The following is a 71442-nucleotide window of genomic DNA, read 5'->3' as shown; positions in this document are numbered from 1 at the left end:
CATGTCCCAGATCACCCCTAGCCGCTCAATTCTCTTATTAGGCATTGGCACTGACACCAGTTTCGACACCGTGCATGTTGATATCGAGCAACCACTGCCGCCGCTGATGGAAAAGATGTCCTGTCTGAAAGATGTTTTGGATAAGCTTAAAACCTAACCTTCTCTTTAGCAACCTAAGATTCGAGCATAACCAGTGACTTTTACAACAGAAATCTGAACAAATTTGTTACAGAAAGAGAAGAAAAAGTATGGGTGAAGCAAAAATCTAAGAAGAGTAAACTCAGAGGTAAACCCATTTACAGAGGAAAAAAAATGGTGATTTTTTTTCAAATCAAAGCCAAGATCTTGCAAAAAAGCCCACAAAAAATCAGAACTTCTTAACTAAAACTTTATTTCCCGACATAAATCAGTAGTGAAAATTCCATTTTTTTCAATTTTTAAATGCATTAAAAAATCTCAATATGTTAGAAATGGAAAGCTTCTCTCCTGTTTCTCGCATCGCCGGTTCATAGCAACAGTAGCCGCAACAACCACAGTCGGAGCAAAGGAAATCAAACAACCAAATAAGTCGACGGTATTCTCTCTTCGCTTCTTATTTGTCCCCCAAAAATTCTCGACATCGAAGCCCTGTACCTATCCCTCTCGATCCGATGGGTCTCATCATTCCCGTCGTCAGAAGATCCGTGTAGTGGAGCTCGTTGCTGAACATCAATCTCATTGTTCCTGCCGTCTCAACCTCTGCTTCCAAAGACAGAGTTGGGCAGGACCAAAACCAAGGTGGTGGTCAGAGGCGGTTTTGGCAGATCAAGGTGATGCCCAAGGTCAAGTTTTTCGCCGGCGTAAACCCACCAAAGAAGTTCTTCGGTGTCTACGACGGTCACAGTATAATGGCAAAGGATACCGTGGAGCGGCGATATTGGGTAGGTTCTATAAGACCTCGCCACATGAAAGGATGAGATTTTGTTTGTTTCATCTAACGGTTAAAATCCTGCTAGCATACATTATTCCTAGGTAATGTGCTAGCATATATATATATATATATATATATATATCCAAGGGAATCATGTCTTTAAAATGTATCTAAGTTGTAAGAATTACATTTTTTTAACAATTGAATGTCCCATTTAAAATGTGGATATTTTAGTCCTATATATTATTTACTCATATTTTGTAGCATTAGTAGTAAAATAGGTATTTAGGCATTTTTTAAGGGAGTCGGTTCTAACCGGCTTCTTAAGTGAGTCGGGTCGATCGGGTGCCCGATGGGCTAGTGGCTTGCACCGTGAACACCTGTTTAATAAACAGGCATTAAACGGGCCAGACTGAAGCCAGACTTGTTTATTAAACGGGCCAATTCAGGTCGGGCCTTAAGTGAGTAGGGCTTGGTCGGGCCTACCGATGCTAGCTCAGGATTGACACCCCTATGTATAGGTATCCACCCAGGGAGCAAGGCCACATTGGTGTCATTTCTTGGCACCCTGTGAGGGTGTAGCAGGGTGCGGCCGGATAGTGATATTTTCCACATTTATTTTTTGAATTCAAAAAAAAAAAATCATTTATTTAGGGATTCAAGGATTTAGATATCTCTTGCTCCCGAGGTGGGAAGTGGGGATATATTTTTTTTGTTGGTGGGAATAAAAAATTTATATTCAGAAGAAAAAGAAGAGAACAAAAAAGAAGAAAAAAGATCCAGAATTTTTTTTAATGAATAAAAAGTTAAATATCTTTTTATTTTTTTGAAAATTTATATCCACCACTCTTCGCTTTGCCCCAATTACATCACCTCCTGCAGTTTCGTTTTATACATTTAAACTCAACAAACTAACACCGTTCATTGGTTTGAGGTGTTTTTTTGTTAACCTGAACCTAAATTTTTTAAATTCCCACAATACCCTTCTTTCTCTTCGACATACCAGCGGAAAGGATGTGCGTTTAGAGAGAGAAAGAGAGAAGGGAAGAGATGGGAGAAGAGGGTTGGATGGATGGTGGAGATGGTTCGGTTCCTTGCTGTTGCTCACAAAGGACGGCCAGAGATGGGAAAGAAATAGAACTTCGGCCATGGTCAAAGATAGAGATCAGGTATGGAGAAAGGAGAGGGAAGAAGAAGAGAAGGTTCGGCCATGGCAAGAGTGAGTGAAAACAAAAGAAAGATGAAGGAGGGAAGAGTGGAGAGGTTCAGCAAGGAGGAAAGGGAAGAAAGGAAGGCGGCCGGGTGGTTTCAGGTCTGGAAGGAAGAAAAAGAAAGGAAAAGAAGGCGGCTTGCAGGTACAACAAAGGGAAAAGAAAAATGAGTTACAGGTACAGCAAAGGGAAAAGAAAAAGAAGAAGAAAGTAGGTTGCAGCTTCAGCAAAGGGAAAAAGAAGGGAAGGAAGAAGGGAAAAGAAGGTTGAAGGAGATTAGTTCAGCCAAAGGAAGGGACGCTGGGTGTTGGAGGAGAAGAGAAGAAGGAATAGAGAAGGGGAAAAATACATTAGGGCTTGATCAAATTATTGGGGCGTGTCGATTGTCGTCGCATTCGACTTCGACCCAATAGCTCAGTTCACAGGAAATTCAGGATGCCTAATAAGAATTGCTAGCTGGAACTAAAAATTTTCAAATAAACTGTTAATGAAGGTTAAACTCACATATTATAGGAAATACATGGACAAAGAACAGAGAAATTAAAGCTAGAAAAATGAGCACCGTTCCAGGATGTTATTAGGGCAAATGGAGGTTCGTAGCTAACCTAGTTGTGATTAGGAGTTAGGACAGATGGTGACCGTCTTCTTCAAATCCACCGGTGGGAAATATTAACAGCGTACGGAGATCGGAAGTTGCAAGTTGCTAGGGACGATCTACCATACCTGGTTGCTCTTGGACACCTCCCATTATCACTGGAGCGCTTTTCCGACGGAAACTTACAGGGAGACCTTTCCATTTAGGAACGGTAGTTACGTCTTTTTAATTTTTAAACTATCATCAATGAAACGGTTTTAGTTTTTTAGGATTAAAAGTAAAAAGTTTTTTAGGATTTAATGTAAAAAACGAAACTATAATATGTAATTGGGGCAAACGCGAAAGATGGTAAATGTAAATTTTTTTTTTTTTGGATACAAGAATAAATTGTTGAATATCAAAATAAGGGAAATAGAGGGGCTTCCCAAGAATGATGTGAGGAAGACAAGCATTAAGAGTTAGAAGACACTACCATTAGCTATAAATAACTTTCCCCAACTAACCGAAGGGGATTTCCCAGGGTGCCAATGGTCTAGCAAAAGCTAGTGGAGGTGCTGTCATCACGTATGGATTTAATAACCCCATTAGCAAGGGGTTTGAGCTTCCGGATCTTCCTCAATACCCAGAGGCATCATAGATAGTAAAAAGAATCCAAATGGAGTCATTGCGAGATGGATGAGAATAGATGAAATCAGCCCAAATATTTTTCTATTTAACCGCTAGTTTTCAAATCAATTTGAGGAGACTTGCATAATTGACATCATTAATTATTTCTAATCCAAGATCCCCTCATCTTTTCAGAGGCCAATAGTGGCCTAATTAATAGGGTGAAAGAATCTGGTGGCATCACAACCCTCCAAAGAAATGCACAATATGAGAGACTTCAACTTTGAAATGATGGATTAGGATAATTCAAAGATGCCAAACCAGTAGATTTAGGAAGATCCAAGAAACAAATCTAATCAAGTCTAGATGGCCAACATAAAAGAGAAGTTTTCCCTTCCAAAGCTAGAGTCTCTTACATAAGGTAAAGAGATACCATGCACCTTTTTTATGACCATTGTGCTAAAGCCTAGTGCTATTATAGTCATGGTTTTAGGTATCGGTCTTGGAGACTGATCTGTATCAACAATGGTCGAGTCTGATATTTGGCCAATATTGGATTGATGAATGGTTTGAATACATATGAAAATAGGGTATAATTGTCAAAATACCATTAAGAATTGGTATCTTTTAAGGCAAAACTATCTAATGTGATTGATATTGATAACCGTCATATTTGATATGTTATCGTTATTGATATGTGTTATTGATATCGATCTAGCTAATACCTGATACCTAAATCATGATTAATGGTTAAGTGGTTAAAAATGCCCTTTAGAGACTGTTAAAATAGAGGGGTGTGCCTCAACCTTGGGAAATAAAAATGCCCACCCTTCTTAGATGCTTTAAGCACAATTATTGGTCAATAATGGTGCAGGAGCACATAGTCAAGTAGCAATATTTCTTAGTAAAAATAAATAAATAAATAACATTACTATACAAAAGTCACAAAATGATCAATCCAATCCTTCTGTTCGATGCTTTACATATGTTTTTATTGGCCCGTCTCAGAGGCCACATAGCATAGCAGTGAAATTTTTTTTTTTCTTTCGGTTGAAAAAAGAAAAAAAAAAAATTGGAGTAAAAGGAAACGCCTTATGTTGAGACTTTGGACAGATTGTTCCCATTCACGTATGTTAACAAAAGGTATGGTTTATTTAAAAAAAAAAAAAAGTTAACACAAGTTGTGACTTGTGACAAAGAAACAATCAGATAATTTTTGGTAGAAAGATGGGTTTTTTTTTTTTTTTTTGTGGATAAAAAGAAAGAAGGATGGGCGTTGAAGAAAGACTAACCGAAGAGGCGCGTGTGCCCACCGAGGCACCGACGGCCACGTGAATCCTAAAGCTGTTCATCCATACGTGTCATTTCGTTAGACGCTGTTTCTGTACGTGGCGATGCGTTATCGTGACTAGCTTAATGACTGACGAGATGAGGAGAGAGGGGAACGAAAATATCTCTACCCTTCCGACTCCACGTATAGAAGATTAATCACATGTTCAAATTACACACTATAATTGTGGTCTATTGATTTTTCTTTTTCTTATTAATTCCTTTCGTTTCTGAATCCTGCAGGGCTATCACAGTCTGCTTGCGTGTGTTTGAATTGAGTAGCACCAGATAATATAATAATAATTAATAAAAAGAGGGCTGGGGAGTGGGAGTAAGGACAAGAGTGTTCTGAAACGTGGGAACGCAATGATCCGACGACAGTAAGCGCAGAGGAGTCTTCGTGCAACTAGTGGGAACATGTTGGTCTTTAGATGGAAACTTCTCGCCCTCTCTCGAACACCTACACCACCCTATCGAATATGCCCCTCTCAATTCTTGGCAGATACCAAATTCCCAAGACCCCACACGTTTTTGGGATTTAAGTAATTTTTTTTTCTTTTCAGAATTTGAGATTTAGTAATTGATATCAGATATAGAATTGGTCCCAGTTAAAATCGATTCATAACGGATGAATTTGCCATCATATAATGTGCAGGGTGATCTTTTCGCCACTATTGTGTTTGTGTGTGAAGGCATGTTTATAGGTAGTGATATTTTTCTCATAAAGAAAATAGAAAAAATAGTTCTTTTGGGGAAAAGAGGTGATTGATCCCATGTATTTAAACGCACAATTCTCCATACAAACCATTTTCTCTAAAAATGAATACAAAATTATAGTATAAATATGTGTTATTATGTGATAACTTGGAAGATTGTCAAAACTAAGGGTCCGTTTGATAACGTTTTTGCCGTTTCTGTTTCAAGAAACGGCAGAAACATAAATTTTCTTTTTTAGAAACAGAAACGGAATTGAAGGTGTTTGATAAGTCATGTTTTTAGAAGTTGATAGTAACCAATGAAAAAATGGCACAAGTCGTTTCCAGAAACGGTAAAACAAGTTGAACTTGTTTCGCTTGGGTCGTTTCTTGAACCATAAATAAGTAAAATTTTCTATTTCTATTTCTGAAAATAAGTGAAACGAAACAGTTTTATCAAACGTTTTTTACTCCGTTTCTGCTGTTTCTGGAAACATAAACGGCAGAAACGTGTTTCTTGAAACATTATCAAACGGGCCCTAAGCTTTGGTGAATGGGTCATGCTAATGGAGAATTGAAATCATTTTCCTGAGAGAGAGAGAGAGAGAGAGAGAGAGAGAGAGAGAGAGAGAGAGAGAGAGAGAGAGAGAGATGGTTAATCGGTGTCAGTTTCTACCTCTGGGATTCTAAAGGGATTGCTGAAGAAGAAAAGGAATAAATTGGCGAGTCCTGAGTTAAAAGGAAGAATGGATGAGTTTGAGTAAAAAGGTCAATTATTTATTTATTTATTTTTTAAGATCAGAAGGAAAGGATGTATTTGGAAATACCATGGAAAAAAAAAAAAAAAAAAAAAGAGGGCTAAAGAGTGGGGGACGGAAAGCTAGAAAAACACGCGGCGAAGTGTTCGGCTGATGCTATCTGAGACAGTTCAAACCTCTCACATCTCAAATCTATCAAAGGGAGTCCGTACTGAGTAGTTAGTAGTCGACTAGTAGTAGTAGTAGTAAGCAGTATCCGCGTCGCCTTGACCCATCGAAGACTCGAAGTTGAATTGGTTTAAGAGTGGAGTGAAAGTGTTTGATGTTTGAAGAAGACCAACCCACTTTGTCTTAACGCTCTCCTCCGTTTTGGACTTTTTTATTTTTATATCATTCTGGTGGTTTTATGAGGAGCTTTCTTCTTCCTCAATTTTCAGTATTTCCCCGTCCTTTGTCTAATTGTCTACCCCAGCTCGCTCGCTCGTTTAGCGTTCTTGAGCCCCCACTCCCAGTCCCCAAGCGTCACCGGCTAATGGTTTATTTCTAATAGTTTTCTCTTTCTCCAATGTTTTTTTTTCTTCGAATCGGCGAACATTTTGAATATTTAGTTAATTAATTAAAGTTGGAAAAGAGGATAATACAAATACATAAACCTTGCAAACAATCACTATCTTTCTGGGTAACTGTAGGGTGCTGAATTGCTGATTTTAACACCCCTTGGCCTTTCAAGATTTTAATTCAGTTTCACTTTTGGTTTCAGGCTTTCAGCTTCTGCCTTTCCCAGTTTCCCCCCTCACTTGATTTGGTCCTCACGATTCACAGGGAGAGCTTTCAGGAAACTTGTGGAGATTTCCCCTGATTCTCTTTCTAGTTGGCATCATTGATCTGCCCTGCCTTGCTATTTCTCTTCTTCTTTTTTTTTTGTTGAAGGTCGTCCTTAATTTCTCATTTTTCTGTTTTTCTTTGTTGGTCTTCTTCTTGTGCTTCTGCTACTTCGTTGGTCGGTGTCCTTGATCATCTTTGCTGGACAATTAATTTCTCTGAATTTACATTTCTTAGAGCTGAGTCCGTCCAGGAAAGAGGAGATAGTTGGTAATACGTACGTGTATGGTTACTTATCAACAAGGGTCGGAGAGAAAAAACAGGGGGGGGGGCTTTTTGAAAACAAGAGAAGATTTTGAATTCTGGGTGGTAAATTCTGAAGCGAGAAACTTAGGAGGCGGAGGAGGAGGGAGCAGCAGTGAGATTTGTGATTAGTGGGAGAGGGATTGAGAAGATGAAGACGCTTTGTCATTTACCAAAAATAGATTCAGAGCATACGGGTTAAGATTACGGGTCATAAAATCACTGAGCGAGATGGGCTGGACATTATTCCCTGTTGCTATGATCACCCAACCCTAAACAACATTGTATTTATAGCAACACCTCGCCACACCCCGTAGTCCCTTCCGCTTCAAACTCCACAGTCATTCTTCTCCTTCTTACTCACAAAAGAAGAGACTAGTTTTCACGACTGGTTGCAGAGGAACCACCATGGTGTCATCTTGCTGGAGATTGCAGCATGTATATCCTCCTGCTAAACATTCAAACCTGGAATGCTTCCTTCACTGCTTAACCCCCACTGTGCCTACCCAATTGCTACCAAAGGTGATTTTCTTATATTTATTTATATTTTTCGGATTGTTTTCCATGATTTTGATCATCAAAGTTTTTTTTTTTTTTCGTTTTATTTCTTTACGTAAAATGTATGTTCACTTCTATATCTGCGGATGCCATCCCCAAAGTTTCCAGTTTTTCCGCGATCGTCCTTATTGTAGTTGCTTCCTGTGAAATCTCTCTCTCTCTCTCTCTCTCTCTCTCTCNTTTTTTTTTTTCTTTCGATTGAAAAAAGAAAAAAAAAAAATTGGAGTAAAAGGAAACGCCTTATGTTGAGACTTTGGACAGATTGTTCCCATTCACGTATGTTAACAAAAGGTATGGTTTATTTAAAAAAAAAAAAAAGTTAAGCACAAGTTGTGACTTTGACAAAGAAACAATCAGATATTTTTAGTATAAGATGGGGTTTTTTTTTTTTTTTCTTTGTGGATAAATAGAAAGAAGGATGGGCGTTGAAGAAAGACTAACCGAAGAGGCGCGTGTGCCCACCGAGGCACCGACGGCCACGTGAATCCTAAAGCTGTTCAGCCATACGTGTCATTTCGTTAGACGCTGTTTCCGTACGTGACGATGCGTTATCGTGACTAGCTTAATGACTGACGAGATGAGGAGAGAGGGGAACGAAAATATCTCTACCCTTCCGACTCCACGTATAGAAGATTAATCACATGTTCAAATTACACACTATAATTGTGGTCTATTGATTTTTCTTTTTCTTATTAATTCCTTTCGTTTCTGAATCCTGCAGGGCTATCACAGTCTGCTTGCGTGTGTTTGAATTGAGTAGCACCAGATAATATAATAATAATTAATAAAAGGGAGCTGGGGAGTGGGAGTAAGGACAAGAGTGTTCTGAAACGTGGGAACGCAATGATCCGACGACAGTAAGCGCAGAGGAGTCTTCGTGCAACTAGTGGGAACATGTTGGTCTTTAGATGGAAACTTCTCGCCCTCTCTCGAACACCTACACCACCCTATCGAATATGCCCCTCTCAATTCTTGGCAGATACCAAATTCCCAAGACCCCACACGTTTTTGGGATTTAAGTAATTTTTTTTTCTTTTCAGAATTTGAGATTTAGTAATTGATATCAGATATAGAATTGGTCCCAGTTAAAATCGATTCATAACGGTTGAATTTGCCATCATATAATGTGCAGGGTGATCTTTTCGTCACTCTTGTGTTTGTGTGTGAAGGTATGTTTATAGGTAGTGATATTTTTCTCATAAAGAAAATAGAAAAAATAGTTCATTTGGGGAAAAGAGGTGATTGATCCCATGTATTTAAACGCACAATTCTCCATACAAACCATTTTCTCTAGAAATGAATACAAAATTATAGTATAAATATGTGTCATTGTGTGATAACTTGGAAGATTGTCAAAACTAAGCTTTAGTGAATGGGTCATGCTAATGGAGAATTGAAATCATTTTCCTTAGAGAGAGAGAGAGAGAGAGAGAGGGGGAGAGATGGTTAATGGGTGTCAGTTTCTACCTCTGGGATTCTAAAGGGATTGCTGAAGAAGAAAAGGAATAAATTGGCGAGTCCTGAGTTAAAAGGAAGAATGGATGAGCTTGAGTAAAAAGGTCAATTTTTTATTTATTTATTTATTTATTTTTTAAGATCAGAAGGAAAGGATGTATTTGGAAATACAATCAAAAAAAAAAAAAAAAGAGGGCTAAAGAGTGGGGGACGGAAAGCTAGAAAAACACGCGGCGAAGTGTTCGGCTGGTGCTATCTGAGACAGTTCAAACCTCTCACATCTCAAATCTATCAAAGGGAGTCCGTACTGAGTAGTTAGTAGTCGACTAGTAGTAGTAGTAGTAAGCAGTATCCGCGTCGCCTTGACCCATCGAAGACTCGAAGTTGAATTGGTTTAAGAGTGGAGTGAAAGTGTTTGATGTTTGAAGAAGACCAACCCACTTTGTCTTAACGCTCTCCTCCGTTTTGGACTTTTTTATTTTTATATCATTCTGGTGGTTTTATGAGGAGCTCTCTTCTTCCTCAATTTTCAGTATTTCCCCGTCCTTTGTCTAATTGTCTACCCCAGCTCGCTCGCTCGTTTAGCGTTCTTGAGCCCCCACTCCCAGTCCCCAAGCGTCACCGGCTAATGGTTTATTTCTAATAGTTTTCTCTTTCTCCAATGTTTTTTTTCTTCGAATCGGCGAACATTTTGAATATTTAGTTAATTAATTAAAGTTGGAAAAGAGGATAATACAAATACATAAACCTTGCAAACAATCACTATCTTTCTGGGTAACTGTAGGGTGCTGAATTGCTGATTTTAACACCCCTTGGCCTTTCAAGATTTTAATTCAGTTTCACTTTTGGTTTCAGGCTTTCAGCTTCTGCCTTTCCCAGTTTCCCCCCTCACTTGATTTGGTCCTCACGATTCACAGGGAGAGCTTTCAGGAAACTTGTGGAGATTTCCCCTGATTCTCTTTCTAGTTGGCATCATTGATCTGCCCTGCCTTGCTATTTCTCTTCTTCTTTTTTTTTTGTTGAAGGTCGTCCTTAATTTCTCATTTTTCTGTTTTTCTTTGTTGGTCTTCTTCTTGTGCTTCTGCTACTTCGTTGGTCGGTGTCCTTGATCATCTTTGCTGGACAATTAATTTCTCTGAATTTACATTTCTTAGAGCTGAGTCCGTCCAGGAAAGAGGAGATAGTTGGTAATACGTACGTGTATGGTTACTTATCAACAAGGGTCGGAGAGAAAAAACAGGGGGGGGGGCTTTTTGAAAACAAGAGAAGATTTTGAATTCTGGGTGGTAAATTCTGAAGCGAGAAACTTAGGAGGCGGAGGAGGAGGGAGCAGCAGTGAGATTTGTGATTAGTGGGAGAGGGATTGAGAAGATGAAGACGCTTTGTCATTTACCAAAAATAGATTCAGAGCATACGGGTTAAGATTACGGGTCATAAAATCACTGAGCGAGATGGGCTGGACATTATTCCCTGTTGCTATGATCACCCAACCCTAAACAACATTGTATTTATAGCAACACCTCGCCACACCCCGTAGTCCCTTCCGCTTCAAACTCCACAGTCATTCTTCTCCTTCTTACTCACAAAAGAAGAGACTAGTTTTCACGACTGGTTGCAGAGGAACCACCATGGTGTCATCTTGCTGGAGATTGCAGCATGTATATCCTCCTGCTAAACATTCAAACCTGGAATGCTTCCTTCACTGCTTAACCCCCACTGTGCCTACCCAATTGCTACCAAAGGTGATTTTCTTATATTTATTTATATTTTTCGGATTGTTTTCCATGATTTTGATCATCAAAGTTTTTTTTTTTTTCGTTTCATTTCTTTACGTAAAATGTATGTTCACTTCTATATCTGCGGATGCCATCCCCAAAGTTTCCAGTTTTTCCGCGATCGTCCTTATTGTAGTTGCTTCCTGTGAAATCTCTCTCTCTCTCTCTCTCTCTCTCTCTCTCTATATATATATATATATATATATGATTTCATCGGAGAATCTACTTCGCTTCTTCTTTATTTTACGATTTTAAGAATGCAAGTATGCGTCATGTGCTGTTTTATGCTTTTTTTTATGTTGCAGAAGCCACCCACTTCTTTGATTGCTTGACCTCTATGTGGATCTTTGTGAAGTTTCTACGCAAACCTTAAGATGGTTTCGGTTAATTTTTTTTTAAATAAAAAATTCCTTTGGAGGAGAAGTTGGGGGGGGGGGGGTGGGTATAAGAATCCTGTTGAGTATTCTATTTTGTTTTCTCTGTTCCGAAATCTACTCTTCCTGTTAGTTTGTGCGTGTGTGTGTGTGTGTGTGTTCTTGTTGAGATGGCTTCCATTAGATGTCTCGACATCCACTCGTCCTGTTGTTATTTTGTGCATAATAATGTGTGTTCATGTTGAGATGGTTACCTTTTATTGTTTTCAAACTGTATCCCGTCTCTCTCCTTCAATCCCTCACCCCCAGCTAATCAATATATTTGGAAAAGTGTATTCTAAAATTCTAATGCATCTTAGAAGTAGATTCTCAAGCCTCAGCAACCAACATCTTGCATAACAAGATTTTATAATTTTTTTGAAAATTGTACACCTGCAGATAGCCTGTTTCTTTCTTTGTGTCTTAGTCTTCTCTTCTATGGTTGTCTCAATTTTATTTTTTGATTTGTATGTTGCAAAGACCTGCGTTCGAGATATAAACAGCCTATGGCAGCCTCTTGGTAAGGATACAATTGAATACTTCAGCTTGGGAGATCTTTGGGACCAATATGATGAATGGAGTGCATACGGAGCTGGTGCCCCAGTTCTTCTGAAGAGTGGTGAGACTGTTGTGCAGTACTATGTTCCATACCTCTCTGCCATACAGATATACATCAGCAAATCGTATGTAACTTCCATGTCCCTTGTGAAATCCGTCTTAGTGCCCTTACACAACTTGATTATTGAAGACAAGGAAAATTGATTGTGCATGCTTGTGTCTCTGTTCTAGGAATCCTAAAGAGGAGACTGATGTGGCGGGATTCGAGAGTGATTCTTGGAGTGAAGACAGTGAGAGCGACAAGCTTTCAAGGTCACTGAGCAACAACTCAAGCAAAGGTTGGGATGCTGGTTCAGAAGATTCAAGCTTCGACCAGGAGGGTTCATTGCAAATGAAGGACCGGCTTGGCTACCTCTATCTCCAGTATTTTGAGAGTTGTGCTCCATATGGAAGGGTTCCCCTTATGGACAAGGTATTGATCCTAGTACTCATTTATGTTGTACGTATGTGCTGTTTATTGTTCTTGAGTTTTCAAATTGAAGAATGAATGACTACTTGTAAGGGTCATGGCTAAATTTTATTTGTTATCTAAATTCAGGTCACCGCATTAGCTCAGGTATACCCGGGCATTCTCTCATTGAAGAATGTGGATCTCTCTCCAGCTAGTTGGATGGCAGTTGCATGGTACGCCATTAATTCTTGTATATGTGGTTGCCTTGTAAAATTTATGATAAATGCTAACTAATAAAAATTTTCATGGAATTGAAGACAAATCCAAATTTATCCCTTCATAACCGACCAACTGAAGTGCCTGGCTGGTAGATGATTAAGGAACTAATGATTAATCAAACAGATGAAAATTCCATAGCTGTTGAAAACTATTCCAAATTTAATATATCAGACCCAAGTTGCTTGTCTTTACTGATATAGTAGATATGTTATTCTCTTGCAAGCTTTTGGATGAATGATGCCCATGTCATTTTCAGCATGTATCTGGTAAAAAGATCTCAAGTTTACCTGCCGGATGGATAGTTTATGGAACCCAACTGCTAGTTATTTATGGGAAGTCTGTTGGCATTTTGATTATAATTGGAGAAAGTGGATGATTATTCAGGGCCAACTCTAATGCTATCTAGTATGGCTGTATGGCCTCTATAATCCAGTGCCTGTCATGGAACCTTGAGTACCAGGTATTCTGTGGATCATAAGGGAAGACATCAAAGTAGTCTCTTATTTTAATTGCTGTGTGAGAACATTCTGGAACTTCCAGTGCCTGTCATGGAACCTTGAGTATCAGGTATTCTGTGGATCATAAGGGAAGACATCAAAGTGGTCTCTTATTTTAATAGTTGTGTGAGAACATTCTGGATTTTTTTTTCTTCTTTCCTTTGCCATTTTTTTTAATCTTTTAACGTTCCAAAAGGGACAATGTTTATTGAGGACCTGTTGTCAACCAGGCTTCTCATAAATGTCTGAACCCACCTAACCAGAAGGGTACAAGGTTCGCTTGTGATCCGGGTGCCATTGCTTTTCGTCTTCTTCATAAAAGTTGATCACTCTAGGAGCTGTATACCTGCCTGCCTCTCTTAGCTAAAGCATCATTCCCTAAGTCGAAACTCTTATATGTCAATAGAGAAAGCAGTTTCATAAATAAAGCGAGACATTAGTTTTCAGTCGGAAATCGAATAAATAAAGCTCACTTTAACCAATTCCATGATGCGTCTGGCCGGCATTTAAAAAGAATGAGTTGATATTCGGGAATCATAAAAGCAGTCGATGCCCATAGCAAGCAGACATTTATTTCACCATTCTTGTCATTCGCTAAAATGAGGGTCTATGCCCTGTAGAACACCGTGCCTTTCAACCTTTGACCAAGCATCCCGTGAAAAAAAATGGAACTTATTTTCTTAGCTGGGACAAGGATAGGATGAAACTTCGAACGATTTTGGCCCCCCCCCCCCTTTTTCTACCCCAGCCCCATTTTTTTCTTGCTTAATCTAACTTTTCAGTAAAATATTTCACTGCATCAAATTAATCTTTGTTGAGCTGGTTTTTCTTCTTCTATCTTGGTTTTGAATAGCTTTTTTTTTTTTTTTTCGAAAACTTTATTCTTTACTTCTGGTTAGGTATCCTATTTACCACATTCCTACAAGGAGAAACGTGAGGGGATTGTCTGCTTGTTTCCTGACTTATCATACTCTCTCATCATCTTTCCAAGGTATGTCTTCAATTTTATATGAGCTCACATTTAAGGACAAAAGAAAAGCCGGATTTCTACTTTTTCTTTCCTTAGAGTTGTATAACATTCTTGTAAAGATGCTTGAATGATGGCTGACACTGATTGAATTGGTTAATATTGTATAATTAGATGGCCATAGAAGGAAAAGTAAAAATCTGTATGGACTACCTAGCGCAGTTGGGGAAGCTGTGGTGCGCTAAGCCCACACTCACCAGGAAGAGGGTTCAAGCCTCCTGGTCATTACCTCTCCCCCCCCCCCTCCCTCTCTCTCTTTTTCTATGAGTAGGTACCTATTAAGAAAAATGTTGGGGCTTTACTTGTGTTTGTGTTGATTTTCTGTAAGATATGGTCTTGTCATTCTTTGATTTTAGCTTTTGAATCTTCATATTTGATATAGGCTTTTGAGTACATAAGATCCTTTTGACACTTATATTCTCTATTTTCATTTTGATTGTTGAACAAATGAATCATGTTTGTTGGGTCTCATCCTCTTCCTTTGTTCTGAATTGAAGGTGTTACCATTTCACTTTCCTCCAAATATTAAATTTTATAAATTATTCTACAAAATCAGAATTAATATTGAAAAATATTTTTTTCACCGGACGTTTAACAAAATCTTTGGGTTTCAATGATCCAATCTTTGATCTAATGGCATCCGGTGGCTGTCCGCCTTCCCATATTTGCTTGTTAAATTCAAATCCTTCTTTTTTCCCCCATAAAATCACCTCAACATTTTTTTTTTTTCTCTGTACCATTTCATAGAATGTAGACATAGCAATTTTTAATCAGTTACTGATCCTGAAAGATACAAATTTTCCAACAGATTCATTTGATACAAAATTGCCTAATGTCATTCAACTTTGGCTGATTGTTCTAAATTTTTTTTGAATATTTCAGTTTTCTTCGAGTTTAATCCATATCAACCAACTATAAAGATGTCAGTTGGTAGATGTTAATGATCTGGTGTTGATAGCACTGTTGCATGTCCCATGTGAGAGCCTTGTCCAGAATCTCCACTCAAGTTGGTGAAGATATTTTAGATATTTTCTGTGGGCAAAATTGTGTTTTTCCCTCGAAGTGCTGATAATCACAATTACTCTTTGTGATTGTGCTAGTATATGATGGCTTGTGGAACCTAGGTTCCCCAGCCCAACCCCCTGGTTGCTCTATTTGGTGTTCTTTGTTATGAGACTATTTTTCAGTGGAACACATACACATTGATGTTTTTCAATTTAGTGGTCAAGTAACCCAAGGTTAGGCAACTATATCCTGCGTTCATCGTGCAAAGTTACTTTTTTGATACTAAATTTGGACAGTGGCGGCATATATTGCCAAGTTGCACAGGAAAACCTTGGACTGATAGGAATCCAAAATTTTGGCTACTGAAATTGATTGGAACCATTTGTTACATCCTTCTGTTATTCAACACCCCTTGGGGTGGGTGGAGGTAGGGTTCTTCGTTACATGTGCCTTCTTCTTCCAGATTTTTGGTATCTACCTTTCTGTATGTGTGAGTTCTATGAGAGTTCCATGATTTTCTACACAGTGGATTCTTGGATATTTGGGTCACATGCATCAGTCAGCTAAATCAACAGTTTCCATTCCTTGGAAGAGAAATTCAGTAGGCTTTCAATTTTTATTCTACCCTTTCTAAGCAGATAGTCTAGGCGGGGACGAAGTACTTGTACCGTTATTTTTTGGGATTGAGACCATAGCCCAGTCTGATGGTGCATTCTTGGAGGTTTTATCCCAGTTTACTTTCTAAGCAAATGTCACATTTATATGAGTTTATTATGTCAGATTCCAGCCCAAAAGATTCACAGGCATATGAAGACATGGATATCCCTCTCCTAACTGATGTGGGATCCTAACATATTGTGGTCTTACAATGGTGTGGCATTTGCAGATACCATTTTGGAGGATAACAAGGAGACAGTAACCTGTTCTTCCCCAGAAGATGGAGGGAAATCAAAAGGAAATGACATTGGTAGGATATCACTGCCACCCTTTGGGCTGGCCACTTACAAGATGCATGGAGACCTCTGGGTCAATCCTGAAACAGCAGACCAGGAAAGGATCATCTCTCTCCTGAGTGCTGCAAATTCCTGGTTGAAGCAGCTCAGAGTTCAACACCATGACTATGACTACTTCGTAACTCACTCCTTTGGTTAAATGCGTCTAAATGATACGCCCTTCTGTTAGTTTTGAATGTTCGCGACCACCAACTTTGACTTTCTCCTGCTGTAGCTTGGACAAAACCAAATTATATGAGCTTTACTGTGTTGCTAAGTTAGTCTTATGGCTGACCTGAGAAGATTGAAAGGGATGCATGGATTTAGAAAGCTTAACAGGGGAGTTTTTGTGGATTGAGTTGTTTTGCTAGATGCTCTCTCTAGAAAGTAAAATTTTGTTATATATGTTTATGTTCCATCTCTTCTGGTGTGGAAGAACAATCTTTTTCCATTTTGTTTTACATGTATATATCAATGATCTCAGTTCTGTGAAGTTGTTTCTTGAATGTAATCCATCATGATTATTACTGGTAGTTCCTTTGGATACTAAGAGGTTGCAGTTGAGGGAATATTTGACTGCTGGTTTTCCTAGTCCTCGCAAAGATGAGGGATTTCTACATTTGTATGAGGATGGGATGTTTCATTCCCATCCGAGTTGTTACCATTGTTGATCACTGGATTTCAATTTTCAACTACATACATAAACTAGACTGATGAAATCGATCCAAGTTCCCTTCTAGGGCTTCCAAATTGAATGAGACCTTGAGGTTGCAGTCGTAATTCCTAGGCCTCGTAGATTCAGCCAAGCACCATTCCGGAAAATATATGTTATTCTAGTATAATATATTCTAAACAGCGTTGTGCGGTAGTCTTAGAATTAGACCTGGTTTATGGTTTATGGTTTATGGTTTATGATTTATGGATTTCGGTTTTTGATTTCAGTCTCACATCAGGAGGTGACTTTGGGAAGGGGGCATTACCTTAGGACGAGGACTACAATCACTCTCAGGCGAAGTGTTAGTTCCGAATCTTGAGAGGGAAAGACGAAGGATCAAGAGAGATCTGTACGGTTGTATTGGGAACAGGAAACAGTAAAGCAGAAACAATAACAATAGGACTGTGTTTGGTAATTAAGGAAAAAAAAAATGGTACGAAAGACATAATAAGAAATTATACAATGAATTTTTTATATGTTTATCTCTTTTTTAACATTCGAATATTTTTGAATGTTAATTTTTTCTTTTCTTGGCTTCCAAAACATAGTCTAGAAGAAACAGATCCAACAACTTTGTGAATGAAATTCTGATTGAAGGTCACTTTGAAGTAGCCTTAAGTTTTACTTTAAAAAGGTAGGCCTCTTTAAGAAATCAACATCAAAATCAATATTTGAAATCAAAGGTGTGTTTAGAGAATACCATACAATTGTCAAATTTGGAATCTCAGATGTAAACTCATGGTAAAATTGAAATCCCATCGATTATGATATGTGCAAGAACAACTGTATATGTAAAAACTAAAAACATTTAAGCTGGGGACGATCCCACTATGGTACCTACGCTGCTAAAAGGTAAAAATTGTTGATCTTAGTGTTGGTGTATGATGTCTTGTATTCTGTCACAGTTTAATCTAGGAATAATAGTGCAACACCTCGACAAGCAGGACGGTTGTCCCACTAGCCGGTTAGTGAGCCATGGGGGTTGCAAGGGGGGGCAGGAAGCCCCCCTGTATAGCAGGGGGTGTAGGGGGGCGCAGCCCCCCGCTCGAATTTTTATTTGAGGGCAATGTGTGTACTTTTTGGATTAGGGTTTTTTGCTATATATTTATAGCGAAAGTTTCTTTCTCTATAATGCAAGCAATACTGAGAGATGTGAGGACGAGCGTTGTAACCCTATTCTCCATTAATAGTGAAGCAGGATTTCATCTCATCGGGGACATAGACAACTTTTTCGAACCTCGTAAAATCCGTGTACATTATTTGTTCTATTTTTTCATTATCTTCTGCATCGTTTTAGAGTTACGTTTTCTACAAATTGGTATCAGAGCTCTAGGTTTCTGTTCTTCTAGGGTTTACTATCACGATGGCAAAAAATGGATCGAATGTCAAGTATGATATTGAGAGGTTCAATGAGAAGAACAATTTCACTCTCTGGCGTCAAAGGATGAAGGATCTTCTGATACAACAGGGTTTGACGAAAACGTTGTTGGGGAAGTCGAAGAAACCTACAAAAATTACTGATAAAGATTGGGAGGAGATGGAGGAAAAGGCGATAAGTCTTATTTGATTGAATCTCTCTGATGATGCCCTACAATATGCTATGGGTATTGAATCTGCACCACAGTTATGGGCGAAACTTGAAAGCATCTACATAACGAAATTCTTAATGAACAAGTTGTTCGTGAAGAAGCAATTGTATTCTCTACAGATGGAGGAAGATACAGATCTATTAGAGCATCTTAATATGTTTAATCAGATTGTAAGTAAACTTGCAAACTTGGAGGTTAAGATCGAGGATGAAGACAAAGCATTACTGTTGTTGTCGTCGTTTTCAGAATTATATGATCACATGGCAACGAATCTCTTGTATAGGAAGGAGACCCTTGAGATGCATGAAGTCGTAGCTGCCCTCATGTCCAATGATACAACGAAGAAGGTCAGTAGTACGAAATCTTAAGGATAAGGTATTTTCTGAGGTGACAATAAGCAAGAAAGAGGGAGATCAAATCATAAGGGATCTGGAAAGAATCGATCGAAATAAAAAGGGGCAAAGACAAAGGTCTCTTATTACTATTGCAAGAATGAAGGTCATCTGAAGAGAGAGTGCTTGAAGAGGAAAGCGGACGTGAAGAAGAAAAATGTAGATAAGGCATCTGAGGAAGCTAGCATGGGTAACAGTTTAGATGGAGATGTACTCTCTATATCATCAGTTAAGAATCAACATTCTGATTCTTGGATTTTAGATTCTGGATGTTCATATCATATGTGTCCATAAGGATTGGTTTGATACATATCAACCATCTAATGGTGGATCTATCCTAATGGAGAATGATGTTGTATGCAAGACTATTGGAATATTCACTATTAAAATCAAAATATTTGATGGGATAGTAAGAACTTTAGCAAATGTGAGACATGTACCAGAATTAAGGAAAAACTTAGTATTTTTGGGGGCACTTGACACAAATGACTGCAAGTACATAGCAGAAGGTGGAGTTCTCAAAGTTATTAAGGGTGTCATGGTTGTTATGAAAAGACAGCTAACTGCAAACCTATACAGACTCATAGGGAGCACAGTTATAGGTGGAGCATCTGTGACTATAGATGCAGGATCTGATACAGATGATACCTATGTGTGGCATATGCGGTTAGGGCATATGACAGAAAGATGATTGATGGAGCTTTATAAAAGAAAACTGTTAAAGGGAGTGAAAACTTGTAAACTGAACTTCTGCAAGTATTGTGTGTTCAGGAAACAATGCAAGGTTGGTTTCAAAATTATAAAACATAACAGTAAATGAGTCCTTGATAATGTACACAGTGATGTATGGGGTCCTTCAACAACAAAATCTAAAGGTGGGGCAGAATACTTCATGACCTTTGTTGATCATTACTTAAGGAAAGTATGGATCTATTTCATGAAGCATAAAAGTGAGGTGTTCACTAAATTTATGGAATGAAAGGCTGAGGTAGAAAGGAAGACATGAAAGAAAATTAAGTATTTGAGAACAGATAATGGAGGGGAGTACACGGACAAGCCGTTTCTAGAATTATGCAAAACTGAAGGGATTATACATCACTTCACGGTTCTAAAGAAACCACAGCAACATGGTGTAGCTGAAATGATGAATAGAACACTTCTAGAAAGAGCTTGGAGTATAAGGCTGAATGCAGGGTTGAACAAGAGATTTTGGACAGAAGCAATAAATATGGCATGTGTCCTCATCAACAGGTCTCCATCAAAGGCGATTGATTGTAAATTTTCTGAAGAAGTATAGACAGGAAAACCAGTAGATTATTCTATTCTAAAAATATTTGGTTGTCTAGCCTATGCACATGTTGAGAGTGAGCAGCGTTCCAAGTTAGACTTAAAGTCTAAACAGTGTATATTTCTTAGTCTTAAGAAAGGCTTAAAGGGATTCAAGTTGTGGGATCTAAGTTCATAGAAAATTGTAGTTAGCAGGGACGTTGTGTTTGATGAGTCTCATATGGTGAAGTCAAATTATAGTTTACAAACAGTTGATGAAAATAAAGAAGGTTCTATTGTGCAGGTGGAGTTGGGTGAGTCAGAAACAACAAGAGAGAATGAGTCATCAAGTGACTTACCAGGACAACGGGAAGCAATAGAAGTTCCCTATACTGTGGCAAAGGGTAAAGGGAAGCATACTCATAAAGCATCTGTGAGATACGGGTTTGAGGACATGGTTGCCTATGCCATCACTGTAGGTACATGTGATTCATCTTCCTACCATGATGTTTTGAGTGATGCACATCATGATAAATGGATGACAGCTATGATGGAGGAAATGGAGTCTCTATAGAAGAACAAGACTTGGGAGATTGTGGAAAAACCCAAGGGAAGAAAAATGATTGGGTGTAAATGGGTATTTCATAAGAAAGAGGCAGCATCTGAGAAGGAGCGTGAAAAGTATAAGGCCAGACTTGTAACCAAGGGCTATGTACAGAAGGAGGTGATAGACTACAATGAAATATTCTCTCCAGTGGTGAAATACACTTCGATTAGGATACTACTTGCTTTGGTGGCCATGTATGATTTAGAGTTTGAACAACTTGATGTGAAGACTATATTTCTTCATGGTGACTTAGAGGAACAGATTTACAGGGAGTAACCTGAAGGTTTCAAGGTGCAGGGAAAGGAAGATCATGTCTGTCTGTTTAAGAGGTCGCTTTATGGTCTTAAGCAATCTCCTAGGCAGTGGTACAAACGCTTTGATTCACATGATGAAGAATGGCTACACAAGAAGTGAGTATGATAGTTGTGTTTATTATAAAGTGTCAAGTGATAGTTTTATTATTTTGTTGATGCTTTATGTTGATGACATGCTCATTGCTGCAAAGAACAAACATGATATAGTCTCTTCGAAGTCTTTGTTGAGTGCTGAATTTGAGATGAATGATTTTGGTGCTGCTAAGAAGATCCTTGACATGAAAATCCTTAGAGATAGAAATGCAGGTAAACTTTGGGTAACTCAGAAGAGGTATATTGAAAAGGTGCTAGAGCATTTCAATATGGAAAATGTCAAGCTGGTTAGCACTCCGTTAGCTAGCCACTTCAAGTTATCTGAAAGGGAATGCCCTACAACACATGAGAAGGTGGAGCATATATCTCAGGTCCTCTATGCTAGCGTAGTTGGGAGTCTCATGTATGCTATGGTTTGTAGTAGACCGGATTTGTCTCATGCAGTCAGTGTTGTTAGCAGATACATGAGTAATCCAGAGAAGGAGCATTGAAATACAATTAAGTGGATCTTCAGATATTTGAGCAAGACTAAAGATATAGGTGTTATGTTCAGTGGTAAGGGAAGTTCCACAGAATTGGCGGGTTATGTTGATTCTAACTATGCCGGTGATTTAGACAAGATGAGGTCTACCATAGGGTATGTATTTACATTGGCTGGTGGACCTATATCATGGAGGGCGATGCTTCAGTTTACAGTTGCATTGTCTACTACAGAGGCAGAGTACATGATGGTAGTTGAGGCTGCCAAGGAAAGAGTCTGGTTGGCTAGATTGGTTCGTGAGTTGGGATTAGAGCAAGGAGGTACATTGTTACATTGTGACAGTCAGAGTGTCATACATCTTGCAAAAAATCAGATGTTTCATGCAAGGACAAAGCATATTGATGTGAGATTTCACAAGATTAGGGAGCTTGTGTCAGAAGACAGTATTCACTTGAAAAAAATTCATACAGATCTCAATCTTGCAGATATGTTTACCCAGTCAGTTACTACAGAGAAGTTCGAGTCCTGTTTGAACTTAATTAATGTTACTCATTGTTGAAGATGAGGGGCACACCAAATAGGTGCAGGTTTGTACATCTTATGAGGTACGAGGATGAAGACGTCTACAGGTTATCTTTACAGGAGGCTCGATAGAATTCAAGTCAAGGTGGAGATTGTTGGTGTATGATGTCTTGTATTCCGTCACAGTTTAATCCAGGGAGTACTGGTGCAACACCTCGATAGGCAGGACGACGGTCCCGCTAATCGGTTAGCGAGCCGTGGGGGTTGCAAGGGGGCAGGAGGCCCCCTGTATAGCAGGAGGTGTAGGGCGCTCAAATTTTTTATTTGAGGGCAATTGTGTACTTTCTAGATTGTGATTTTTTGCTATATATTTGTAGGGAGGGTTTCTTTCTCTGTAATGCAAGCAATACTGAGAGGTGTGAGGACGAGCGCTGTAACTCTATTTTCCATTGATAGTGAAACAAGATCTCATTTCACCAGGGACGTAGGCAACTTTTTCGAACCTCATGAAATTTGTGTGCATTATTTGTTCTGTTTTTCCATTATCTTCTACATTGTTTTAGGGTTGTATTTCTACACTTAGCATTGGAAGTGGTGAAGAAGGTTAATCTTAGCATAGAAGTGGTGAAGAAGAACTTCTTCTTCCTTTTAGAACAATACATAGAGAAACCACTGGCACAGGAAGTAGCTAGTGTTAGTACAACTGAGACTCTGAGAGGTAAGTTTAATGAAAAACCCTCGCATGATGCAAATTAAGGGTTCACGGTAATAGACAAAACCCTGAACCTTTGATTAGCACGCATGATAAAGGGTATTTTTTATTCTATGTAAAAAGGGTGGGAATAGTTAATGAAATGATATAGGAATTCAATCACCAACGGAGAGGAGATCTGTGGCTACTAATCTAATATCTGATCTTAGGATTAAGATTTTCCTTTATCACTTGTGATATGACTTTAATATGTGATCTTCACCGTGAGTCCGTGAGTAAAGAGAAACCGGGTCCCTATTTCTTTTGTCATTTCAAATGAAAAAGCAGAAACTACCAAGCGTGAGTTTCAGGCTGCACTTTATTCTGATTGTTTAGTTGATACCATTTCCTTCCCATGGATTTAATGCGACACGAAACTCCAGTGGTTAATGGTTATCCTTAAATATTATTAAAAAAGTTGCATATTTTCAAGAGGATTACCCACTTGGACGTCGCCTTAGACGCTGGACCATGGAGTGAGGAATTAGATAGTAGATACTATTTACACTCTATTTCACTATATCTGATCGATAATAAGGAATTTGTATTAAAGAGATTGATTCAAGTACAAGAGTTGAATTGATCAATAAGATTGATTAATACATACCAATGTGAGTTGGTTTCAAGAAAAATTTCAATCAACTTAACTGATATTGAAGAGCTTATATTCAAAACTGACCGGTGATAGATTTTGATTTTTCGATAAATTTTATTGATTTTAATTTTTTGATAAGGCGTTATAACCAATAAGGGGTGATAATTCAATAATAATCCTATTAAGGACATAGAAGGTGTGTTCCTAAAAAGTAATGTAACCCCTACACTAATGCATAGGCCAATGGGAGCACTAATACACGTATCAATATATGTGGGATTTATGCTTTTCATTAGGGGTAGGGTTGTCATTTTGACCTTCCATTGTGTCTAGGCGTAGGAGTTTCATTGTCTTTTCCCCTTTTTTTTTCCCATAAATTGTTATAGTTAGTAAAATTCAAGATATATGTTGTCAATTTAAGATGCAAAACGAATTTTGTATATATATATTTTGGTAAGAATATTTCATATATCGATAATCAATAAGAGACGATATTCACATCCAATTAGAGATCAAAAGCCGTGATCTGTTGTGAATCGGTTTACCAGACCCGGCGATTATCATCCCTCCTCAGTTCGTAATTTGTCCATACACCGTACTCGTTGACGTAATGCTGCGGCCTGCAGACTGCAGCCTGCGGGGCTACGGTCTACGAGGATCGTTCTCTCTTCTCCGAGACGTTAACAACTTGAGTAATTAACCCAGATGGCACAAATGATGAAACGAAAAAAAAACTGAAAATTAAAAATAACTACTCTCTCTCTCTCTCGTATCTGTCAAGTCTATACCAGTACTTCGTACCCCTCTCTCCTTACCCGCTTCTTTCTTCTTGCTTCCTCTGCATTTATTTTTCTCTCTCAAAGCGAACAGGTACTCGATTCTTTCTCACTTTGGCAGTTTAGTCCAGAATTTGCAGAGACTTGCAGCTTCCTTTCCTTTCTGAATGGTATCTGATCCCTTCGTTCTTCATTTGATTATGATATGCTATTGTGCGCTCCATTTTTTCAATAATTGACCCTTGATTGCCCCGGCCATAGTTAATTCTACCACCGTCATGGTTGTTCTATTTCTGGGTTTTCTTCTCGGAGCCCTGACCATTATCGTCGTCGAAGCTCTGGTCTTCCTTCACGTCTTCAGTCGGTTGAGCTCAAAAAATTCAATCGGACCGGCGGAATCTCATGTGGGTTGCGACCTTGACACCGACCAATCGCTCTCCTTCGCTTATAACAAGCAGGTGAGCTCTCGGAGCCACTGACTGCCTTTTTTGGCCCTCTTATCTGTTCATTTCCATGGATGCACTCTGTAAGGACTTGCTTCTTTTTTTTTTTTTTTGTTGTGTGTTTGTGCCGTTTCTTTGGGGATGGGGGTAATTCTTGTGCCTATGCTAATGACCTTTTCGCAATTATGTCCCTTCAGGCTACTCTAAATTTTCTCTTGTTTATACCTCGGTTCTGAAAATGTAGAATTAGCGCTTTTGCTGTTCATAAGTTCATATATGTTGTTCTTACCGTTATTTGGCATATCTGTTACAGTTTTGGTTTGAGCAATGTTTTCCTCCAATGGTGAAAAAGGAGAAGCATGGAATCGAGCCAATCTGTTTGGCAAGATAGAGTGGTAAACATAATGCTGGAAAAATTCTGGTATTTGGGTGGGTTATGGTTTAATGTTCAACCAGGAGTTGTCCTGTATCAAGCTTGACTGCTAGCCAGATAGTTAGCTGAAATCTTAAGTTACTAAAATAGCTATTCATGAACAAAAGAAGTTACTTAAAATATTTCTTGTATCTCTGCTTGCAAAGGCTCCCAAAAACCTGAATTTCCTGAAGTACAGTCCAGTCTACTCACGAGTCAAGACCATAGTTATTGAAGAATCTTGAAGTAAGAGAAGATCAGAAGAGAATTGTTTAAAAATCAATCATTGAATTGCCGCTTGTGGAATCATTAATTTTATAGAGAGCCACAGGGATTTTGTGTGTGCAATAGGGAAAGTACCTAAAAAACGTATGGGCAATTTTGAAACTGTACTTTCCAGTAGTATTGCTGCTGTTTTTTTTGCAGCCTTTGTTGTTGCTGGAACTATGTGGTATGGTTCAGCAACTACCCCTATTGAATTATTTGGGCCCACTCGTTATCAATGGGATCAGGGATATTTCTAGCAAGAAATAGAAGGAAACAAGAACATAATAGAGGCTGAACCTATGTTAGATATAATCCTATATAGAATCCTCCAACTCAACTCATCCTTATCCCAATTAAATGTGGTTGGCTACATGGATCTTTTTCCCCAGTCAGCTCTAATCAAAGCCATTCTTATTACTAGTGCTAAGCTACGGATGTCTTTCTTCACCATTTCTCCTAGAGTTATTTTAGGCCTGCCTGTGGCTCTTTTAGTTCTTTCAATCTGAATCACATAACCCCTTTGTACTGGAGCATTCAAAGGCCTCTGCTGCACATGTTCATGCCACCACCCTACACTTCAAGTTCTTTTCTTTGACTTTCCTGCTGGAACAAATTCATTTAGGACATGATCATTTCTCTCTTGGTGTTCCGTGGCTCCATAGAGTTCAGTTCACTTTCGACCCCAATAACACTCACTTTACCAACTCACCTCACCTTAAACAACTTTCTCACAACTTATCATGTATAGGAGTTACTCCTAAATTAGCTCCAATTTGTTCATTCTTTATTTTATCTTTGCTAGTTTTACCACTCATCCATCTCATCCTCATTTTAGCTACAATAAGTTTGTTTATTTACTGTCAAAGTTTCAGCTCCAAACATCATTGCCAGTTGTATAACTGTCCTATAAAATTTTCTTTTGAGTTTTAGAGGAATATGTCGACCGCATAACAGTCCAGATATACTCCTCTACTTCATCCACCATATTCTAATCCTTTATGCAATATCTTCTTCTTTTTCTCTCTTTTTTATTTATTTATAATTGAACCTAGGTCCCACAATTTCCACTTTCTGCTTTCTCTTTGTTATCAATTTTTGCCACCTCACTTTTAATCTTGTTGTTCCTAAAGTTACACACTATATACTTTGTTTTTCACTCCAAGGTTTAAGATCTCGCACTCGCCCCCCCATTCTCGCTAATCCAAAAAAGCGAGATCTTCGAGATCTTGCCAAGATCATGTCTTTTTTTCCTGGTCGACTCCCTATAGAATGAATAAGCCTTTACGAGACCTGTTACCGTGCTACTCTTCACTAGTTAGAGATAACTTCATGGTGGCAGCCAGGGAAAATCCTCTCATCAACAGGATGGACATAAAGAGGTTCTTTTTTTTCCCTAGAATAAAGTGTGGAGAATGATCGAATAGAGAAAGAGAGAATCATGTGCGAATGCTCGTTGTGTTCTCATATGGAATCGGAAGCCCTTCTCTAATAGGGCTAAGCTGTCAGAAAGAAGACAAAATGAAAACATTGTCAACTTATGCACTAACTTGATGGAACACGTATTTGAGGAACCATGACATTTTTGGGTTGTCATGGAAGAAGTTTGAGTTCTTGGATTAAATTGAGATCAGGCTTTACCAATAACAGGCGCACAACGTCATCTTAGTCGCTACTATTCTTGGAAAACCTCATCCTTTATAAAAATTTCAGTTGAATGCACTTGTCTCTTGATACTGTGTTATCCATTTTAGTGTTTATGAATGATACGTGTTATATATTGCTTAGTGTTTATACATGATACATGTAAGAAACCTCATCCTTTTGAATAATTTCAATTGAACACACTTGTCACTCAATACATTGTTCTCCATTTTAATGTTTATGCATGATACATGTTATATATTGCTTTTTTATACTATTTTTTTTAATCAAAAAGTATATAAAAATGTGTATCCCGTCCATTTAGTACTTATCTTTAGCATAACTCCGATACAATTCTATACCCTTCGATACGGCAACCGATACCAATACTTTAATTCTTGATTAAATGCTTCTCTCTTTTTAAAGTATGTGTTTATAATGGATAAATTATAATTCACAATAAAATCTAAAACTGAGATCCGCTCCTCATTCCTTTCTCCATAACCATATCCTTCATGTACACCTTCATAGCCTTTACGATCTCTCGCAACATGTCCATTCAGATCACTCCCTATAATAATATTTTCCCTTGACTAAAACCTTGCATTAATCCATTTATATGTTCCCAAAATTGTAACTTACTACTTTCATCCAATCCTACTTGGGGTGCATAAGCACATATACTTTTTTTATCCAACACAAGCTTTATGAATATAATCCTATTACCAAATCTTTAAAACCCACCACTCCATTCTTTAAATCCTTATCCACTACGATGCCCACTCTGCTTCTGTTACTTTTAACCCCCGTATACCAATGTTTAAAGTCATCCAACTCCTTAAGCTTTTTAACCTTTTGATCTAGTCTCTTGAATACAAGCTATGTTAATCCTCATCTTCTCATAACATTTATCAATTCTACACTCTTACTTGTTAAAGATCCTATGTTCTGAGATGCTAATCTAATCCTACACTTTTGGACTCGACTTATTTACGCACTCGTCCATGGTGCAAGAACCCTTGCCTGCTTGTCATAGCATCCGGGCTTACGGGGGACGCCCTAGTTAAACCTCATTCACTACACCTTGATCAAAGTGTAGTGCATCGCTTGCGGGGAAGGCCCTAGCATAACCTTGAAAATATGAGGTTCTAGAATCCATGTAAAAAGGGTTTGGTTAGGGTTTTTTTGGGTGCTGACTGCCAACCTGACGCACCAACTTTCCTTTATTCGGACTTGGGACCAGCAGCAAACATTGGCATAGTTTCTGTTACGAAACTTTCCTTTATCCGGGCTATGTACATTGCTAGCAGCCCAGTTTTTCACGAGGGTACTAAACACATTTAGGTTGATTGTCACTTTGTAAGGGATGCAGTGATGAGAAGATTGATTGCTACTCCATTTGTTGCTTCTGGAAAAACAATTGGTTGATATGCTCACTAAGTCTCTGTTTCCTCCTGTTTTTCGAGAAGGTTGTTCCAAGCTGGGCATGGGCGATGTATATGCTCCAGCTTGAGGGGGAGTGTTAAGAGTGTATTTATACTGTTTAGTATAACCACAAGGGGGTATGTTGATATTCAGTTGCTTACTTAAGTTCTTATTTGTAATGATTGTAATATCAGGGGTGTACTTGTCCCTCGCATTATTTCATTAATAAAACTATGGGAAAAGGCTCTCTGAGCCAAAGGCGTACCCTACGCTTACACAAATTCCTATTTATTTTCTTTCCTTAAATGTATAAAAAATGGGATGTGTATAGGTGTATAGGAATTTGTTTAAGTGTAGGGTACACCTTAGGCTCAGAGAGCCCTTTCCCTATAAATATATTTTGTAGCCCATGGTTGAAGAATTCTGCCCAACCGTGGGCAGTGGTTCTGTTTTTCCTAGCTTGCAGCACTTCTTCTTATCTCTCTCTCTCCTCTACATTATTGGTACTGATTTCCTGTATTTGATATTGTTTCAGATGATAAAAACAGAATTTGGTCTGGATAATTGCCTATATTGAAGTATTAGCATATATTATGGGGCTACACAGAAATTTCAGGGGTTGGGACTGATGGGTTCTCAGTGGTGGGAAATCGTCCCAAGAAATGCCAGCTGAGTGACATGTTTTTTATATTCTTATTTTGTATAAATAAGTGTACTCCATTTTTTGTCCATAACAATAAACTGATTGACTTGTACACCTCCTTTTCTTGCGGAAAACTGTGTTTGCTTAATCCATCCTCCTCTCCCCCCCCCCCCCCCCCGGTCGTCTCCACCCAAAAAAAAAAAAAAAGGTGATATTGTAGCCATTTATTGTGAGGGACCTGCTTGGCTGCTTGTAATTGAATAGTTCACTATATGGAACAAGTTAAAGGGGACTAATTGGTGATTTTGAGAGTGGCTTGTCTTCTAAAAGATTCAAAACACTCCGTAACTGTTTTCTTTCTTTCTTTCTTTCCTTCATTTAGTTTTCCTTGGGAACAGATCTTCCTTATTTGTAAAAACAACTATTAGTTAATATTTCCCTCTTTATATTTGATATAGAAAAGAAAAATTATTGTGACTGCAGTTTTAGTCTAATTCATCCAGAGTCATGCTCCAAAATCGGTTCATCTGTTGAAACAAAATTTATAATTACACATCATTGCTCACTCACAACTCCCTATATTCTGTTCAGTATATCTTTCCAATGTGTAATATACTTCTGGCCAGGACTGGAAGCACTGTCACCTTTTTGCATCAACAATAATTTTATATTTGAAATTTAGCTGTTATTTGTTGTAGATCTCAAGCTGCTTCAGCATTGACTTGTTTGCACTTTTGTTATCTCAGGGATTTGTTTGGATATTAGAATCAGAAAGTGTTCCAAAGGTTTGTGCAGAGGACAATGCACCAAGGGACCAAAAGAGCAAGAAGGAATTCTTGGAGGTTTATCCAATTAAGAAACATGCAAAAATTAAAGATCGGTCACTTATCCTGACAGATCCAAATGGATCTCTGGAAACTATCCAGCTTGTGGGTTGCATGATAAGAACTGTTTCAGCATCAAATCTGCCCTCAAGAAAGTGGTAACCTTTGTAACGAAATATCTGACCTTTTAGATTCTCACTATGGTTCAATATGAATGTTGAATTTCCCTGTTACTTTTCTCATACTCCATTATTTTTCTACTTGTTCATATGACATTCTTCCTGCTGTAATTTGACTACCTAAATGGATGCATCACCTGATCTATATATTATGATATATCTTCGAAGATATCATGGAAGAACACTCTCACATAAACTGTGTATGAGTATGGAAATCCAGCTAGGATCAGCTGATCAGGTCAATTACTGACCTAGAAGCTCTGTTTTGGTTGGGCGGCATTGATGTTGTGCACTACCCTGTTGATGTCTGTCATGTGGAAGGCTGTGATAGGATGGTGTCTCCAATCCTGCAGCACACTTGGCACGGCTACTTCTTGTTATGATACAAGAACTCTATATGGCATTATGGGTTTTGTTGGACCACATTGGCTCATTGTTAAACAAGATGCTTCCTTTTGCATGTCCAAGCCATCCAGTCTGTGATCAATTAAATCAAGAAACTGTCTTCGCTATCAGTCTGCACTTTTGAGATCTTATTTTATATTCTTATGGGTGTTGTAGGGCTAAAAGGTACCCTATTAAAGTGGAAAGCAAGTCTGCAGTGATTCACGGTGGAAGTAGGGTGTGTTACATATATCTTGAGACTTCTTGGGAGAAGGAATCGTGGTGTAAATCTCTACGTCTTGCTGCTTCTGCTGACAATGGGAGACTTGCTTGGTATGCCAAACTGAGTGGAGAGTTCCAGGATTATATAACATCCTTAAATGCAGGACACCTTTCATTTATGAAACCCTCAACAGGGTTTTTCAATGGACCTGCAGATAGGACGAGTAGGCTTGATGGCTCTTCTTCAAAGGTCCGGGTATTTCTGAAAAAGATTGCAAGGAAAGCTTCCAAGGGTGGTTTAGAAACTAAGACAAATGGTACTTCATTGTCAGGCCGAGAAGAGAGAAAGATTGGTGAGAAGTCCCATGCAGTCCAATATCCATTTTTGGCCTCTGGCTTAAAGGCTTCTTTGACAGAGAAGGCTACTACTAATTCTTTGGAGGAATATGGGGAGCAATCATTTTCATCAGAAAAACCTCACTCTGGAAGCCAGAGTCAGGTTTCTGTCATCTCTGAAGCAGATTCTGATGACAAGTCTGGTATTGATGAAGGAACACTTTGTTGGAATTTGTTAATTTCACGTCTTTTCTTTGATGCCAAAAGAAATGTGGAGGTGAAGAGCTCCATACAAGCACAGGTTCAGGTTGTCTATCCATCATTAGTTTCCATTGTATGTATCCATGTTCTCCAGTTGAAGAATGCGATGGAAGGGTAAAATTGTATTTCACCCACTTAGTAGCACAATGAGGGGCATATGTATAACCCTTCAAACCTTTGAAATTGATAGTCCTGGTAGATCAACATAGTAAAAAGGCATCTATCAGGTCTTGATTCCATATGACAGCAAATCCCCTGTTTCAACCAAAAGCCTAAGAGAATAGTTGGGTTTTTCTTACTGAAACTGATCTCCAATATAGATTGTACTAAGTGGGTAGTCCAGATTGATGTACATTTTGACCTCATGCTATGGTTTCCTTATGACAGACATTTTCTTGATCTTTAAAACTTCTCAATGATTAAGAATTTCTCAACCAAAGCTTAGTCTTTGAACAATTTCAAAGCTTCATCTCTCCACATGGGCAAATTGGCTTTTTTTTGGTGAATAATTGGCTTGTACTTGCCACGTAGATGTTAAAAATGTCCAAAAATTTGTGTCAATTAAGTTGTTGAATGATTGATGCTAGGGCCGTTAAGGTAAGACTCCCTTAATGGTACCATATATGTTTTCGTGTAGTGCTGATGATTCCTTTTGTTTGGTATTAACAGAGAACACTATCCAATATGAGGACCCCTAGTTACATTGGCGGGGTAACTTGTAGTGGCTTGGACCTTGGGAATCTTCCACCTTTCATCCATAGCATGAGGATTCTTCCCATTGACATGAATGAGGTATGGACCATGGAAATTGACATTGAATATTCAGGTGGTGCAATATTAGATGTTGAAACAAGACTTGAAGTTCATGAACCAGCTTTCCAAAAAGGCATTGGAAACCCAAGTTTAGAATAAAATTCTGTTGGGGAGGCCACCTCAGATCTTGAAGGCTTTGAGTACCTTGGCGACCAACTTGAGCTTTCTGAGGAGATTGTTGGTGAAAGAGAGAAGAGGGATGATGACAATGGTAAGCTTGGTAAGTATGGATGCATGCTGTATGCTCCATGAGATGTTTCTCGAATTTTGTCTTCCATGCATTATTGACAAAGTTGAATTGGAGTAGAAATCGAATTTAAGATTCAACATTTAAAAGCATTTATCTAAGTGGCTATAGAAACAAATGGAGTGCTGAAAATATATGGTAAAATAATAAGGCATATGATTGAATTTGGCTTTGAAATTTGACTAGTGGCCAATCTTATTGAATAGTTGGAATTTCCCACATCTCCTTGCTACATGGCAAATGTAGTTGGGCCACGTTAAGGACCTTCTACCAAATTGTACATACTGCATACCTTTATTTGAAATAAGTTTCATACTGTATGGACTTGATATAACTTTAAAAGCATTATTCATCTACTAAAATTTTAGGACTTTACTTGAAAACTCCTATCACTGAAATTACATATATCCATATTTGACTTGACTAAGATGTAAGCTGGATTAAAATCTGGCGCATATTGTTCTGGTTCAAGAGCCAAATCCCCAGCCACAGCTTCACTGTCTGGAGGGTTTTCACCCGCTGCCTCTCTTCAAAACCTTATCCGCTGTCATATCCAGTCCCCCCCACCCCTTCTTTGCTGTTTTTGTCGGACTGCCTATGAAGAGATGTGGATCACCTCTTCTTTGCCCCCCCCCCTCCTCCTTAGCTGTTTGGTATTGTCTTCTAGCCAAGTGCTGGCCTGCTTGAGTCGGTTTATGCATGCCCCTAGGAGTAGATATTTAGATGTTGTTTGTCGCATCTCCAAGTATTTGGAGCCCATCCCAGGAAGAGGAGTGTTGTACACTATATATAACCATTTGAGTATTGAAGGCTAAAGTGGTGTTGATCATTGTTAGCAACAATGGGAATGGCAAAAAAAGGGAAATGGATGGTACGGGTTTTAAACGTGTAGATTTCAAACAAATGGGACTAAAAAAAAGGTAGTATACTCATATAAATTAAGGAATTATTATATGAATATCTGCATCTAGTGTTCAAAACAACTACAATATATAACATTAATGCCTATATATCCCATGTCTTATTATAAGTTTTAAGACGTATCATTGAATATCATCCAACACCAATTCTAAATTCATACACCACACATGCCCAAAGTCTTATTGAGCAATGTGACTAGGTTATGGTGTTGTTCATTGTTGTCAACATAGTCAACACATTATCGAAGTGATATATGTTCAGTTAGAGTTAGGAGTCATCATTTTAGAAATTTTTTTCAGCAAATACGTCAGTTTATAGCTCAATTTCGGGGTTCGTGAATTGAATTTGAGTTAAAGGTAATATCATGAGAAATATAGTCCATTGCGTTAGCTTCAAGTTGGTGAAAGAATCAGGTAAATCATAGTTCGGGAGAGAGATATATGGTCAATTAAGTAGACATTATGTTCAAAAATTAAGTCTTAAAAAACGCCATAAAAACGTGAACGTGTTTAGAAAGGGAATGCTTGAAGTTTGCTTTTTTTTTTAAGTATCTTTGGGAAGCATACAGTAAAACGTGTTCTAAACAGTAAAAAATGGAAACTCTTTTTTGCTAACAGTGGTGTTGATTGGGAAGGATATGTTTCTGACAGAAGGTCTACATCAGAATATTGCACATTTGTAAATGGTAATCTGGTTATATGGAGAATGGAAAAAAGTTTGTTGGGGTTAGATCAAGCGTAGAGGCAGAGTTTAGAGCAATGGCCAATTAAGTTTGTGAACTCCTATGTTTAAAGAAGTTAGTTCAAGAATTTGGGTTTGAGACTAAGGGCTCCATTTAGCTGTATTGTGACAACAAAGTTGATATAAGCATAGCTCATTACCCTGTGCAATGGGACCGTACAAAGCACATAAAGGTCGATCATCATTTCATTAAAAAAAAAAATCGTCTCTGCCTCCATCTGCACACCATTTGTGAAGACGTGCGACCAAATTGGAGGATATTTTCACATAAGGGATTAACTCTCTACAGTTTGATACCCTCTTGAGCAAGTTGGGCATGTATGACATTTATTCTCTAGCTTGAGGGGGAGTTCATGTAGTGAGGGTATATAGGTACTTTGATAAGATGCATTTATTTAACCTCCTTGGGTATTCTTATGTTAGTGTGGGGCTATTCGTGTAATCTTAAGTGTCTATTCTCAAGTAAACAGGGGGGAGAAATTGATTCTCTCCTAAAGTGTTCTTGCACAACTTCCTCTTCTCTCTTCGTCCTCTTTTCTATCTTGTTGTTTTCTTTTTATTACCTTGAACTTTTAATTGCTTCTTGATATAATATATATATATATATATATATAGGAGTGATAGGTATGCCGCTGGCATACTTTAAGCTAGCAGATAACACCAATAGGGGCACCGGATGATGTATCATACAAGAGAGGTAGGGGGTCATTTCAAAAAAGGTAAGAGAGAGATAGACAAAATGGATGCTAGCTTATGGTAAATTGACAGCATACCCAACCTTTTCAGAAATATATATATATATATATATATAATCAGAGAATTGGAGAATGATTTTGTGTGATAGAGGCCATCTTTATTTATAATGTAGATATGTACTACAAAGGGTATCAAATACGGAAAGTAGTACAAGGCTAGGTATTGCACTGCACGTACACATGTATACGAGGTGGCATACTTACCCTATCTGTTAAAGAATGGACCCATATCAAAAGTTTGGGACTAGTGATAGTAAAGACCGTGAAGGCAAGCATTGGTATAGGAGGCTAGTAGGGAAGCTTATTTGTTTGACAATTGTCCCAAAAGAGACGTGCCTCTCCAGGACTTCCAAGTTCTCCACCACCAACAACTACTGCACCACCACCTGCAACAACTACATCACCAACCCAATCAATCAGGCCCTTGGATGCCATGTAATTGAGCCACCACAGAACCTAAACACCCTTACCAACTTCCTCCAAGCTCTTACTGTTCAGCCTCCACAAAATTCCTCTTCGGCCTCTTATCCATATCAAGCAGATACTTCTTCTTCAGACTCTGATGATTCTTATATCATCCCAGTCTTATCTACCCAGGAGTCAAATTGAGAACCCCACACTAAACCTATTGTCTTACACAGCCGGACATATCATTTGCTATTAGCGTTATCAGTCAGTTCATGTAGTTACCAAAGAAAGCTCATGGGGAGGCTACATGTCGTATATTGAGATGTTTGAAGGGAGCTCTAGTGAAGGGGCTCATTTATTACTCCGTTAGTGTTAATTTGGTAGAATTCTCTAATGCAGACTGGGCTGGTGCTGATAATGAGAATATCAACCACATGATATTGCACATTTATTGGTGGCAATCTAGTTACTTAGAGGAGGAAGAAGCAAACAAAAGTGGCTAGATCCAATGCAGAGGCTGAATATCAAGATATGGTTCATATTGCATTTGAGTTGATGTGGTTGAAATCATTACTTGTAGGAATTGGGATTTCCGATAACTCAACTCATGAAAAGATGTTTTGTGATAACCAGACAACCATCAACATTGCAAGTAATCCAGTGTTTCATGAGAGAACCCAGCACATCGAAGTCGATTGTCACTTTGTGAGAAGTGTAGTAATGAAGAAGCTGATTGTTACTCCATTTTTGTCCTTTGCGGATTAGCTTGGTGATGTTTTTACCAAGCCTTTATTCGGTCCTACTTTCTGGAAGAATTGTTTCAAGCTGGGCATGGAAGATTTGTATGCTCCAACTTGAGGGGGAGTGTTAAGTAATGGATCCCCACTACTGTGTGGGTACAATATTTATGTCTCCCACGATAAGGGGAGTGTCCCTATCATGGGGCTCTATTTCCTTTGCTTTTCTATTATTTCTTTTTATTGTATTTCTTTAAAAGTCTTAGTTTCCTTGTTGACAAAGAGAACTAGTTTCCTATTTTGATTGTGCTTTGGATTTTTTATAAAGCTGGCAGTAGGGGGACTGGGCAAGCATCGATTCTGCTCTCTTCTTAAGCAGTAGGAACCCTTAGCAGCAATCGATACAGGTGTGATGCACACTATTTAATATTTGTCCAAAACCATACGAAACCACCCTAGTTCTTCTTCTTCTATGAACTATGGTTTCATTCTTCAAACCAGAAATCCAAAAAGACTCTCAAAACAGTTAATCAAGGAGAAATCAGATACTGGCTACAGCTCTGATACCATGTGACAAACCCAGAATCTGTAACGATTATACCCAGGAGAGGGGGGGGGGAAGAGAGAGAGAGAGAGAGCTGCAGAATCATTACTCTAGCAGTCCCCCTTACCTCATGTATATAATAATCAATGAAGTACAGTCATACAAGGAAAGTAACTCCTTGTGCAGCAAGAAAACAGAAAATAGAAGTCTAGTCTAATTAGGAAATAAAAATCTAGGCTTACTAGGAAAAGAATTAAACCAGAAAACAAATTTAACAACTACTTATGATAGGGACAAACCCCCTAATCATGACACATATCTTAATAAACACAATACAATAGATAACCAGTACCCAAAATACCCTTATTTAATAAACTCTTGACAGTCTTTACTCTTAAAAATAGTGTGCCATGTGTGATGGCTGTATCAGATCCAGGAATGTGTCAGAGTTAGATCTGTTTGGTCATGGGATACAGGGATGCCACTAATAGGGATTGATCAACTGGATTTGGCTATATGTACATATTATATATGATAATGGTTAGTTACAGTTTCCAACTGAGGAAATGATTTAATGATCTAGAATCTAGATGCATTCACTTTTTGTGTCAAAAAATGTGTTATATATTGAAGGCGTTGGCACTTATCGGAAGAGGGGGGGGGGGATGGGGAAATAGAGAGATTGATCAATGTTTGAATGTCCCATGAAGTGCTCAATGGATTTTGAAGGTTCCAGTGGCCTGTAATACACTAGTAGTGGCTATTTCTGATATGTAGGTAGCAGGCATGAAAATAAGAAAATAAAGTAAAGAAAGGGATGCAGAACAAAGAGAATGCAAACTTATTTGCTTATAAGAACATAATAAGATACAATAGGAGTTAGCAGAATCCCCAAAAAGTTTGAATGGGAAAAATGATACACAAAGATCTATAGAGCCCAGTAGATATATTGCTAGTTCTGCTGCAGTTGCACAGAAATTTGTGGCGTTGGAGACTACCAAGGAACTTCCCATTAGATACAACTCAGGAATTTCTCTCTTAGCATGGCACTGCTTTCTGCTTCAGGAAAAAATGTAAGGTAATAGCTTCCTTTTTACCGTTGCTGGCATCTTGAAACTAGCAAAATTCCAGAATAGTTGATGGTACCTGTTTTGATTTGCCTTAAGTTTTTGATTGGGTGAAACCACTATCTTCTCTTGCACATGATTGTCACGGAAACTAGGCAACGAAGTGCCCCATAGAAATGATGCTTTTATATAATTACGCTTATATGCAATACAATGTAATATAATTATGCTAGTAATGACCAAATCTGAGAAAACCAGCATATAATATAAGCATATTTTTTTTGGATGAATAAATAATTCAATACCAAGAAGAGAAGAATATACAGGGGGGGGAGAGAGGGGAAGGGGGAAGGATCAGGACTGACCCGGCCAACAGGATGACCAAGGCCAAGGCCCAAAACCAAGCAACAGCGACAGAAAAATACAAACAGTACCTACAAAAGACGAAACAACAAAAAGCAGAAATAAATGCCAAGACCCTCAGCCAAAATGGGGGTGGGGGGTGGGGGGTGGGGAAGCCAGAACCCAAAAGACATCAAGTGGGGAGAAGGAGGTCAACCTGAAGGTTCCAGGAGGTAATGATGTGGGAATTTCTGGCGGTATTATGGACTGGGTTAGTCTGAAGGGAAGAGGATTTGTACTTAACATCAAAATAGATAGCTTTCCAAATCTTGTCCGGAGAACGGAAATTGGAAGTCCATCTACGGATGTTCCGCTCCATCTAGATATGATTGATAGTGGCACAGAAAGCCAATTTGCCAACAGTGTCACAAATAGGGTACCAGAGAATGTCATAGCAATCCAGCTCCATTCTCTATCAAAAGGAACGATAGGTCTTCTGTTTCGCCAACATTTGGCAAGGACAACCTTCTTGATGCGGGAAGAGAAAGGGCAAGAGAAGAAGAGATGAGGGATGTCCTCGGAACCCATGGGGAAGAGGCAGCAAGCAGGATTGGCAGGGATATGGCGGTGGATGAGAAATGATTGAGTGGGAAGGTATTTGGTTAGACATCGCCAGAGGGTGAAGCTATGTCGGGGAATATGGTTTTTGAACCAAACAACCTTATGTCAAGGAACCACAGGGGAAGGAGTGCGAATGAAAGACCAGGCGGTGGTGGAAGAAAAGGATTTGTTAGAGGGGAGCCAGATACATTTGTCCTCTCTTCCTCGGTGTCCCGAGGGAAGAGGGGAAAGTCTGGACCAAAGATCAAGAAGGGGAGGGGGGAATCCGGAGGGGACCAGCCAGAGGGAGCGATTATAGAAGAGACGGTGGCATTAGAAGGGAGACCAAAAGAGTAGATGACTCTAGGGGAGATGAGGTGAGAGAGGATACCAGAAGGGTGCTAGGGGTCTTTCTAGAGGGAAGTGTCCTGGCCATTACAAATGATGAAGGAGATGGGGGAAAGGGCAATGGGTCTATGATCAAGAATTTTCCACCATATCCAAGATGCATCTGGTATGGAAGGAGCAATCCACAAGGAATTAGACTTGAGAAGCCCCGAGTATATCCAATCCACCTAAATGCTTTTATTCTTGGACACAATCTTCCAGATGAGCTTAAGAATACTAGCACAGTTGGTGGATTTGATTCTTCTAATTCCCAGGCCGCCTTCAGCTTTGGGGAGGCAAACCTTATCTCAGCTTAAGGGTCTGAGGAATCTAGTGGAATCAGAGCCTTTCCAGAGGAAGGAGCAGAGGAGACTCTTAAAAGATTTGATGATGGGAGCAAGGAGGGAAAAAGTTGCAGTCTAATAGAGGTACATGGACTGGAGGACCGATTTAGTCAAGGTAAGGCGACCCGCAAAAGAGAGAAGCTTGCCTTTCCAAAGTTGAAGCCTTTTCCTAAGGTTGTCCAGCATAGGAGCACAGTGATGAGTGGAGAGCTTAGAGGATATTAGGGGGAGACGTAAATATTTAATAGGCAATGACCCAAGCGGGATACCAGAGAGCTCAGAGAGGGAGTCCCGGATATCAGACGGGACCCTAAAGATGAAGATATTGGATTTGAGGAGATTGATACTGAGACCGGATAGGGATTCAAAGGATTGGAGGGTGGACATGGTGGTGGAGATAGAATTGGGGTTAGCTTTGGAGAAAATCATAATGTCATCGGCAAAAGCAAGATGAGAGAGGAGAAGGGATTTGCATTTAGGAATGGTGGAGATGAGATGAAGATCAGTGGCGGATTGAATGGAGCGAGAGAGGACTTACAAGAAAAGAGAGAAAAGTAGAGGGGAGAGGGGGTAACCTTGACGGATGCCCACGACCCGAGGGGAAGTACCCGGCAGGGCTTCCGTTCACCAGGATGGAGAATTAGGGGGAAGATATGCAAACCATAATCCAATGAACAAAAGATGGCGGGAATGCCATTTGAAGAAGCACATTGGATATGAAATCCCAGCTGATGGTGTCAAAAGCTTTATGGATGTCAATCTTGAGGAGAGTCGCTGGGCCATGGGATTTACGATCAAAACCTCGGACTATCTCATGACACAGCATAATGTTATCAGAGATACTCCTACCAGCAATAAAGGCCAATTGATTGGGGCTGACGAGGGAGTCAATGACTTTCTGAATTCTATTGACCAGGATTTTAGAAATGAACTTGTACAGAAGGTTGCACAGAGAGATGGGCCTAAAGTCATTCATGGAAACTGCACTTTTCTTTTTAGGGATGAGGCAAAGGAAGGTTTGGTTGATCCCCTCGATTTGGCTAGGATTAAGGAAGAAACTCCTCACTGCATTGATAAGATCATTTCTGATGGTACCCCAGCAAGCAGAGAAGAATCCCATACTGAAGCCATCAGGGCCCGGAGCTTTGTTGGACTTCTGGGAAAGGATGGCCGAAATTATTTCCTCCTCACTGGGGATGGATTGAAGAAAAGGAATGTTATTAGCCGGGACAGACTTGTTGAGGAGGTGAGGAGGGATGGGAGTGGGGGTGGACGATGAGGGACTGAAGAGCCTCTGAAAGTGAGCATAGTCATCAGCATACAAAACAACAAACATAAATCATCGTACACTCGTGTAAGGAAAACAAGGCATGCTGGTGCCTTCCCAGGAAAGAGCCTAGATGCCAAGAAGTTGATGCCTTGACAATGACAACCATGCTCTTATGGACTTGTCTTACCTGAATTATTGTTTGCTTTTACACCATCTTGTTTGACAGGGGAAGCTCATTCAGTCGTCTTTTATACTTGTACAGCTTTCTTGCTGTATTTTCAGTTTTTGTGTTGCCATCTTTAATTCTGGTTCATTGATTAAAAGAAACCCTTCTAGTGAAAACGTCCTAAACAAAAGCTTTAAAAAACTCTCTTTACTAGTAAACATAAGAGCTATATTTTTATTCTAAACATATTAAAAAATTATGATGAAACAAAATCAATTTTTAGGTATTTCTGTCATGATAATAACACAAGTTTTGATCAGTGTCTGGTCTTCACATTCTCCAGCACTAAGAAAGTCTGGTCTAAACCTTACATGCCTTTTGAAATGACACATCCAACCAAAATAGCTCATATGCTTGAGGATGAATTTTACACTCCATTACTATGTATTATCACCTTGGGATGGTGGTTGTGCATCCATTTTGTTATTTTGGTTTTTTTTTTTGAAATATATATATATATAAATCTTTAAACATGCTCGTATTGAAAGAGAAGTGCAATTGGAAATCTTTTGACTTGCCCATAATGTCCTAGTCATGCTTAACACTAAGCTAGCATTACAAATACTATGATGGGAAATAATGGATGTGCTCATTTATTCAGTCAAAATAAAAAAAATAAAATAAAAAACCATCAAATACTTTTAAGACGAAGCTGATTGCACAAATGTTTCATTTTTAGTAATGCTTTTTTGTGAACTTTACATTGTTTCCCATCAGATGGTTTGAAAAACTTGAAGGACAGTAGTTGGCCATCTACTAATGTGTCAGGGTGGAAGTCAATTTTGAATTCTGTTGCCAACAAAGTTTCACAGGTTAGTAAATATTCTCTATGTTGATGGTCATTGATTCATATTTAACTTTTTTAGCCTGTCATCAAAATCAAAGTATGGATCAAATCTTGTGGGTTTTTCTTTTTGAAATATTCAGTTTTTTCTGAAAAAAAAATCCCTTTGTTTCCTCTTTTTTTTTTGGTTATCATTCAGCTGCAGAACCAACAATCATAATTACATCATCATCATTTTCAGGCCATTGCTACCATTACTCTCTTCATCATATTATCATCAGATAATCATTGGTTTTTTTGGGGTTTTTTTTTTTTTTTTTTGGGGTGGGGTGGGGGTGGGGGCAGAGAAATTTGAAATACAAACTTATGTATGTTTCCCTTTTTCTTCTCTTGGAAATGCAGGTGCCCCTTTCCTTGGCAATAAAGGTTGCATCAGTCCGAGGAACATTAAGGTTACATGTTAAGCCGCCACCTTCTGATCAGTTATGGTTCGGGTTTACATCAATGCCTGATGTGGATTTCCATCTGGAGTCTGCTGTGGGAGACCACAAAATTACAAGTGGACACATTGCATTGCTCTTAGGCAATCGGCTTAAGGTCAGGGAATTATCTCTCTTCTCCAATGATTTTGTAGAGGAACTGTTGTGCAGACTGGTCCAACAAGTGGAAGGGTCATAGGTCAATCCGATCCAATCTGTCCATCACATAGGGGATCCTCTGGATTTTCCATGACTTCGTTGTCCGAATCCATTTAACCCTATGTTTAGATCCCTTGAAATTAGAAATTACAGGTGAAACAAAACTGGTTGGCTGCGGCCCTCCTCTCTGTTTTGTTTGATCGGTACTTTCAACAAGTGATTGGAGAGGAGCCGCACCCGCCTTGTGTTGGATTCTCCAACAATCTGTTAACCGTGGCAACTTTAAGCCCAGATTTTGACTTTGTAAAGGAACAAGTAAATGTTAGGACGACTTTAACAGCACGGTTGAACCTTACAAAGGGTTTTGCAATGGTGGCCTGACAATCCCAACCTGTGTTTGCATGGGTCTGGGTCTGGTCTGGGCCTGGGAAATTTAACTTAGTCCCTGCTGGTCCTGAGCTCAGTTCAAGCCCATTGAAGGCAAGGCTCGGCATGGGCTTCACATAAGAACCTCATGCCGGTCGTGGCTTGGCCCAGTTATATTTACTACGTACATATATTACTTTTGACTCCATTTGGTTGCAAGGGGAATTAAAGTGAAAGGAGGTGAAATTTTCGTACAAAGAAAAGAAATGTTTATAATCATTATCCCATGTGACTATATCATTAATTCAAATTATTCCATATTTGGTTGTTAAATTTCACTTTACTTTGCATCAAAAACCTTTTGCTATAGTATGTAAAATGTGTCATTACTAAATATGGTTAAAAAATGTAGTTTATACAATCACATGGGATCATATGGAGTAATGATTATAAAAGTTTCTTTTATAAGTGAGAATTCACTTCCCTTCCCCTTAAGTATCCCTTGCAACCAAACATAGCCTTGATGAACATTTACTTCTTAGAATGAGTGAATATATGTGATCAGAGATGAAACGTGGGCTCACTTGCTCTGATTCTCTCACCCTGAAATAAGCCAATTTTCTCTACCAAAAAAAAAAAGAACAAAGAAATACGCGAATTTTCTGGCCTGAATCGAGATGGAAATATGAGCTTTGCATTGTTTATATATATATACATATATTTATGTGTGTATGTGTGAAATAGTTGTATGCAACATAAATGATGTATAATGGGTATGTGCATATATTAGTGGGAGGGGAGTTCTGTCACGCTTACATCTGGAATTTCTTTTGTCATGCCTACCTGTACTGCCACATGGCAGTTCAGTTTGGCCCAAATTTGGGGGACATGTACTCTGTACTCACCATCACCTGTCATGGTTGAATTTTAAGACCATAATTACATACCATGTGTTATTATAACGGTGCAAAGCAAGTTTGAAAATTCTAATAAAATGAATAGAACATAACAAGAATCACTGAAAGATCAAGGGAAAAAACCATATGGGAGTGGGTTATGTACATGGCTGAGATATGCCACCAAACTTAATAGGTGGCCCTGTCACAGGTTCCAAGACCATTCAATAGTCAACCTACCAAATTGTCCATCCACATGGCGAAAAAGTGGTTAGGGAGTAGAGAAAAATAAAGAAAGCCACGATGGTCAGGGAAGAGAAAAAATAAAGAAAGCCAGCCCTGTCGAAGGGTTTATGTTAATGGGATAGCATGTTGATCTTTTCTCTTTATGCATATACAAAAGAAGCTATTGTTTTGCATTTTATTTAGGCAAAATCTCTCCATTAGTAAGTAAACATACTGGTATCTAAACTAGTTTACTAAAAGAATGTTCAAAAAAAAAAATATAAGTGGTAGATATAATTTTTTTTTTCATGGGAGAGCTTCTTACTTACGCTTGGGGCAATATTGCGTCTGGAGTCCAGGCCAGGTCTGGTATGAGCCTTTACACCCAATCCTAGGCCCAGCCCAAGTGAGAAATGACCACTCCTGCAGCCTTATAAACAACTATTTTTATGGGAAAAATATTCCAGCACACCAGCACCCGGCAGTGTACTAGCATACCCTATGTATTTTGCTATGTATTTTGAAAATTCTAACTGTTGCTTGTTTAGGAAATAAAGTGGATTGGCCACACATCAAATTTCAGACCGAGATTCAACATAGATAGGCTCTCATATGTAGTAGGCATATCATCCCATGTATGTCCATGCACCCTATGGTAGTCCCTCAGTAATTCCTGATTTTTTGAATACCTTGCTTTGCCAATGAACTCTCAAGACTGCTCTGAAATTTGACACGGAATAGAGAACTTTGGGTCCACCTGTACACAGAATTTCAGCCCCTCTAGACTGCCACATGGTAGTTATTGGAGGGCATGTAATTCTACTACCAGGGGAGGTCTCACCCGTTTTCCAATATTACAAGTACCATATTTTTGATTACTGAACAAACAGTACTGGATGGTTGTAATGATCTTGACCTTGGGTGGACAGATTTAACTAATCCCGGTGTATTAAAAACCCTTATTACATTTTGAATTTGTTTTCATTAACAAAAGTTTTCTTGCAAAAGTTGAGGGAAAAGGTTGTGAACTTTGTTTTACATTCGAAATTCCACAGGCGGCGATCCGTGAAACTCTGGTACTTCCGAACTGTGAAAGTATATGCATCCCATGGATGTTAGCAGAAAAGAATGATTGGGTCCCAAGGAAGATGGCTCCATTCCTATGGGTTCGTCAAGAAGCTGTTGATGAGCCTAAATTAGGAGAAGCACCTGGGGACACTGGAGGGGAGCTTGTAGCCACCAGCAGCAGCAGGGGAAGAAAACAGAACGCCAACAGTATACAAGATGAGCGTGAGAAGAGTAAGAATGTCCTTCCTGCTCACCCGCCAGCTTATGAATCATCTGAGTCGGCATCATCTCAAGCTGATCTATTTCCTTCAAGTTCCAGTCACCAATCCACCAGCAGTCAGTCACTGCTAGATTTGAGGACCCCACTATTAAGGGATGAGCCACAGGAGAGTTGCATTATTCAGAGAAGAGCAAACAACCCAGACTGTCAACCCACAAGAGCAGTGATACGGAATGAGGAACAGACTGCAATTGGTGGTGATGCAAGGCCAAGGAAAATAGGGAAAAGAGAAAGGATGATAGGATTGGGGAAGAAGATGGGGGAAAAGCTTGAAGAAAAAAGACGGCACTTGGAAGAGAAAGGCAGGCACATTGTTGAGAAGATGTGGGGGCCATCATAGTAGAGATAAACTTAAACCTGGTGGAATTGGGTGCACACAGTTACTGTTGACTTCAGTAGTTGCAGGCAGGGTGTTTGGTATTTTGTACCACTGTGCAGAATTTGTGGTTGCTACTTGGCTGAAGTTGATATATTGTAATCTTTAAAACGTTTCTTTAAGATAGAGATGTGTTGTACAGGTAACAAAAAAATTAGATATTGTATTATATTGATTCAATCAATGATATTCTTGTAGCGAAAACAAGAGCAAATGGTATTTTAATTTGTACCAGGAGGACATTTAACTGCTACTTAAAGAAGGTTATGAAGCTTATTGATCACTCGACTAGGAACTGCTAAACATCTATTCTTCATCCATCTGAAGGTCAAGCTGCGAAGAAGATTCCTCTCAGCCAATATCCTAGGAAGGACACTCGGATTTGGGACAGCTTGGAGCATTCTGAATTAAATCAACCTACCACATGCTCTCTAATAAAGCCATGGAGTAATCCACATCTTCTCCAGCAACTTCATATAACTCATCACATTGGAATCAAATTCAGAAGATCGTTAGGAAACGAATTTAGAATTGCTAAATTCTGGAGGGCCTTGTGCCCAAGGATTGGATTGGCTTCAGGTGAAGCGTTGAACCATAGGCAAATTCCAATTGACCCAGCATGTCCTCGATGTGGAGCTATTGAGACTGTTGATCACATACGTCTCGGTTGTTCATTTACCAACGCAGTTTGGTTTGCTAGTTCAGCCTCCAATGTAGTTCATCCATTGAATGATCCAAAGATACATGTATGGATTATGAGCTGGATTGTCTTAATGTGGGTTCTAAATCCAGGTACAGAGAGATCAGTGGCTAGTGCTCCTGTTTATATTGGCATATCTAGATTGCAAGAAATGAGAATTGGTTTCCGATGGAAATAGCACTCTCAGCTCAGCATCTTTTTCTGAGTTTATCCAAGCAACATACAAACTCTGCTCAACTCCGGTTCGGGCAACAAATTCTCACCGGAATGATTGTTGGTGCCCTCCTCCCATGGGAACTCTAAACCAGCTCCCTTCACCTCAGTGCTCATGGGGGAGGCCCTTGCTGCACGCACAGCTCTTCTCCATTCTATCTGAGACTCTGTTAAGTGTTAATCGCATACATATTGAATCTGACAACATTAAGCTCGTGGAAAGCATCACACATCCAGCAAGACCTGCCAGGCTGGAAATTTCTCATTCCATTCACTACTAATTAGACAGCTGATGACATACTTTGTCGATATTTCTTTCTCTCATGTTAATAGGGGAATGCAACAATGTGACAAATTCCTTATCCCGGGAGGTCCGGCCTGTCCCTATCGTGCTTTTGCACGGTGATTTGGCCAACATTCCGCTCCTTGGCTCCATAGACTATTGACTCTTGGAGACCTCAGCTTTAGCTTGCGATCTTCTTCAATAAATCTATCTGTTACCCACTCCCTCCCCCCACCCAAAAAAAAAAAAGGGTATGTTCTTCTGAAGCTATCGAAAGCTGATAAGTCTACGATTCTAAGTATTTCTGCAATTACCATGTATTATTTATGGTTATATCATAACAAATGCATCTTTCAGAGTGTCCCCCCTTCTCCCATCGTTACAATTCGACTCATTCACCAATGGACAGATGACATTTTCGCCTCTGGTAATTTTGTATCTCACTCTGTCTCCGTGGCTAGCAATTCGAATTAACTTGCTTTAACATGTATATGGATCAACCAATTTTTGTTTGTGATGGATGCTATGACTCGACTGCCAGGGGAATTCTGGAGGCAATGGAGAAAGGATTCCGAAGAATCGGGTTGGCCTTTGAATTCATATCTTGTTATCTATTTCGTTATTTTGTGTTGATATAGATGTAATTTTATGTTTAAATTAAAGGACCCGTATGTAACTTCAGCGGCTAATAATAGGTTAGCTAGCTAAGAGGCAAAGCGAGAAATGCGGATGCATAGGTTAACGACAACTGCTGTTGATGATGTGGTTAACTTTATTTCACTTTCACTCTTAGTGTTTTTATTGATCTTCTCCAGCAATAAATAATTTTCCCGGTAGGTAAACGTAGTTAAGCTAAGAAATCAGATGTCCCACGCTTCAAACCCATGGAGACCACTCCCACTCTACCTCCTGCTCACAGTGCTCTTTCCCAGGTGCAGGCTTCGTCATTTGCAGAACGTCTTGCTGAGGAGTTTGCATCCAAACTCGAACTGCCGAACATGAAACCGGATCCGGTGGAGGTTTCGGAGGAAACCCTTTTGAAGGCCGATCAATCTCTGCAATATTCTATTGTTGTCTGGGTTTTGGATGGGGTCCATATTTCCATTATGGAGCTACGAGCTATGTTCAGTAGAGCTGAGCATTCGAAGCCCATCCGAGGGTTTGAACTTCATCTAGTTGATAACGCCCCTGATAGATTTGTGATAAAGTTGCGCAATGAACGTGACATGCAGGTTATACTTCTTTCTCAGCCATGGATCTACGCTGGTCATGCCACCATTCTGCAGAAATGGAATCCTGAAATGCCTGCGGAACAAGTGATCTTTCCCATGGTCGTGCTATGGGTGCAAGTGGAAGGCGAAGAAGGCCCCAACAGTTTCCTGCCCTCTTATGCCATGCCCACGATGGCGGTACGCATGTCAAGCTTGAGTTTTCTCCTTTCGATTTTCTCAAATTTCCCCATTGGTGTATATTTCGGCTTCGCTGTGGTCTGAGTGTGAAATGAAGATCCAAAATTCGATCTAGAACTAATCTCTGATCTCTTGTCTCGGTCTCTCTCGTCCTCTTCGTTGTCGGATTTGGAATCGGAGCTCGAGGTACTGTAATGGTCGCCCCATTCGCTGCAATGAACTTCTTTAACCCCAAAACTCCGGATTAGATCTGGGGGTTTGATGATGACATCAGGGATATGAGTCGATGGGATTTCATAACCGAACCAACATTGAAAAGAACTTGCTCTAATATTATGTAAATTTCCAGACCTGATAAGAGAAACTGTTCAAGAGTTTATAGGAAGGGATTATCCACTCAAAATTGATGGTTTCTGCTTTCTAGTTTGGGTGCTAGACTTACCCTTTTCCTTTTCCTGTAGAGGAAGAGGTCATTTATCCATTAGCAAATTGCAGATATCAGCAAGAGTAGCATTAGGTTCACCTGAACCACAAAGCTCAATTACTATCCTAGTGGGCTGTTTGCTCAGCCAGTGGAGTTCAAAAGCTTTTTGGAGATAGCCTGGTTCGGCTATCCATTACCTGCCATCATTATATCTGATGTGCTTCCTCCTCCTTTTTCATTAGTTGAATGGAACTGTTTTGCAAGAAAATCAAAAACCCACACTACAAAGAACCCCCAAATCACAAAACACCAATGATCACAAACAGAGAGTTAGGGTTAGCTTAGCAAAAACGTAGACACCAACTACCCATCTCGTCAAGAGCAAAAAGAGCTGCAAATCTGCACAAACAGGATGAAAAGTAGAAGCCAATTGTGATTTAGGATCGTTGGCGACGAGGAAGATAAAACCGGCGGTGGATTTGTGGCGTTGGAAGGGTTGTTTGATTATTCCGATGGGATATATGGGAATGGTTCCTTCAACTTGTCAGTCGGAGTCCCTCCCTGCTCTTTCTTCGTCTCTCGCCCGTCGCCTGAGAAGATCCTAATTTGGGAAAAAATATGGGTTTCAAAAGTCTTGAGTTCATACAAGAAGTTGCCTACGGTTCCCCAACAGCGAACACGAAGTATACCATCTCGCGTTCGAGGAGCCTTTGCCGGAGAAGGATGGTGATGAACTCGGCACCTGAGAATTGAGTATCTGTAGATAAAAAGGGCAATTTCGGGTTTTTGAAAATTTTCAATGAACTTAACTGCAACTGCTTAATCCAAATAAGATGCTAATGGTACCGGGTTTAAATGTAATTTTTTAATTTTCAAGAGAAATTATATAATTTTAACAAGCAACAGGGAAAGGTTGATGTAAAAAATCTTATATAATATACATAAGANAAATTCCACAGGCGGCGATCCGTGAAACTCTGGTACTTCCGAACTGTGAAAGTATATGCATCCCATGGATGTTAGCAGAAAAGAATGATTGGGTCCCAAGGAAGATGGCTCCATTCCTATGGGTTCGTCAAGAAGCTGTTGATGAGCCTAAATTAGGAGAAGCACCTGGGGACACTGGAGGGGAGCTTGTAGCCACCAGCAGCAGCAGGGGAAGAAAACAGAACGCCAACAGTATACAAGATGAGCGTGAGAAGAGTAAGAATGTCCTTCCTGCTCACCCGCCAGCTTATGAATCATCTGAGTCGGCATCATCTCAAGCTGATCTATTTCCTTCAAGTTCCAGTCACCAATCCACCAGCAGTCAGTCACTGCTAGATTTGAGGACCCCACTATTAAGGGATGAGCCACAGGAGAGTTGCATTATTCAGAGAAGAGCAAACAACCCAGACTGTCAACCCACAAGAGCAGTGATACGGAATGAGGAACAGACTGCAATTGGTGGTGATGCAAGGCCAAGGAAAATAGGGAAAAGAGAAAGGATGATAGGATTGGGGAAGAAGATGGGGGAAAAGCTTGAAGAAAAAAGACGGCACTTGGAAGAGAAAGGCAGGCACATTGTTGAGAAGATGTGGGGGCCATCATAGTAGAGATAAACTTAAACCTGGTGGAATTGGGTGCACACAGTTACTGTTGACTTCAGTAGTTGCAGGCAGGGTGTTTGGTATTTTGTACCACTGTGCAGAATTTGTGGTTGCTACTTGGCTGAAGTTGATATATTGTAATCTTTAAAACGTTTCTTTAAGATAGAGATGTGTTGTACAGGTAACAAAAAAATTAGATATTGTATTATATTGATTCAATCAATGATATTCTTGTAGCGAAAACAAGAGCAAATGGTATTTTAATTTGTACCAGGAGGACATTTAACGGCTACTTAAAGAAGGTTATGAAGCTTATTGATCACTCGACTAGGAACTGCTAAACATCTATTCTTCATCCATCTGAAGGTCAAGCTGCGAAGAAGATTCCTCTCAGCCAATATCCTAGGAAGGACACTCGGATTTGGGACAGCTCCAAGAATGGAGCATTCTGAATTAAATCAACCTACCACATGCTCTCTAATAAAGCCATGGAGTAATCCACATCTTCTCCAGCAACTTCATATAACTCATCACATTGGAATCAAATTCAGAAGATCGTTAGGAAACGAATTTAGAATTGCTAAATTCTGGAGGGCCTTGTGCCCAAGGATTGGATTGGCTTCAGGTGAAGCGTTGAACCATAGGCAAATTCCAATTGACCCAGCATGTCCTCGATGTGGAGCTATTGAGACTGTTGATCACATACGTCTCGGTTGTTCATTTACCAAGGCAGTTTGGTTTGCTAGTTCAGCCTCCAATGTAGTTCATCCATTGAATGATCCAAAGATACATGTATGGATTATGAGCTGGATTGTCTTAATGTGGGTTCTAAATCCAGGTACAGAGAGATCAGTGGCTAGTGCTCCTGTTTATATTAGCATATCTAGATTGCAAGAAATGAGAATTGGTTTCCGATGGAAATAGCACTCTCAGCTCAGCATCTTTTTCTGAGTTTATCCAAGCAACATACAAACTCTGCTCAACTCCGGTTCGGGCAACAAATTCTCACCGGAATGATTGTTGGTGCCCTCCTCCCATGGGAACTCTAAACCAGCTCCCTTCACCTCAGTGCTCATGGGGGAGGCCCTTGCTGCACGCACAGCTCTTCTCCATTCTATCTGAGACTCTGTTAAGTGTTAATCGCATACATATTGAATCTGACAACATTAAGCTCGTGGAAAGCATCACACATCCAGCAAGACCTGCCAGGCTGGAAATTTCTCATTCCATTCACTACTAATTAGACAGCTGATGACATACTTTGTCGATATTTCTTTCTCTCATGTTAATAGGGGAATGCAACAATGTGACAAATTCCTTATCCCGGGAGGTCCGGCCTGTCCCTACGGTTCCCCAACAGCGAACACGAAGTATACCATCTCGCGTTCGAGGAGCCTTTGCCGGAGAAGGATGGTGATGAACTCGGCACCTGAGAATTGAGTATCTGTAGATAAAAAGGGCAATTTCGGGTTTTTGAAAATTTTCAATGAACTTAACTGCAACTGCTTAATCCAAATAAGATGCTAATGGTACCAGGTTTAAATGTAATTTTTTTAATTTTCAAGAGAAATTATATAATTTTAACAAGCAACAGGGAAAGGTTGATGTAAAAAATCTTATATAATATACATAAGAAATAAAAAGAGCTCCTGACGGCCCAAGTATAAGGGAGAAATCCGCACACCTCATCAATGAAGATGAAAATAACAAATCATCCACATGGAATCCACATTATCCAAATAGGGAAAACAAATAATAAATAAAGACTCCCATGTTTGAAGGAAATAGAACTCATGGTGGGAAAATATATATGCCGAGTTGGTGGCATTTCAGGATGGACTACTAGTGGCATTACCAACCTGGTGGCTCAAATTGACTCCAAAGCCGCTCTGCATAGGGTTATGAAATAGGAAGACACATCATGATGATCCACTGCTTCCATTACTACGAGCCATTGCACAGACACTGCTGAGCTCGGCTACCTTGTCTATTTAATCGGAAAAGGCTGTGTATAGCTAAAGAATCTGTCTCTATCTCTCTCCCCCCTCCCTTCAAAAACAGCCCCCTATGCCCTTTTCATCCCCACCCTCTTATTGGTTGAGCCACTAACTTCAAAAAAGCTGGTGATACAACTGACCTCCTCTTTAACAATTAAATCACAAAAAAGCGAAAAAATCCTGTTTACCTAGAGGCCCTGGCCTCAATTAGATGCTGTATCTTCTTTTATGCTATTTGGGATATTTAGTGTACGTTTGGTTTAATTTATAAAAGACTACCTAAATAATAATAATAATAATAATAGCTGAAATCTAATCATACAATTACAAACACTAGTGGCGGATGCACAAAGCACGACCGTACATAATCATAACCATATAATCATCAAATTAACATCCAACCCTAAAATAACAGGGAAAAAACAACAAAAAGGCTTCAATCATGATGGTAGAGGAAGTACTCCCTGCGGGTAAGGGTGGGTCTGACGCGGTTGATCCTGATGAAATACTAAAGTTACACGTACAATTGACACCTTACACACTGTAAGATGTTCACTACTCCCATTAGATCAATCATGAAGCTTTAGTCATATAGCTTGAGTGACTGGTGCCCCTTGTCATCAAGCTGAGATACAGCATTCACAGTTGAAATCCATGTCTATAACAACTAACATGGACAAGCCATCTTCTCCAACCTTACCTGGTCTCCATCTCTTTCCTTTGATATCTCTGAAGCAACATATGATTGATGATAACCAGCTAACTCCAACAAAAAAAATGAACACTCGAGAAGACAGCTGTACCGATATATTCCTTCATTATTTAAGAATGTTCCTGCAACTGTTCTTGACCACTTGCTTCATTTCTCTTCAGTCCGATAATTAACCATGTAAATAGCAACCACAGTGACGAAAGCTCCCACCAGTTGCAGAGGTGAGAATGTCTCACCAAGGTACAAAAACCTGGGGTTGAAGTGCAATATTTAGAGTGAAGTGGGAAAAAGTAATCTTGTCGCCTGTGCTAGATTTCACTTTGGGTTCAATAAAAATGATGGCTAAATATTCTAAATACGACTATAGAGTTGTTATTCAGATCCTCCCATATATATATATATATAGCACGTATTTTCTTTTCTGTCTTTATGGGCTTTGATGATCTTACCCGAAAATTGAAGCAAACATTGGAGTTAGAAAGGTGAGGGAGCTCAGTTTTGTCAAGCTACCTGCAAATGCATCACCAATAGATAATTTCTCTCAGTAAAATGAGATTTGGAAATCCTGGCACTGATGACTGAAGAGATATTAAATGACTCCACTCCAATAAGTAAAGAAGACCTCTGGTTGCATTGTAGTAGAATACACCATAGCTGACAGCACTTCCAAATATGGAGGTATAGACAAGTGCCAGAAGATCACTTGTCATCAGCTCCTTTAGACTCCCATTGATACCAGGCTCATGATTAAGTACTGAAAGCACCACAAGAGGTAGCCCGCCAATAACCATGTGCTGAGAAGGAAAGCAAGAACATTAGTCTCTCCAATCTCCATCTAACATTGTTCATCCAATCGTGATTGACCATGTAGCATAGATCTTAAATTTTTAAAACCAGACTGAACCAGTCGGTCAAAGCATGTTGGAAAATATATAAAATTAAGCTTCTCCTGCTTCGAGTATGAAAATCAGCTAATAAAACCAGAAAGAAACCCAGACTTCCCTCTCCCTTACAATATCCAGTCTGGTTTAAAAACTACGCTGTTAAGCTTGTCTCGAATTCTTGACCCGTTTTGAAGATTGAGACTCACTTCGACATGTTCTGGTAGCGACCTGAATGAGAAATTTTTTGAGATCTATGATAGAGGCGGAGGAGTTGGGCCGATAGGACCAAACCCAGAACCCAACACTGATCTTGTATGGGGGTGTAGGGGTGGGGGCGTAGCCCCCACGGTATGGTTCAACCGGGTCGACCCATCGGTGTATGGTTCGACTGGGTCAACCGCTACCCAATGGGTCGACCAGTGACTTAGAGTATATATAATGTATTATTGTCTAGTTGAGAAAATCATTGTATTTTGGGGTTTTTCGAGCTAGGGCTTCAAGGTGAGTTTTCTTGTCACTGCTTGAGTGTAATCTCTCTTTTACATAATTAAACATTTTTTTCTTCGCCCGAGGACGTAGCACACCACACTGATGTATGAACCTCGTTAAATCTCTGTGTTTTGTGGATATTTTATTTATTTATTTTCGAATTTCTTAGTGTTTAATCTAATATACGCTTATAACCAAAATAAACATAGCAACAAGAGGACCCTAGCCAATCCATAAATGTCACCCTTCCCCCCACCCCAACACCAAAAATAAATAAATAAATAAATAAATAAAGAATTGGAACTTACAAAAAGTAATGATAATCTTTGTTGGAGCTAACAATTATTTATTTATTTATTTATTTTTAGGATTGTAGCTTAGAAAAATTATTGATAATCTTCGTATCCATATGAAAATATCAGATCATCAAGCACCTAGGATATAGTGAAGGAGGGGCCTATATCAAAACAACAAGCTAGGCAGAAACCATAGACTCCACGTGACGGTAGAAATGACATGTTCAAATATTTTTTTCCCCACTAAAGTCCTGAGAGAAAAGCTACATGACTGTGGCATAAAAAAAAACCTATCCAAGTTACTAAGAAGTCTAAGACAAAAGACCTACCCATCCGGTTGCCATGATGGGGTCAGAATACTTGGATACCCAACGGACCATAACAGTGCCCACTGCCATGCTCTGAGCCGCAAGAAGCATCCACCACTCTCCACTACCCCACAATGAATTACTCTCCTCCAAAGTAAGAGCAGGGATCTACAAAAGAAACAACACAGTTTACCTTGTTAATCCATTAAAAAAAGAACAACTAAGGCATGACCATGTGGGTCCAAAGGAAACAAGAAGTTCTCCAAATCACATGGAGAACTTTCACAGACAGCATTTAATCCCCACAAAGGTCATCCAAATTTTATTTTGTCCCCTCCACCGATGAGAAAGAGCCTGCTATGGCCTTAAAAGAAGAGAAGAAAAAAAAAAAAGTGTCCTTCACTTCATAAAGAACTTTTCATAAATGAGCTTTCATTCACATCAAGGCCTTCCAGCTCTAATTTTGCACTATTCTGGAAGAAACCTGCTAATAGCCTTCCAATGTCCCTCAAGAAACATTGAGCTTAATTCTATTCCCAAAAATATATATGATGCATCCAATGTGTTACTGCAGTTTTCAGCACTTATATTGTCAAGCTGATAAATCCATAATCAAAGAAAGAAAGGGGGAAAAAAGTAGGAAACATGTGGAGCTAAATTCTGAAAGTGTACAAAACCAAAATAGAATATAATAAAAATATAAAATAAAACTTTTGAGTATCTTACTGGGTAAGAAGAATTACCTCCAGAAGCAGAAGCCCTATAACACCAAAGACAAGACCTGCAGCTCCAACAAACCCAATAGATTCACCAAATAATAAGGCTGCAAGTACAGCCACCGTCAAAGGCTGTGAATCAATTATCACCTGCATTAATAATTAAAAATCTTGAAAAATCCCAATGTTCATAATCACAAGTTTACAACCAACAACAACTGCAAGATAGGGCAAGATTGATGTCGTTTAACAACTCAAAGAAAAGCCAGCTGAACTTAATACAGCAGCTGAACAACCAAACAGATTTCACTTTAAGAATTTAGAAATCCGAACTGACTCCATGAAAATATCAACTCAGATAGCATACAAAAGCAGTAACATCAATTTCAAATTAAACAACTACCAAAAACAAAACATAGAATTAACGAAAATAATCCGTAGCTAACAATGGGATTTATAACTTACACTACCCAAACCCGCTGAAGTCGTCTGCAAACCTTCGGAAAGGAAACCCTGTCCAAATATTTTGAAAGAAAAAAGAGAAGTGATATATGAGTTTCACAAAAGAAGAAAAAGAAACTAAGAATAACACCCCCGGGGCCAAACACAGCATGTCAAGAGAAAAAAAGGCAAGCTTACATGATTTTTATTTTTCAAAAGTTTTCAGTTGCAGAGACAATTCTTTCTGCAAAGCCCACCTGAAAACAAGCAGCATCGACAAATCCAAAGAGAAGGATCGAAGCCCACGCGGTGACCCCGGAAGGTTGCCTCCTCCCCGTTAAGCTTGCGAAACCGATCAAAATCATACCTGCGGGAATAAGTCGGAACGATGACACGAAGAAAGGTCCGACCTTGGGCAAGACCTCTTTCATGGCGACCATAGTCGTTCCCCAAAAGAAGAAGGGAGAAACTAATAGAGCCCAATCCAAGAAGTCTCGAGCAAAACCCTGGTCGGAAATCTTTGCATCTCTCAAGGGAAACGCTGAACCCTTCAGCTTCAACAAAGGGTCGGTCTCAGACGAGGATTCCGTATGATCAGAGACAACACAATCGACGTCGAGTCCGGTGCCGAGGCAATCAACTGTAGAGTCCATTTCGGGCTGGGGCCGTGTGCAAGCCACAGTGACGGTGGTTGTCGGAACCCTCCTCCGACTAGCACTAAACCTGAACTCGTTAGAGTCGTTGGGTTTGAAGGCAGAAAGCTGGAGCAATTTTTCAGACGAGGCCCACGAGGGGCCATGCCGGTTTCTAGGGTTTACTGAGTTCGTATACGGGGACCAAAACAAATGCAAATTGGAGTGAAGGGTGGAAGAGGCTGCTACTGCTGCTGCTGCTGCTGATGCCATTCTTTTTTTTTCTATTATTAATTAATAGTAAGACCCTAATTCTATCAACTATATGGTGAAAAATGAAGATCCACGGAGATTTCTATCTAATAAATCTATTTTTCTGGGACGAAAGGCCGAAGGTTCTGCACGACTGCAATCTGCTGATAGCAGAATAAGTCCCAAAGCGGCTGCCCCGGTTACCGTGAGTGTTAGACCGTAGAATAGGAAAAGTGTAGGGGCCCTATGGCAACTGCGGATAGATGATCTCAGACGGTCAGACACTCAGACCTCAGTAACGATTAACGACCACGTTTTTCTTTATCGTTTATTTTTCATTTCTTACTTCCTTTATAAATTGAGAAAATTTCTATTCCTCCCGTAAGTTTTAAAAATCGGATCGGATAGGATCGCCCATATCAGATCGCTATCGATATAATGGTAGATATAAGGGTAAAATGGTCAAAGAATCATTTTTATATTTTATTAGGGTTAAATCCTTCTAATCCAATCCAAGTTCTAAGACCTTCCTCACCTGTACTTGTAATGCCCCTGGTACTTGGGTGTCAAATTCTTTCCCCTTTTGACACAGCGTCCCCACTAGGGGTATTAATTCTAAAGCCACACCGGTAGTAGGGGTGTCAATTAGTTGGTTCGATTTGGTTTCGGTTCTAGGAATGAGGAAGATCAAAATCAATCTGTTAAGGAACTTCGATTTTCGATCGATTTTGGTTTCGATTTGGTTTGGTTACAATTTATTTCGGTTTTTTAATATCGGATTAACATCGATTTTGATCGGTTTTATTATTGGGCTTGAATCATAATGAAATCTTACATTTATAACTTATAGTGACAAGATTTGACCAAAAAAAAAAACTTTAAACTTATAATTAAATCAAGGTTTATAGTTGTATGGGAAAGATAATTAATATTGAAACCCTATAATCCAATCATTCATTTAATTATCCAACTAGTTTTATACAGTGAACAAGGAAATCAATGGAAGCATTATTACAATTTATAAATCAAAATTTCTATTTATAACCTAATATTCAATGATTTGTAACAATTCCTCTTATAAAAAAAAAAATTCTCACTAATATTGCAAAAAATGGATAATTAATTCATCAATTTATAATCTCATAATCATTTATTTTTTTATCGGTTTCATTTGGTTTGGTTATTGGTCGGTTCGGTTTGGATCGGATCGATTTTCAGTCGGTCCCAACATACATCAATCCAAAACCAATCCAATAAGGATTAGTTTGATTCGGTTCGGGTTTTATTGGTCAGTTTAGATCGATTTTATCAGTTCGGGCTAGGTTTTGACACCCCTAACCGGTAGGCCCGACCGAGTCTGACACATTTACGGTTCAATCGAACCGACCTGATTAATAAAAGTGTCAGACTTGAGCCCGACACATTTATTAAACGGGTGTTCACAGTGCAAGTAGCTAGCCCGTCAGGCACCCGACCAAACCAACATGTTTATGCGCCCCGCTTGAACCAACTTGTTCTAACCCGACCTCCTTTAATACTACATAAAATTCCTATTTCTCTACTATTAGTAAGAAACTAATTAAGCTTTCTTACCCCTTGCTTTGTAATAGGATTTTATTTAATTAAACTTTGTTTTGTAAGTTGTAACCGTTATAATCTCTCTCTCTCTCTCTCTCTCTCTCTCTCTCTCTCTCTCTCTCTCTCTCTCTCTCTCTCTCTCTCTCTCTCTCTATAGTAAAAACAACCATAACCTCATATCAATTCTCTTTTTTATTAAAGATTTACATCACATATTTCTGGGCCTTCAATCCACCAAAGAAACTAATTTTAGTGCAGGCACGTTTAAAGCCCGCTTAGACTTATATAGGTCCATAGCCAGGTTAAGGCCCGGATAAGGCCCATGCAGTCATAATCTCTCTCTCTCTCTCTCTCTCTCTCTTGGTAAAAACAACCATAATCTCATATCATTTCTCTTTTTTATTAAACATTTGCGTCACATATTTCTAGGCCTTTAATCCACTTAAGAAAAGAATTTTAGGGTAGACACGTTTAGAGCCTGTTTAGACTTATATAGGTTCATAGCCAGGCTAAGGCTCGGATAAGGGCCTTTTAAGGTAGCCCAATTAAAGCCAACACTGACTGGCCCGATTATAAGACCGTACCATGCCCCCCATAGTTAGGTCCATAAACTTAAATGGGTGTTCACAATGCAAGGCTTCGAAGTGACCAAGCCCTGCTAGCTCGACCGATTGACAACCCTAGTCCCCACTATGCCCTAGATGTTGTGGGGGTCCGCTCTGATACCATTTTATAATGCTCTGGCCTCATTAACATTAGCACAATATTGTACTTTTTGACCCTTGTGCCTCAAATCTTTAAAATATATTGTGCTATGTTAAGGAGGTTAGAAATTATAACTAGTCCAACAACCTCTCCCTAAAAGTGTGGAACTAAAGTTTGCACACTCTCACTATTCTCTCAAAACTTTTAGGACTTACTGTCATTTGGTGGGGACACCTCATCCTATACATTTGTCGTTTTCTTGGATGTCATAATACTCACCTTATGCTCTATTTGTTTGACAAAGAAAAATGAAAAAGATAGGTATTTTCCCAAACTACTACAAATATGAGTGTTTGGATAAGTGGGGTAGGAAATTTATAATTTGAATCATTTCAAACTCTTTTTTCCTTCAACTCCCTTCAACTAAGGATGTGAATTTGAAATCGAAACCATTTACTACAATCAAACTGATCCATTTACACTGAAACCATGAAACCATTTATTAAATGGTTCGGTTTTGATTTTAAAATTGAAATTGTGATTCAATTTTGGTTTTGAAGCTTAATAAACCATTAAATTGATTAACATATACGTAGTAACTTTAAGTCATTCAATGTTAAGTTTACATACATTTCAATAAAAAAAAAAAATTTACATTAATTTTAAAAAAAACATGTAACAATAAACAATTCAATTTTACAATTTACATCAATTCCACTAAAAATTTTAAAGATAAAAAAGTTGTTTGGATAAAAAATTGGAAAACATAAGAAAACCATTTAAAACCCTTTAAATCGAAACCGTTTATAAATGGTTTCAATTTTAATATATGAAATCGTTTATAAATGATTCGATTTTGATTCTAATAAAAAAATCTTACACTGAACCGAATCGAACCCATCTACATCGAAACCAAATCGATTGACACCCTTACCTCCAACCTCACACACAAGCCTGGGGTTGCATGCTAATCACATGGGTTGCGTGCACTCAAGTGTTGGGTTGCGTGCATATCAGAGATTGAGAGGGAATTAGAGAGATCCGGATGCAATAGTTGTTGTCTGCTAATATAACAGTTAACTTTTCCCACCCCATTCACTTTCAAAACTTTAGGCCCATTTGTTTGACGGATAAAGTGATAGGAAACTTGTGAAGAGGGTCTCCCATTTGTGGGTTGGGTTGACAAGGAAAGGAAAGGAAAAGAGATAATGAAATATATAATTTTAGTGGGGCCCATTTCTATGGAAAATAAAGGAAAAAGAAATGGGGTAGAATTCTATGAGAAGGAGAGGAAATAAGAGGAGGAGAGAGATATATACAAAACAACTATCCATGAAGGAAATTAGGAAGGATGTTAATTGGTTTGGTTTCGGTTTAAACGGTTCAGTTCACATTTATTTGGCTGAAATCAAAACCGCACCGTTTGCTAATCGGTTGCACTTTTTGAAACCGCAACCATTTAGTAAACGATTTTGGTTCCATGGTTTTTAAATGGTTTCGGTTTCACGGTTTTAAATGGTTTCGATTTCAATTTATTCCATACGATTTCTAAACGGTTAGCAATCAGTTTGCTAGTTTATTCATATGTTTACTAAAATTTGCTTTTGGTGATAAATGATTCAATCTTACGAATGTAAAATGCAAACCATTATGTTTTGTTAAAACAACCAAACAACTAAGTAAAAGAAAATATTACATTGAGAATTTTTTTTTTCGGTTAAGAAAATAAAACTTCATTAAGTAGAGAGAAAGTGATTTACGTCATTGTATGATCTGAAGTTGTAAAATTGAGATCGTTTTACTATAATCATATGTGCAATTGTATGCAATCCTAGAACCACTTCGCTATTGGGTCTATAACAAAAAGTAATGCTATATAGAAACTTATGTACATCCAAAACTAGGGGAATTACACTCAAAGGCCATGAGGTGGTTTTGTAATTTGAAATTAATCCTCCAAGATCTTCCGAATCGCTCCAAATCTTCCCGATTCTCCACCCATCGTCCCTCACCAACTTCATACTAATAAGAAGTTCCCAAGTGCATACTTCAATGGTGGGTCCATAAATAATCAACACTTTATGGGATAAAATTTTCTTTATATATAATACATGTAGCCCATCCAGAAACGTTATTTGTTGCATCGGTGACACCCACACAAAAGAGGATTGGTGGGTCCACATTAGAAAGATTAGAGATAATTGACAAAGTAACATTAGTTTGATTCACCTGGGTGGTTATAGGTTGATAAGCTTATGCCATCCATTGCATCACAGGATGAAGAATCATGTTGGGATTTGGATTAACTTGATTGTAAATAATTTTATTCCTATGTGATCATATGAAGTAGCATGTGACAACAAACATATTAAAGAAGGAATTTAGATGGTTTGTCGGGACAGAGGTAAAGAAATACATAATAACATGCTTAAAAGGAAGATCATAAAGACATTCAGTTCTTAGTCCCAATGGGCCAATTCCCAAATTCTTTTTGAAAGTTCACATGAGATGAAAATATGACCAATAGATTCCTGTTGATTTTGACAGAATCCACAAGTAGGATCCACATCTTTCTATTTTCCTAGGATATGATAGGGATTCCACCATGCGCTAACCTCTAAAAAAAAATCTTAAATTTTGGATGGAGTTTGGTTTTCCAAAAAAACCGCCACCAATGTTGGCAGAGAGATGAGCAAGTACACCTGCTTGATAACCCAGATTGGTTAGTAGATGAATCAATAGTTAAGAATTTTGCAATCAGTTTGGTGGTAAGAACCCCTATTTTGGAAATTTTACACCTCCAAAAATCATTGCTTATAGAAACTGGAATTTTTAAGATATGATTAACAGTGGGGAGAGGAAACATTGCTTATAGCATTCTAGAATTTCACTGATTACAGCACATAAATTCACTAACCTACATTAGACAAATTTCACTTGGTTTGTTATTGTTGATGCTTTCTAAGTTAAAATTGGAGATAGTGGATATCCATGGATCAGTCCAAAAATCAGTGTTCCTACCATTCCCAATTTTAATATAGACATTTTTTTAAGAATAAGAAGGATACTTGCAATGCTATTCCAGGTGACAGATCCTCTTTTATTTAAGATGGTCAAGTAAAAAACTGGCCTATTTGGGAAGTACTTCTTTGCAATTATCTACGCCCATAGGGAATCTTGTTCTGTAATGAGACGCCATCCCAACTTCAATAGGAGAGCTTTGTTTTGGGTCTTAGAAGTTCTGATACCCAATTCTCTTTGAGATTTAGGGTAACAAACTTTATGCCACCCAATAAGATGAGTTTTCTTTGATTGCTCTTGATGTCCATTCCAAAATTATAGATAAATTGAATCTAATTTCCTACAAATGGACTTAGGAAAAGCAAAGCAGGACATGAGATATGAAGGAATAGTGGACAAGGCTGATTGGATCAAAACTGTTCTGCCTGCATAAGACAAGAAGTTAGCTTTCGAAAAAGAGAGCTAATGAACACTGGTAATAGTATTGGATGATGCTAAAGTATGAGTAGAAGGCTCTTAAAACACATCTTCCAAGGCTTCAAATAATTCCTCTTCATCTGTCTCAATTATATAAAGGAAGAAAACAATCCAAAGAATCTCATACGAGGTTAAAAGAAAAAAAATATTATCTTCAAAAGTTGCATCATACATTCAATCACGCAAGCATACCAAAGCTTCAAAATCCCAATCGTTTACTTTAGGATTTTTATCTTTTTGGAAATGATATATCGATTCTGCCCCTGCCTTATTTAATTGGTAAATAGGTTAATTAGATCGGTTTTGATGGTTTAAACGATTTATTTTCACGGTTTCAATACGGTTTGAAACCAACGGGTTAAACAGTTCGGATCGGTTTCGACCCATTTAGCTAATCGGCCTGAAACTTAAAACCAGAACCGAACCATTTACTAAATGGTTTTACGGTTTTGATAAATGGTTTCGGTTTCAAATTCACATCCTTAGAAATTGGTAGGACTTTGGAAGTGAATTGGTGGGAAAAAGTTAATTACCACATCAATAGACAACAATTATTGCATTAAGTGACCTTATTTTTGTTTTTGGTAAATACTAAGTGACCTTGTCTCATAACCAACAAACGAACAACCAAGGTTTTTGGCATTTTGAGGAATTTTGAGGAAATATTCTTCATTTTCCCACCCCTTTTTTCTTTCCTCTTTTTTCCATCCAACAAACTGGGTATGAAAAAGTTATTTTTTGTCTCTCTCTCTCCTCCTTTTTTATTTCTCTGTGATAGAATTCTACTTCATTTCCTTTTCCTCTATTTCTCATATCATGCTAATAATTACATATTTTACTATTTCTTTTCCTTCTCTTTTGTTTTGGGGTTTTTTTTTATTTTTATTAATTCTCAACAAAAGGAAAGAAACATTAGAAAATAGTCTGGATGGGATAGATATTCTCTTTGTGAGAATCCAAAATGCTAATTGTTTTTAAAAAGTTATAATGTCAAACAAATGGGGTCCAATGCATTCTAACTTCCTCACTCAAATTTTTCACATTTGAGTTTCTACAAAAAAAAAAATAATAATAAAAAAAACCCAAAAAAATTAAACTTATACCTCTCCTTCTACTTTGATATTTTAAATACCCAAACTACCACTCCTTTCATGATTCTATGTCCCAGATTTTTTAGGTAGGCCTTATCTTATACCACTAGGCTCATGAGCAAAAGAAAGAAGATTGGATCCCACTTCTCAATGTAAATAAATCACATTGATATCTTGCCCTACCACTACAACCCCCTCACCTCTCGCCTCCATCCTACTCCCTACCACCCCTTAGTCACCTCACCCATGCTTCTTTACCCTCTTTGATCCTTGCCCCTGCTTTGCAACTGTGCCCAACCCCAACCCTATCAGCACCCTCAGACCTCAACATGCCCTTTCCCTTGCAAACCCGCCCACCCCAAGCATGGTTCTAGGTACGCACCAGGGTGATTTGTCTTAGCATCGATGGAGTCCGTTATTGATATAGACGCCTTTTATTTTATTTTATTTTATTTTTCGGTGTGTGTGAAAAAGAACATAACATTAACTAAACATGCAACATTAACATCTACATGTAGCATAAGTTTATTTGATCGAGCCCTACTTGGCCAGATGATGAGCTACCAAAACATTTATACAATCTCTTAAAAAACTTTAAAATTGTTCAAACAGTGTATGATATCCAACAAAAAAGTGAAGATTTCACACCGCTATAAATCTAATAGATCAACAAAGCTCTGACCATCAATCTAGATGGTGGCGGTTATGAATTCCTAATTCCCTTGCTTTTTGCACTCCCTTGAGCAGTCCCCTTGCCTCTACTTCTTGTGCGGATCCTGTGTATCCACAATGGATTAGATGAATCGGACAAAAAGTGGTCCAGTTTTGATATTATGCCCAATACTTCCTGATACGAACACCAATATCAATACCTCTAACCCCTGCTCGTGAGAAAAATCTGAAGAGATTATCCAATAAAATGCTCTGATTGGTTGCAAGGGAAACTAGAAGGAAGGGCAACAAAGAATTTTAAACAAATAAAACTTTCAATATCTAGCATGATTGTATAAATCACATATTATATATATACACTAGTAAAAACACACGTGCAAATGCACGTATGGCTAAACTTTTTTTTTAGTGTGTGTGTGTGTGAAAATAACAGACTAAATGTATTTTAATCATCTATGTATCCATTGAAGCAGTAAGAAATTTAAGATAACTATTAAATATTAATTTCTTAAATATCAAATTATGATAGGCACTTGTGGCTTTGGTTTTTTTTTTTTAACAATCAATGGTATTATAAGAAGGGGAGAGATTTGGTTACTAATTGCATGGGTGATTTGACTCAAACTCAATATTATTTCAAGTAAACTTTGTCACTTTAATCAAGTTTCTAACTTGTCCACAGTGTTGAGCTGAATTGATTTGAATCATCAATTAATATTGTGGAAAAATTGCTAAAAGTCATAATCACTTCCTTCCTAAAAAAATCATTTAAAAAAATGTTATATTTTTCTTGTCTAAGAACCCATATATTCCCACAACACTACCTATTAAGGTTAGAATGAAAATATAGACTTGGTGGATTTGAACCACCATCCTCTTGAGGCATGGAACCATTTCCCACACCACAAATACTCTACCAATTAAGTGAAAGATCCATATTTAAATTATTAGGACTGTGATAAAATAAAATTAAAAAAGAGAAAGAAAACCAAACTGATATATAGTATTTCATACCTAATAAAGCCTTTTTTTATTTTTTATTTTTTTACAGTACAATGCTTCTATTGGGGGGGGGGAATGAAAGAACAATTAAGAGTATTTAATTCACTACCCTACAGCAATAAAAAGATACAACAAGAATCCACAACTATCATTAAGTGGATGCATAATTTGATTTATTAAAAATTTATGACTAAGCATTGAAAACCATAACCCTCTATCCTTTAGAATACTTCTGAAATCATGAGAACAATGCTTATTAATCAGCAATATTAATTTGCCAATGAAAACTCCTACTTGCTTATTTTGTAGGTATCCATGCCGCTACACCTAATTGAATAGAGTTCAATAATTTTATCCTATACCTTCTGAAAAAATTCAAGACTAAATTGAAATAAAAGCAAAAGTATCAAAAGACGAAAAATTCCTAGTACAATTTAAATGCATTTCATTTATTTTTAATATTTCCTCCATATTCCATAATTAAGACCCAGTACTTGTGGTGCCTAATCACATAGAATGCATGTCTTGGGCTTATGAGGAGAAAACTTCTTCACATACTCCAATATGAAGTCCAATATCATCTAGGAAAACTTAAATTTCATTTTGATGGTATTTGAGTCAGACTTTTATGGCTGCAATGTTTGTGTACTTGTTGGCAATATAGGGGCATGACAGTAATAATGAAGGATTCCTCTTGCTGGAAGAAATCCTTTCGGGACATTTTCAGCATATATCCAAGCTTCAAAGGCATTATCAATATAAAAGAATCTAGCTCTAGTATACAAATCATTCCGTTTATAATGCTGAAAGCCATATGAAACACAACAAAATGAAGAATAGAGAAATAATACAGAAGGTCTATATGGACGATTATCCACAAGGCATGTTCAAGGAGGGCTAAATTACAGAAATGACCAAACACATTTTATTCTATATGAAAACAGAGCAGGGTATCATAGAGTTAGATCAACCTTCTTATAAAAGAAAAAATCTTGCTACAGGACAAAGTTTCAATTCTTAGTGGATCAGCAAGCGAAAAAGGTTCCCAGCATGTTCTCTGGACAAGCTCTTGGATAACATGAGTACAGCCAGAATTTTCATTTGACTTTGATAAACACGATTTGATGGAAGGGGGAGGGTGAAATTTTCACTTCCCTTCCCTTCCCTTTACTTTCCCTTGCAACTCATGATGTAAAATGTGATGTACATATAGAGTAAAATGAAACATAATGGGTTATCAGAGTTTATTCTAAAGAGAGAGACTTCAAGAAGCAGAGAGTTCAGTTCAACAACGTAAGTGAACGGAATGATGTTGGCATATTCGAGTAAAGCAAGCAAGTAAACTACTTCTCTTCGTTTTTCAATTTCTTCAAAAAGATATCCTTTGGCTAAATGAGATGTCGGTTTAGGAATTGGCATAGAGCCTCAATCTCATTGCCATTTAATAAAAAGCAATAGAATTAAATAGTTCAGAATCATTATTGCCTTTGGATGGGGGACGGGGAGGGGCATTCATTTGAGATAGAAAATGATATTGAGGAGACTCGGGAGAGGGAATAGAGGCTGTAACTAGAGTTTCCTTGGGATGACCACAGATGGAACAAGGGAAAAAATTTAGGTTGAGGTTGTTACCTAAACGATGTTGATCAACGTCCTCTGATGGCAACCATTGGAGACCTCCATCTATGTGACAACTTACATGGAGGAAAAAGGGAGTTCGTAGAAACGATGGAGAGGGTATTTAAAATCTAGAAAACTTGCACATGCATAGTCCAAAGAGTGAATTAGCAAACCTGCACATGCCTAACACAAGATATATGCTGAAAGATAGAGAAGCATTGATCCTTTAATAGGTGATCTCAAAGTTCACAGGAAGAGTTATTCATGAAGAAAAATGGAAGTAAGCAAAGAAATTTTTTCCTTTTTCTGGTCTTGCTCTGCAACTAATATGGTCAAAACTCCCACTGGGCGAAGGAGGAAAAAAATAAACTTGGCTGAAAGCTAGAGTCCATAAACACTGCCACCATGCTTTCAGAATCTTATTCTCTTTACTACTTTTACTTGCCAATACTCCTGTACAAGTTAGAAAAAATAAATAAATAACAAAGACAACATATTCTATTAAGAAGTAAAGAAAGCATGCATGATTATTGTAAATATGAGATTAAATCTATGAGGAAACTACTCCTCTGCAATTTGATTGGGTACACAGGAGAAAATTAGTCATTACGAAATTCAAAAATACCTTGACAAATTGAAAGCAACTTTCCGGCTCTACTATTGTGATTAAATTGGGGTTTCCTATTATCACACCTCGCTCGCATAGAATCGAACCGGTGACCAAGTTAACACTGATTAACTCACAAACATATCAGGATCAACAATACAGTAACTCCAATACAGCATACATCTACTAATATAAGATCAGACCTATATTTTCAGCAGAAGACATGTTCATAATAATACCTGCAATTGTTTCCCAAATACTTGATACCCAAATTGAATTATAAAGGTTACATACATTTGGGCCCGAAGGCATGATATATATATATATATATAAACATAACAATTTAAGCATCAAGTAACAAAAGGAAATACATCAAAAATAATAAAAAATAATCATTTAGGAGTCACAGTTGCCATGTAGTACAATCCTCGCACGTGCAATCGGCACTGTACTCGAACTTGTCAGGGACCCACCAGTCCTCAGATGGAAACTCCACAGTGAGGCCCGGCTCCTGATCACTAAGCGGGTAACCTGAAAAATCACCTAAAAAGAGTTGAGCATGTGAGATGAACTTACTAGCCCAGTAAGTGGAAAGGAAGACCATATAAAGAAAACCACACAAACAGTTATAACACAAATGCGTCTATATGCAATTCATTTTAAACCCTAATAGTCTAACAACATTACTAGGTCATAAGTTATGTGCTACTCACAACCACAGTGCGCGTATGCCCCGGGTACGAGCCGCGAACCCCATCCTGCGATATACCCATAGGGTTGTCGGAGAAGGCCCACCGTTGGTATCGAAATTTAAAATGCAAGCCGACTCCCAACAAATTTAAATGATAGAAAGTAAATGGGTGATTCCACCCAAAATAAAAGTAGTACGATCGACCCTCTAAATATATCACCAGGGTTACCGACTGTCCAAGAGATCAGCCGTACGTACTTCTAACTGCTGCAGGAGTTCGACAACCGCAACTCGATGCTTCCCCCCAATGATCCCTCAACACGTAAACCCCTGTTAGGAAGAGTTGTAGCACAAAGGTAAATCACATCCTAGCCACATGCCTCTACATGAACATAGTATGATTACACAATGACACCGCATCCCATACCACGAGCCACCATGCACTCGTTTTCAAGCCAACTACGACATCTAAATCTACATACATATCATGTCCAAATGAAATTCCTCCATCACATACACTAAGACGTAATGAATATTCCATCATAACACAAAGCATAGGATATTATGTAAATGCACATTCAAATGCATGATATGACATATGTGATGTCTAGTCTACACACAAATGACATGATGATATGGCGAGACTAACATATGTTAAATGATACATAACATTATGAAATTAAATCAGAGTCCACTCCCCACTTGTATATATACACGGTGCTTGTACCCGGTACAAAAAAGATCAAATGTGTGGATACGTGTATATTAAGTGTAACCTATCATAAACATAATGGTTTATCATTTCACTATGTTGGAGTCAAAATCATCATGTTTGAATACTAAAATCGGGTTTAGAATCATAAATACAGGTTACCCATCAAATTTGGACCAATTTTGGTAATTCTGGAAAGACAGGTGGCCCAAAGCCAAAGACCAGTGGGCTATGTAGCCCGCCGGTTTCAACCTGTCAGTTACTCCAAAGCCTAAAATCTGAGTTATGGGAACTCAGGTGGGCTAAAACCAGAAGACCGGTGGGCTAAGTAGCCCGCCGGTTACTCCAGAGCCTAAAATCTGAGTTTTGGGAACTCAGGTGGGCTAAAACCAGAAGACCGGTGGGGTAAAAATACCCCCCAATCTTTAAACGAAAACTTTCCCAACCTCATTCCTGACTTTCCTCCGGCTTAGGGAACTTGTTTGGGGACAATCCGGTGACTCAAATCACTTATCTAAGATCCAATCATGTACCCTCAATCTAGATCCAAGATTAAATCAAAAGAAAAATGAAGATTCTTACCTCTTTCTCAAGAACACCAATGAAACCCCAAATTCCACTTCTTTTGCTCAAGAACCTCCAAATACTCTAGATCTTCACCAACACTTCTTCCAAATCCTTCAAAATCATTATACACACCTCCCATTAGACCTTAGATTTGATTATCCAAGTAGGATTAGCAAGATCCTAGTGGCTTCTTTCCCAAAAATCAAAAAGAGGGTTTAAGGACGGGGTTTTCCAAAGAATCCTTGGAATGTGTGCAATACCTATCTCAAATCGAAGACCTCGGCGAGCTGATCATAAATACGGACTCAAAATACCAAGACCCAGTTCCGGTGAAGCTCTATGGTCAACTTCCCCTTCTTCTTCTTTCTTCTTCTTCCTCTTTTCATTTCTTTTTCTTTCTCTCTCTTCTTTACTCTCCCACCGACCAACTAACATTAATGAGGAAAAAGATAATTAATGTCTCCCTTTTTATACCTGGGCCCCCAAAATATATTCTAAATGTCAAGTGGGTACATCTCAGGTGGGCTAAATCTCAGGTGGGCTTCAACGGGACTAAACTCCTATATAATATTAGATTAGGTTAGCAAATACTAGTACGTACCTTTACTTTTTTGTACATGGCCTCGTGGTGCATGCAAGTGCAAGGCTTGGGTGCACGTATTATACTTGGTACCCGCTCGGGTTATGTCAGGCCAACCCGAGTTCAAGGTCACCCTTGCTACCATATTCCATATGGTACTTGTATCGGTTCTCTCCGGTTCAGCCCTTATATGATCAAACCAAGTCAATGCGGTTAATTAGACCGGATTTAGAAAGTAGGGTATCACACCTATAACACTCAATGTGTCCTGCAAGGAGTTTTCGACAACGTCAATTACCATCATCAAACTCAACAAGACTTCCCAAATATTTATTGCAATTTGAACATTATTTGGGGAAAAGGAGTTTGAATAGGCATATAGAGTAGTTGATATATAGTGTGCCTGGATTATTTAAGAAACAATAGAACTTAGGGGCCATTACAAAACCGAGAATAAGTAATTCTAAAGACAGCACAATGTCAGGGCTAGCAAGTGCTGACTTCTTCCTATATGTAAATCTTTCAACTCAAAACATATTAGCCGCCATTATGATGTTTTTGAAGATGCACCAAAAACTTTGGAGAGAGAGAGAGAGAGATGAGGAAAGCCACTTACTGATGAGCCACATGCTTCAACAGAAACAGTAATCAGTACAGTACCTCAACCAACAAGGAAGAAGAAAAGAATAGAACATAGAAAAGAGAAGAAAGGATATATTAAGCCTCTCATGATTCTGCTGATTTTCTTCTATAGCATACAAGTTTTAGTGAATTGCTAATAGAGTTCTTAATTAGCTAGAATAAACCCACGCGGACTCCAAAGTAATATGAAACTCTTGGGCAGAACTCTTTCTTTGCTAACCCATCAGCTAAACACGCAAGTAGAGCCCTCTTTTAACTCAAATTCTAAGTCTGAGACAAACCCAACTATTGACAGAATTTTCTTTATCCTCTTTTTTTTTTAAATATAAAAGGGTACCAATAATTTATACAAAAAAAAAAAAAGGATAAAATAGTCAAGTGAAAGATTTGCCACTTCATGATTTTAGATTTCATTTTTATTATACTTTTATTTTTGGGGTAAAGAAATCCATGGGATTTAGATGTAATGTAAAGTGAATTTTTATAACTAAAATATGGAATGATTTGAGTTAATAATATAATCATGTGAGTAATGACTACAAAAGTTTATTTTTTAAGTTTTTTTAGGTTTGAAAATTTCACTTCTCTTTCCTTTTAAATTCCCTTTCAACCAAAATAAGCCTAAATGAGAAAAACTATTTTCCACGTAAATGGACTCTTATTTGGCTATTGAGACCATTAAACAAAGAAGACATAGTCTAAATGCTTGATTCAATAGAA

The 71442-nt window shown here is 38.6% G+C and overlaps 5 protein-coding genes, 2 long non-coding RNA genes and 1 pseudogene across 15 annotated transcripts in view; 4 read left to right on the top strand and 4 right to left on the bottom strand.

Moving 5' to 3' along the window:
• Positions 1-3052, bottom strand: part of LOC122080329 — a 3241-nt gene extending 189 nt beyond the window's left edge. The window contains exons 1-2 of the long non-coding RNA XR_006140672.1: positions 2727-3052; positions 1-124 (exon numbers count right to left, since the gene is read on the bottom strand). The exon at positions 1-124 is cut by the window's left edge and continues 189 nt beyond it. This is a non-coding gene — a long non-coding RNA (uncharacterized LOC122080329). The remainder of the gene's footprint in view (positions 125-2726) is intronic.
• A 3243-nt stretch (positions 3053-6295) lies between these two features.
• Positions 6296-17555, top strand: LOC122079772. 4 transcript variants are annotated; one of them, XM_042646484.1, is made up of 6 exons: positions 6296-7751; positions 11911-12113; positions 12220-12460; positions 12587-12672; positions 14115-14206; positions 16134-16808. In XM_042646484.1, the coding sequence occupies exons 1-6, from the start codon at positions 7638-7640 to the stop codon at positions 16397-16399; spliced, it is 1002 nt and encodes a 333-aa protein (XP_042502418.1). In that variant the 5' UTR covers positions 6296-7637; the 3' UTR covers positions 16400-16808. The 4 variants fall into 4 exon arrangements, with proteins under 4 accessions (XP_042502418.1, XP_042502419.1, XP_042502416.1 ...); XM_042646485.1 differs by lacking the exons at positions 6296-7751; positions 16134-16808 and adding exons at positions 9509-9873; positions 17182-17555; XM_042646482.1 differs by lacking the exon at positions 6296-7751 and adding an exon at positions 9520-9873.
• A 6572-nt stretch (positions 17556-24127) lies between these two features.
• On the top strand, positions 24128-45695 carry LOC122079584 (annotated as a pseudogene).
• Positions 45696-46850: 1155 nt separating this feature from the next.
• LOC122079586 lies at positions 46851-48440 on the top strand. The gene is made up of 2 exons (XM_042646175.1): positions 46851-47035; positions 47150-48440. Exon 2 carries the CDS (start codon positions 47493-47495, stop codon positions 48099-48101), a length of 609 nt encoding a protein of 202 aa, XP_042502109.1. The 5' UTR covers positions 46851-47035; positions 47150-47492; the 3' UTR covers positions 48102-48440.
• Positions 47347-49374, bottom strand: LOC122079588. Of its 2 annotated transcripts, none has more exons than XR_006140468.1 (2): positions 48460-49374; positions 47347-48381 (listed from the first exon to the last, which is right to left on the bottom strand). It is a non-coding gene; the product is annotated as an uncharacterized LOC122079588 (long non-coding RNA). The 2 variants fall into 2 exon arrangements; XR_006140469.1 differs by having other exon boundaries at positions 47347-48368.
• Positions 49375-49391: 17 nt separating this feature from the next.
• On the top strand, positions 49392-50300 carry LOC122079532 (the record flags this gene model as incomplete). Its single annotated transcript, XM_042646070.1, has 1 exon — positions 49392-50300. A coding segment is annotated over one exon (642 nt), but the record flags the coding sequence as incomplete, so codon positions are not given.
• Positions 50301-50922: 622 nt separating this feature from the next.
• LOC122079585 (WAT1-related protein At3g02690, chloroplastic) lies at positions 50923-57042 on the bottom strand. Of its 4 annotated transcripts, XM_042646171.1 has the most exons (7): positions 56131-57028; positions 55898-55945; positions 55460-55582; positions 54738-54884; positions 53362-53533; positions 53189-53249; positions 52330-52989 (listed from the first exon to the last, which is right to left on the bottom strand). In XM_042646171.1, exons 1-7 carry the CDS (start codon positions 56776-56778, stop codon positions 52887-52889), a joined length of 1302 nt encoding a protein of 433 aa, XP_042502105.1. In that variant the 5' UTR covers positions 56779-57028; the 3' UTR covers positions 52330-52886. The 4 variants fall into 4 exon arrangements, with proteins under 4 accessions (XP_042502108.1, XP_042502105.1, XP_042502107.1 ...); XM_042646173.1 differs by lacking the exon at positions 54738-54884 and having other exon boundaries at positions 56131-57038; XM_042646172.1 differs by lacking the exon at positions 53189-53249 and having other exon boundaries at positions 53250-53533; positions 56131-57034.
• Positions 57043-67714: 10672 nt separating this feature from the next.
• LOC122078580 (pentatricopeptide repeat-containing protein At4g02750) overlaps positions 67715-71442 on the bottom strand; it is an 8119-nt gene continuing 4391 nt past the window's right edge. The window contains exon 4 of one of the 2 annotated variants that reach the window (XM_042644613.1): positions 67715-68073. The gene's annotated coding sequence lies outside the window, so the exon portion shown is untranslated. The remainder of the gene's footprint in view (positions 68074-71442) is intronic. The other variant, XM_042644614.1, reaches the window with a different exon arrangement.

This window comes from Macadamia integrifolia, chromosome 5, assembly GCF_013358625.1.
Source record: "Macadamia integrifolia cultivar HAES 741 chromosome 5, SCU_Mint_v3, whole genome shotgun sequence".
Classification (NCBI taxonomy): domain Eukaryota; kingdom Viridiplantae; phylum Streptophyta; class Magnoliopsida; order Proteales; family Proteaceae; genus Macadamia; species Macadamia integrifolia.
Note: the sequence above shows the minus strand (reverse complement) of the source record. Positions and strands in the feature narration are given on the sequence as shown.

Excerpts from the sequence above, each read along its gene's own strand:
- LOC122079586 (XM_042646175.1), top strand. The coding sequence starts at position 47,493 with ATGGAGACCACTCCCACTCTACCTCCTGCTCACAGTGCTCTTTCCCAG.
- LOC122079772 (XM_042646482.1), top strand. The coding sequence starts at position 9,745 with ATGAGGAGCTCTCTTCTTCCTCAATTTTCAGTATTTCCCCGTCCTTTG. Across the intron at positions 12,114-12,219 it reads CAGATATACATCAGCAAATC|GAATCCTAAAGAGGAGACTG; the intron begins GTATGTAACTTC and ends TCTCTGTTCTAG. Across the intron at positions 14,207-16,133 it reads TCTCTCATCATCTTTCCAAG|ATACCATTTTGGAGGATAAC; the intron begins GTATGTCTTCAA and ends TGGCATTTGCAG.
- LOC122079585 (XM_042646171.1), bottom strand. The coding sequence starts at position 56,778 with ATGGCATCAGCAGCAGCAGCAGCAGTAGCAGCCTCTTCCACCCTTCAC. Across the intron at positions 55,583-55,897 it reads CTTCAGCGGGTTTGGGTAGT|GTGATAATTGATTCACAGCC; the intron begins GTAAGTTATAAA and ends TTATTAATGCAG. Across the intron at positions 53,534-54,737 it reads CCATCATGGCAACCGGATGG|CACATGGTTATTGGCGGGCT; the intron begins GTAGGTCTTTTG and ends TTTCCTTCTCAG.